Source organism: Pinus tabuliformis, chromosome J (genome assembly GCF_031772625.1).
Source record: "Pinus tabuliformis cultivar Carrire ecotype Pingquan chromosome J, CPIR1, whole genome shotgun sequence".
NCBI lineage: Eukaryota > Viridiplantae > Streptophyta > Pinopsida > Pinales > Pinaceae > Pinus > Pinus tabuliformis.
This window is the reverse complement of record NC_142295.1, coordinates 1,507,410,182-1,507,482,270: the sequence shown is the minus strand read 5'-3', so window position 1 is coordinate 1,507,482,270 and position 72,089 is coordinate 1,507,410,182. Positions and strand designations below refer to the sequence as shown.

Here is a 72,089-nt window from a genome sequence, read left to right as displayed (position 1 = left end):
ACCCTGGCTCCCTTGCCAAGATCCCTCAGATGATATCCCTGCAAAAAGAATCGAGCAAAAGCAGTAAATGAGTCAATTTCAGGACAAAGGAAACCAAAAAGGTCAATTTTATAAAGTGTCAAAGCAAAACATTATAAAGTGGGTTTGGGCATGAAATTTATTCAAATGAAAGCTATAAAGGCCCAATATCCCTCCATTTACCCTCATTATGCATTCAAGTCACTTGCAAGAGAGTTTGGGCGAGTGATTGAGTGAAAGTTGAGCGAATTTGGGAGTCTGACAGGCGCGCGACCCGTCAGGCCAGGCGTGCGACCTGTCAGAGGCGCGCAACCCGTCCATCGCGTTCCCACAGTTCATTTTTTCAACGGGCGTGACCCGTCAGAGGCGCGCGACCCGTTGGGTGAGGTGCGCGACCTGTCAGCGCCCTCCCTTTGAAATCACCTGCAAATTCACCCAAGGAGCTATCAAATCGCCGATTTGCTTAAGGTAGGCCCTCCAAACTCAAAATTGGTTGCTTGTTATGTTTGAAGGACATCATGAATGTGTTTTTAAAGATCAAATTGTGCAAGAGAAAAAGCTCCATATGGCTGTATATTAAATTTGTAAAAATTTGCTAGGGTTTTATGCTGTTTCAATGGTTTTTCCCTTGTAATCATTTTTCCTCATTCCCATTTCATTTTCCTTGTATTTCCATGTAAATTTCCCTTTTAAATTTGTAAAGAAAATAAACCCTACCCCTTTTCCCTAAAAAATAAAAAATCAAGCCCTAACCCTACCCCTCATAATACCCATGTAAACACATGTATTTAATGATGCATACGCAGTGATGTTTGCAGTGTTTTTCCCTAAATTCCCTGTTGTATACATGTATTCCCATTTTCCTTTTAAAAAATGTCCCTCCCCTAACATTCCCCTCATGTTCCTTGTCCCCTTGAAACAACATATAAATCAACATTTTACAGGCAGAAACAGCAGCACATTTTGTCCACTTTGTTCCTTAAACAATGTCAGAAACCGAAACCTATGAGTAGAGTGATGACCAGGCATCAGCTTCAGAGATTGAGATACAGAGGAGGCCTCATAAGGGTGGTCATCATAGGCGAGAGGAGCCCACCTCTTTGACAGATTTACAAGCTTGTCCTATGGCAGTCTCATGCTTCCAGTACATGTCTTGCTATGAGTTTTGTGAGAGGATCTCTCAGATTCAGCACCACAGAGAGTTGGCTCGCCTGTTTGTTTTACACTTGCATGATGGACATGTCAACCTTGCCGGGGTAGACTTTACATTGACACCCGAGGTGATTGCACAGGCCACAGGGATACCTAATGTTGGAGAGGTGTGGAATAAGCGCAAGGTGCTGGACAGTGTCCATTTTGAGCCTTTTGTCAGACCAGCACTCATGAGACACTTGACAGGAGTGTTTCCCTTTAGATTTCTCAGGAGTGAGTATGCTCCCATCATGAGGCTCATCATGCTCTATTTTACTTGTGAGGGCAGATTTTCACAGGTATATTCATACCATATTCGCCTCTTGATGCACTTCACCCGAGTGAGGATGATGAATATCCCTGTTTTCTTCTATCAAAACATTGAGAAGGTGGTGTCCATGATGCAGAGGAAGAGCCCGGCACAGCAGTACAGGAGCCTTTACCATTATGGTTTGATTCAGCTAGTGGTATTACATCAGTTGGCTCAGCAGGGCATCTCATGGGAGGAGTTCATCTCTCGTGAGTTTTTCACAACACCATCACCGCCACATCCTGAGGTTATTCATGAGGAGGGAGGACCATCACAGCAGCATGACATCCCCGTCACTAGACATGTCAGCTCCTCACCTTTGGTTACTTATCAGAGAGGCCAGAGGGCCTTATTTGCAGCAGACAGGCGAGTATTATCTCCACATCAGGTGGAAGGGGTCTCGCCTTCTTCATCGGCTCAGCGAGTGTTATCTCCACATCAGGTGGAAGGGGCCTCGCTTTCTTCAGCAACACAGGTACCAGGGAGGGGCAAACAACCCAAGATTGATGAGGGACCATCAGGTGTTCCAGATATAGAGCTTATTGATCTTGATGTCAGTTCTCCTAGCCGAGAGGCAAAGGAGATCATTCAGCACCTCAGAGCTGAAAATGATGCCTTGCAAAGGAGATTAGAGGGGGCACAATGGACCATCACATACCTCGAGCAGCGCAACAAACAGTTGGAGGATGAGCAAGCACTTGATGAGCTGTGGAGGATTCGTAGTGACCGTATTTTGAACCAGAGAAGACCCGATGATCTATTGCCCACTGAGCGAGAGTCCATGCTCATCCAGGTAAATGCACACTTGGAGAGGCTGTTGGCGAAGGCCAACCAAGAGAAGAAATTGCTAAGGAACATGAAAAACCATTATTGGGCAAGAATGCATGTGTGCAAGGCAAAGATGAAAATGTTCCAAAGGCGGTTGGCCAAGGCACAAAAAGGGAGAAAGAGGCCCGATCCCCTCCATATCTTGGCTGAGGCTTCACTGAAGGACCAAGGCACTAAATAGCCCAGCCACAACACAAATCCCAAGAAATTTTGAAAATTTTGGGTCAATTTTGATTTTTCAGGCAATTTACAGGTTTTTGCTCATTAACGGGTCTCACCCCCCGCGCGACCCTACATCATGGCAACTCCATTTTGCAAAAAATCAGCATTTCCAGATTTTTCATGAGAAGTTACATATTCTCATCAATGGACTTGAGATTTTATGAAGTTTTGGGCCTCCAGAAAGTCAAAAAACAAGCAAAAATTGACTTTCTGCCACATTTTTGAGTTGCAGAAAGCAGTCTTGGGAGATTGCAATTTTGGAGGGGCAAATGACCACCAAATTCAGAAATTCCAGTTGGGTTGGAAAGTAGACTCACAGACCTTTCCAACAAGCCTACTCTTGCTCAATTGGGCCACCTGGAAGTGCCCCAAATGTGGTCCCAAAGGCGCGCGACCCGTCAGGTAGAGGCGCGCGACCCGTCAGGCAAACTTCTCCAGATTTCAGTGTACAGCTCAGAAAAATGCAGTTTGACCCTGTTTGACTTTTTGGGGTGGATTATTAGGCTCTTTGATGTAATTATTGTACTTTTATGACACTTTTAATCTTATGTACTTCTTCTAGAAGATTCATTCATGAAAAGGGTGAAAATTAAATGAATGAATTGGTTTCCTAGCTTATAGAGGCAAGTTGTTTTGACTGCCTAGTTTGTAGTGCTTAGTTTAGAAGTAGTTGAAACAGCTCCTAGAATAGTGAGCTCGACCCATGGAGGCAGGGAAAGAGGTTAGATCATCTATATTATGTACTTTCTTGCTCATTTTCATGGTTGGACTCTTGAGGGAGAAGCTATCATTGTATTATTCACTGTATCTCTGCAATTTTTGGCTAAGGAAGACCAGGGTTTTGCAGTCCTCTTTGGGATTCTTGTGGTTACATGTATTGATGGTGTGTTTCTCTATGTACATGTAAGTGTGTTATGTGAATCATCTCCTTTCTTTCCCTTCTGCACATTAAGCAAACGAAGTGTTAAAGTAAGAATTCATGACTGTCATGCTCTGCTTTTAAGTTTGTTTAATTCAATGTTTTCTACTATTTAAGGAGAATTCAAAGTTATTGTTTGCTCTCCTTAGCTCCTCACCTGTCATTCCTGATCATCCACTTCAATCAAAGGCATCAATACTGTCTCCTACCTCGCCCCAAAGAACCCCCTGCAGAAACTGTGTCCAATCCCCGCACTCGAAATTGCCATCCCCTCAATTTGCCACCAAAAACCCTAAAAACCCCAAATCAACCTTTTTGATCAGTTTACTAGCCTAAAATCAGTGTTACCCTATTGGTCATCTCATCCATTGAAGATTTTACCGAGATAGACCGGAGAGAGCCCTCTCCAGCCCCGTAGGGCTAGCTACGAGGCTAAGTGGTTTGATGTTGCCTTGAGGTTTACCTTTCTCAGCCTGAGGTGAAATTTCAAGCGCTAACACCTTACATGCTCAACCACTTGGACATGGTACTCCTCAAGTTTCGATAGGTCAGGTTATCCATAGTATGGTGTAGTCCTAATCAAACCCACCTTACCATGGGACAATGCAAATTCCCATCAGAAAACAGTATGGACCATATCAAGGTATTCCTCAAGTTCCTTTTCAAGACCAACAAATCAAAATACAACCATTCCAGCAACGTTATTATTATCTTGGAGCTGGACAACAAGGTCACTTGTATACTGGTTATTAGAATTCCCCCTATCCTGGCACCCAGGTTCCTTATTATCAGAACCCTCCTTATATGGGGATTCAAGTGCATGTTGATCAAGATATTCCTTCATATCCAAGCCATCCTCCTCTAGACTTTAATTGGCAATTTCCTTTTGTGGCTACTCTTGAATTTCCAGACTTAATTCAACTCACTAAAGACCCCATTGCCCAGTTGCCATGGTGGGCGATTTTTCCCACTAAATTGCCTTCTAATATCCCAAAATTAAATGCGAATCCATGAGAAGACCTGTCGATTCACATTATGGCGTATCATTTATGGTGTTCTTCAAACTCCCTTAACGATGATTCTATTCGACTTCGTCTTTTCCAATGAATTCTTATAGGTACTGCAATTAAATGGTATATTGAATTACCTAGAGCTTCATTTCATGTTTTCAGTGCGTTAACCACCACCTTCTTCACACATTTCCAATTGCCCATCAGATAGGAAACTGGAATGGAACTCTTGACCAATTTCAAACAATCAGATTCCACTCACATCTCAGATCACATTCATGAGTGGAGATGTCACCATCGGTTCATCAAGTCTTATGTTCCCTAGCAATTGTTAGCAGAATGCTTTACCAAATCTCTGTTGTCCCCTATAACAGAAGATGTGGCTAAAGGTGGAGTCATGACCGAAGAGAAAGTTATTGCTCATGCACAATATTTGGACCTTGTTTATACCTAATCAGGCACACTCTATGATAAGATACCAAATGCTCCGAGACCTTCGAATATTGTTCCTCCTCCACCTAGTAAAGAATATCATGTTGCTAATGGCGTGATTGGTTTTTCCAGTTCATAGTCGATGAGTAAACAATCTGGTATTTCTATTACCACATATGCTTAAAATCCTCAATCCCATTTGTTAGGGTCCTATAATTTATAGGATCAATTGATGATTTTTTTTTGTTTTCACCCATGAGATGTTGTAAATAATTATTACATTCTGCAAATTATTTTCAAAAGTTCAAAGAAAGAAAAATAAAAAATTTGATATAAAAAAAGAGAGAAAGAGAAAGGAAAAATAAATAAATAGGGGATATATATATATATATATATATATATATATATATATATATATATATATATATATATGCGCGCGTGTGTGAAAAAAAAAGGAATAAAAAATGAAAAAATTAGAAAATAAAAAATAAGCCCCTATAGCGAGTCAATCAAAATGCCGCTTTAAATTTAAAAATGTCAATTTCATAGAATATTATCAAACTTTGGTTATAATTGTATTATGTTATGAAATAATATGACAAGGCTCTTTGTCGTTTGCGGTTAAATAGTGCGCTCAAACTGGCAGAGGGATAATTTCGCCCCCCCCGCATTCCCGACGGTTAAAATGGGGGGGGGGGGTAATGGTTTCCCCCCAAACCACTTAGAGGGACATGGCAAATCTTGGAGCATTTTGGGGGGTCCCCTTCCAAAACTATTTACCACTTGCACCCACCCCCCCGATATACCATCATCTCCCGCCAACTATCCGTAACCTCCACCACTACACTCCCGCCACCTATCTTCTTATCCGCCACTCCACTCCCACTGTTTGTCCTATCACATCACGCCCTCCACATCGAATAGTCATTCAACGTTCAAATATTTACCAACAAATCCAATATTGAATATTATTGCATTTAAAGTTCCCATTGTTTATCAATTTTGTCAATAAATTTTCCCCTGCTCCATAACGTTAAGTTTTATGTTATACAACTAATCGAACTGCTATAAAAACCCCTGGAATCCTTCAATTTGATCCTTTCACCACACCATTGATTCTACAGGTTGAAGATCTAGTTGCCACCAACTGTCAACATTCTATAACAATTTTTCCTCCTTGAAGTCGATCAAATTTCACTCAGGTAACCTTGTCCTTTAGAATTATTTCTGTCAATCATTTTTTGATATTTTTCTTCTGCCTTCCTTTTGTTACATTTCCAAGATTTCGACACGCAAAGGAAAGGGGAAAGTTCTAGAGAAAAATCCCATGATTCCCCCTGACCCCGATTTTGATAAATCCCTTCTCATTGACACCCAATACAAAATTGTTGAGACCCAGTGTAAATTTGACCTTTACGAACTCTACAACTCATCCAAACAAAAATTCCTTAACAAAAGTGATGATCTAAACATTTGGGAATCTCTTCTCCCTCAATTTAATTTTCCCCAAACTCATTTTTTTCTTGAATTCTCCACTTGGTGCCATCTCCGATACCTGCCAAGACAAAAAGGTGTTATTTCCCAAAATAACGAAGTCATATTCTTCATTTCCCCTAAAAAGATTTTCCAGGCCCTGCAAACTGAACACCAAGCCTCCCATCATCCTTTCTCAGTCGATGTATTTATGGAATTATACAAAAAGTTGACTTTCCCTCAGAGAGCGCAAATATTTGAATGTTTCCTTCCCCAAAATGCTAAATTACCTCGGACCAATCGCCCATACCCAGTCTCAATCTTCCCAAAAATGTCCAAACAAGTAATTTTTATGGTAACCCGACTGCTTGGGTATTATAATGATCAATGGGTAGATGACATTAATCTCGGATTTTTGTTAATTTTTGGAGTTGGAAAAAATCCATCCATTCTTTTCAATTACAATCAATTTCTGTCCAATGCAATGCATGATCAATTTGTAAATTTCAAAGCCGAAGGTGTTTTCAAATATCAGTCGGTATTGGTTTATCTTATGTTATTTCATCAGTTAGACAGGTTCAAATTTCGTTTACGGAAGACAAATAATGAGGGCAATCCTTTGTCAGTGATTCATTAGACTTCTCTGGTTAGAAATAACGAGGAGTATACTTACACTGATTTGGTTGATAAGTTTCTACATATATCATTATGCTTGCTTTGTAGTGATGTGATCCTAAGTATTTCACCGGAGATAAAGAAGATATTTCTCTTGTAAGAGAAATCAAAAGTTGGAGACTGGTATTTATACCAGAATTATTTTGAAATTATAATATATGGATCAAAGTTACCTCCTTACATGTTACCAGTATTTGTACCAGTTCGAATATTTACATTAGAATACACTAGACAAATGCTAAACATGGATGAGCTGCACTTTGTATCCTACAAAAAGAAATCACAATTCAAGATAAAGGGTAATATAGGTCCTTAGATTGTCAACACCAAAGCTGCAACAAAGGAGGTGGGGGTTATTTAAAGTCAAATGAAATTTAAGCCTAGTTTCTCTTGCTCTTATGATCCTCTGGGCATCATTTAAAAACTTAGATTGGAATAGAAGAGTACTTCGTATAAACATACACCAAGGCCTGAAATTGAACAATATGCTAACCAAGAGGAAGGGATAGAGGGCACTTTACAAGAAGCTGAAGAACGAATGATTAGTCAGTCATCCATGCTGACGCCTATTCCTAAGGAAAAGGAGGTCAAAGGGGGAGAGAGGCCATGTCACCCACTGACTCTGAAATAAAAGGTGCATAATTTGTTGTTTTTAAAAGGAAAAAGAAGGACCCAAATAGTACTAAAAAATTATACCCTCAAGTTGATCCTTAGGTGATTACTATCCAAGATGAATCTCTAGAATAAAGGGATACACAACAACCGCCCATAGTAGTTTTGATAGGGACTCCTATTACTCCTTTTCCTCAAGTAGAAGAAACAATTCAGTCACCCAATGTAGAACCAATAGTTCAGCCTCTAGTATCTTCTAGTTCTCAAATTTCAACTCAACAGAGTATATTTTCAAGGTACAGGGAGTGCAGGCAATGGAAACACAACATAGATTGCTCTCTGCATTCGACTCAATGAAATGAAAATTCCAAATGGCCTTCATGGAACCTTTAGTGCCAGCCCCCAGGAGTGATGAAGACTACAAAGCCTCCATTTTATCAATTGATACAAATAAGATACATGAAATCAATCAAATCGATTTACACAAGCAAACAAGGGAGCTGATCTTTTCAAAAATTACCAGTTCGGCCATGGCTGCTTACAAATTATAGTCATCCTTGAACAACGTTCATTCTCAGTTGAAGATTGAGAAGATGTCCTCATTTGCTAAAGACAACATAATCAAATCTCTAGAAGATATGATAATAAAGATAGGACATGAACCTGCTAATATCAAGGCAACATAAGAGCTTATAAAGAGAAAAGAGGTAGATATTCAAGCATTAAGAAAGAAACTGAAGCTATCATCCATGGAACATCCTCAAGCTAAAGAAGTTTCTAGCATAGAAATGGAAAAGGAAAAATTATTTACAATAGTTGTTGAGAAAAATGCACAAATATAGAAAATGGAGTAGGACATGGAAACACTATTACGAGAAAAAGAATAGCAGGAAGCAACTGGGACATCTACATCAAGCACAAGTATAGCAGTAGAGAATTCAACAAAGACAACATCTTCAGATTCTATAGAAGAGGCTGCTAAGCTTTGGAAGAATTATCATTAGTTAAGGTAGAGAAAGAGAAGTTATGAATAACATTGGTTTGAATGGAGGAGAATAAAATTAAAGCTGATAATGCCTATTTAACAAAAGTGCAGAAGAACTTCAAGCTCATTCAACAAATTCAGAAATATGAAGACCAATATTTTATCATTCATATGTTGGCAGAGGCCAGAATAAATTTGTTAGAATATAAATGCTAATCTAATAGATATGTGGACATCAATTCAAACCACATTTGAGCAGGAAGAACTCATGCAAAGAGCTAAGTCAGTAATACAAAATACTAAAGTAGATTTGGAGCACAGACTAGAACAGGCACAAAGGATTATTAAGCTATTAAACTCCAAGACCAAGGATGAATTAGAGGACATAAACATTCCAGACAGGAAAACAACAGTAATGGAAGTTAAAAGAGTTTTAACAAAAAAGAATTTGATGATACAACTAGAGAACAAATGTAAAGAGCTAGAGTTGCAAGTTAGAAGATTCAATAGAAATTTCACAATACTATAGGTAAAGGGTCTACCTACCCTGAAGAATTCTAATGGAAAATTGATTCCATTAGAAAACTACTAGGAACAGTTGTGTAACATAGTTGTTGATGTGTTAGGCCCCTATACTACTAGTCTAACCCCTTATTGTTTTTAGTACAACCCCCTTATTATATTGTTGTACCCATGTAGTCCCCATATTATTACTATTATACCCCATAGAAGCCCACTATTGTTATTATTGTGCCCTTATATTATTATTGATATGTTGGATTTGATTATTTTATGACCACTTAGACTCCTAAGGAGGTTTCCCCCTCGAAGAGGCTAAATTATAAGGTGTTGATCTATATTTTCTATCTTTTTGTGAGCAAGTTTCATAACATTTGGTGTCAGAGCTTTGGATTCTAGGGTTTCGCTGCTCCAAACAGGTTATCGTGACATTTTCGCTATAACGATTTTTCTACAATGTTTTAGACGCTAACAAAAAAACCCATTTGGGTTGAAGTCGTTCTAAACTGCGGGTCCAAATTTTAGAGCTTTTTGTGCTATATTTGAGAAGATATGATTTGAGGAAGTTGGCCTTTTTGCAGACTCCCGAATTACATTCCAAACAGGTGACCTGGGGAAAATAGTCATAACTTGCGTTTTGAGCATTAGATTGAAATTTCATAAGAAGTTATAGAAAGAAGATGGATTGTAGTTTCATGTGTATATTTTTCAGATCCTAAGGTCAAAACAGTGACACGTGGCACTTCATACAAGTTCGCTCTTCTGAAAAAGGTATATAATCAGGTCATCTTGGGAGATTGTGCATAACTCTTTCTTGGAGAATCTAAATTCGATCAGACTGGTGGCATTGGAAAGAGGACGCAAAGGGCTACTGCAAGTCACAATTTCAAAACTTAAAGATCTGAAAGTACAGAGTTACAGTCATTTCAATATCGAGCTCCTAAAATCAAGAAAAAGCGAGATGATGAAGTTTGATGGCAAGGATCCAGTAAATTGGATACTACAGATGGAGAAATATTTTGATCTACATGGTGTAGCACTATTACCAAAGGTATGTATTGCATCTTCATATTTAGAACAAGATCAATTTTTATGGTATAAAGGGCTTTGTTCTAGTAAACAACTTGTTATTTGGTCAATTTTCATGGAGGAAATTATAGCACATTATGAGGATAAAAAGAGCAACACCTTATTTAGAGCAACACCACAACAATTGGAAGAAAAAAGAGAAAAATAGCTTTGTTACAAAGTGGAAAGAAAAATTATGGCAACAAGGAAGTATACCCCTCACAGCTATAAAGATGGAAGTGTTGTTTCTCCTAGCCTTCCACAACCTACAAGAGTTACACCACAACAATTGGAAGAAAAAAGAAAAAGGGCTTTGTTACAATTGTGATAAAAAATGCACTAAAGGTCATAAGTGTGCTAAGAAGAAATTATTTTACATAGAGTATGAAGAGGAGGAAGAAAAGGATCAAGAAACATCAAAAGAATAGGATATATGCTAGGACCCAACCCCAGAGAAAGAAGAAATGAATCCAACCATATCTTGTAAAGCATTGGCAAGAATTACCACTCCTAAAACTCCCAAGATAGAAGGACATATCAAGGGGAAAACGGTTCAAGAAGTGAAAGATCACATCAAGAAAGAAGAAATGAATCCAACCATATCTTGTAATGCATTTGCCGGAATTACCACTCCTCAAACTATCTAGATAGAAGGACATATCAAGAAAAAAATTGTTCAAGAAGTGAAATATCACATCGAGCATCAAGAAATGAATCTAGCTATATCTTGTAAAGCATTGGAAGAAATTACCACTCCTCAAACTGTCAAGATAGAAGGACATATCAAGAAGAAAAAGGTTCAAGCAGTGAAAGATCACATCGAGCATCAACAACAAGTTCTCCAACTTTTAAAGGATAACGCCACTTTGGTGAAAAATCGAATGAAACAATAGGTAGATCAACATCGTAGTGAAAAATGTTTTGATGTAGGTGATTGGTTATTTTTACTGCTACACCTCAAGCAAGCTATTTATGAGAAGGAAATGTTGGCAATACTACATGCACTTAAGAAATGGCGACCTTACCAAATGGGAAGACACTTCAAGGTAAAAATGGATCATGATAGCCTTAAATACTTTTTAGAACAACTATTATCTTTAGAAGAACAGAAAAAATGGGTCACAAATATGTTGGGTTATGACTTTGACATCATCTATAGAAAAGGGAAGAAAAATTTTGTTGCAGATGCACTCTCAAGAAAGGATGAGGATGTGGAAGCATTGTTTTGTGCTATTTCTATTATCCAACCAAATTGGATAAATGAAGCAAGGGATGAATGGAAGAAGGACGAAGAAGTATGGCCACTCATTTAAAAGTTGCAGAAGATCCCAATTCAAACAATATTGCTAGAACTTGAAGAGGAAGGAAAAATCATATTGGAACCTGGAGCAGTCACAAAAGCAAGAACCCGACAGCTACGAAATCGATCAATTTTAGAGTATCTCATCAAGTGGAAGAACTTACCCACTGAAGATTCCACATGGGAGGACAAGAATTTTCTACAGAAGCATCAAGAACTACTCAAGCGTTGAGGACAATACTTTTTGAAGGAGAGGGGCATGTTAGGCCCCTATACTACTAGTGTAACCCCTTATTGTTATTAGTACAACCCCCTTATTATATTGTTGTACTTATGTAGTCCCCATATTGTTACTATTGTGCCCCATATAAGCCCACTATTTTTATTATTGTGCCCTTACATTATTATTGTTATGTCGACTCTGATTATATTATGACCCCTTAGACTCCTATATATAGAAAGGAGGTATTTTCATTTGTATCATCCAAGGATTGTTCATTTTTGTAATGTAAAGGAGGTTGCCCCCTCGAAGAGGCTGAATTATAAGGTGTTGATCTATCTTTTCTATCTTTTTGTGAGCTGGTTTCATAACAATTGAGTAGGAAGAACTCATGCAAAGAGCTAAGTCAGCGATACAAAATACTAAAGTAGATTTGGAGCACAGACCAGAAGAAGCACAAAGAATTATTAAGCTATTAAACTCCAAGACCAAGGATGAATTAGAGGACATAAACATTCAAGATAGGACAACAACAATAATGGAAGTTAAAAGAGTTTTAACAAAAAAGAATTTGATGATACAACTAGAGAACAAATGTAAAGAGCTAGAGTTGCAAGTTAGAAGATTCAACAGAAATTTCACACTACTGCAGGTAAAGGGTCTACCTACCCTGAAGAATTCTAATGGAAAATTGATTCCATTAGAAAACTACTAGGAACAATTGTGTAACATAGTTATTGATGCTTCAAATTTTGTAAAGGCCAAAGGAGCTATTAGTGGAGAAGCATTTATAGAAGGCCTACAATTTGATTTAAATATTAAAAATAAGATTCATCACCTTTTTGTCAATAAGCCAACTTTTAACATTTACACCGAAGTGGATGAAAGGTTTAGAAACATGATTAACTTTTCTATCCCAAATGAAGAAAGGTAGGACCAGTTGCTAGATTGATTAAGTATAATTGAAGCCATGAAATTTCGGCATTAGAGAAACAATATCTGCAGCGAAATAGCCACAGTCAACACCAGATTCCTTCAAAGCCTCAAAAACACAACAAATTTTACTAGACTTTCCTTATCTTCTTCTTCTATATCTAAAATATTTGTGTCTTTAACAAATATTATTTTATTTTGAAGTCCGATTTGAGATGTAAAAATTTTCTATAAATACTTATTAAAAGGACTTAGAAAAGGTTGGAACTTGTATGAAGAAAGGAGACATATTTTGATGTAAGTTGTGCATTGTACTGAAGTGATCAATTTACAATAATACAAACAGTTTTTGTTCTAGGATTCTTGTGTCAAGCAATTGGTGATGTACTTTCTCATGTGAATTTGTTAATTTCTCATTTTTCCATATTTTTCCGTCTCTATTGTGTCAAGAAGATAAAGGGCCAAATTTGCTTAAGTGTACTCTGCTCTGGCTTGTAAGGAATATCAATGTTTTCATTATGATGTTAAGTATAGAATTCATCCCAGCATGCTCTATATTTATTTGAACTTAAATCATATTCATCCTATACACTCCACAAATACTTTAAGAGATACAAAATTTTTCCTATATTTCCATGTTACAACTGCTATGTCATTCTTGTGTTTGATCACCCAAAGACTCATGACTCCATGGCCAATGGAATTTATCTTAAATTTTCAACCAAATCTTTGAAAAACTAACCTTAGAACTCAATAACTAGCCTAATATCTTAAAACAAAAATCTAAATCAGAAAGAGAGATCCCTCTCTGAAGCTGGAAGGGCTAGATCCCATATTTGCAAGTGGTTTTGTTGTTACCTATGGGTTTCTCTCCACAACCTAGGGAAATTATAGAGTGATAACATTCTAGTGACCATACTAGGGAAAAACCTGATACAAGCTATATTGTTTCCTTGGTAAATACTTTTTTCAAAGCTCAAAGCTGTTTCCAATGTGTAACTGTGAAATAAATGTTATTAAGGTTGTTTTTCCACCCATATTTTGTACATATATCTATCTATAAATAATCTATTAAATATCTGGCTCCCAGAAAGATCTACACTAGATCCCATCTAGATCCTAACCCACCTGAAATTGTGAATAATCTTGAGAAACTTATTAGGAAGAATATTTTTACTGAGAGCCAAGCAAGCAATAATCCTTTTCCCAGAGTTAACTCTCTCCCTAAAAGTTTCATAACTATAGAGGATATTGAATTTGACTTACCTTTTGAGCACAGTCTTTTCCGAACCAAGTCAAAAAGTTTTGTCCCTGAGACAATTTTTGATGAAAATGTTTTGAAACCTTATATCTCAACACATCAACCTGAAATTTCAGATTCTAATGAAGATGTTATAAAACAGTTTAATAAACTTGAAGATTTGGTGATTGAATTAAATCTAGCTGCTCAGAAATCATTTACTGATCAATCAATTGTTTCTTATTCTTCGGCCTCATCACCAACCCCTCCAGTGGTTTCTCTTATTTCCATTGTCCCTATTTCATCTATCATCTTTACTACTTCTATACCAACTCAGCAGGTCATAATCCCACTTTCTTTACCACCCTCAACATCCACATCAATTGTAGTTTCATCTTCCTCCCATTTACCAGTCATGGCAACGCATTACGTAGAAATTCTGCAAATTCTGTACAAATCTCACTCTAAGACCTATGTAGAAAATCAGACTGTAGATTAACCCGATAATGCAGCATAACCAAAGAAAAATACTATAATCTACGTCTACTATCAATTTTCTTTGCGGAAGCTTAAAGATTGAGCAAGATCGAGCTGAACACATATAACCAGAAGAAGAAGAATCAATGCACAATACACATGAAAATACTTTGGGGAAAACCTCAGCTAAAAACCCCACTATCTATACTATCATACAAGGTGGAAATATAGAGGAATTATACAAAGCCTTAGCTCTCACAGTTAGCCAACTATCAGTACAATCCTCCTGGATGCTCACAGGCAATCAAAGCTTCTCACAAGCCTTCTCCTCTGCCCTCTAAGCTTCTATTTCCTTGCGCTGTTCCTAGTGGATGATTCTCACCTCACCAAGTGGAACATTGCTCTAACACACTGTCAGAACTGCGCAATCCTCAAGGAACCTTACCTTGAATGCATGCATGATTTTCCTTTATAGGAAAAGACATGCAACTGATAGTACACTGTCCTTGACATTTAGCTCAACTGGGTCTTTCTCAGAATAGACATGCATGAGTTTCTGATGAGGGAATCTTCAGTTATCTGGAGTACACTGATTGAGTGCATGCATGCATCAAATGACTGATAACTCATAATTAGTTCCTCAAACAGTTTGGAAATAATTTAACTGGACTTAACTCAGTAAACTGAGTTAACTAATTACAACTCAACCTTATCTCCTTAATTAATGGATAATATCCTCAATTTAAGGGATAACTGTTTCATGACTTCAGAAAGACTTCTAACTTGAATTTGTCTAACTAATTAATCCATAATGAATTAATTAATTATTTCCAAGCAGCTGATGAAGCTAAATTCGATTTTAATTCACAATTTTAATGCAAGGACAAATTAAAATTGGAATTTCTGGATTCTATTTTTATCATTTCTTGTTGCTATTTTCAACACTCCCTCTCAACAAGAAAGGAATTCAACTCGAACCCGATCGTGAACCTTTGGAATGTTATACACGCAACACTTCTCTCTAGTGTTGTTGCTCCAACAACTCTAGAAAAAAAAAACATCCAACCTGAATTAGTATGATGCATCTCTCATCAAAGTCTCTAACTGCTATTGCCTTTATCAACTGAAAACTTTACACTTGTGCTGACTCTGCCTTTCTGCACTGTTGTCAATCCTTCTCTGCACTCTTCAATATCTAACTGCTTTAGCCTCTGTCACTTTGATCTTTGACTGCATCAATACCACTGATTCCTCCTTTACTATGTACTTTGGGCTCCCGTAGCAAGGTACGATCCATGAGATAAAACCTCTCAATGGACCCTGCCCAATTTTAGCCTTCATGGGACTATCACTTCACATCGCCCCACCTCACACCTGGAGGTATGGCTGCATGTGCTCCCTCTTCCCACTTGGATCAAAATTCCCCCCTAATGGAGGTATCTGCATGAGTGGATCTCTTTACTCGGTCTCCTCTCTGCTTCTCCAATTGTGGCTCCTCCACAATTGTTTGGAACTTCTTCTGGGACTGCATGTTGAGAGGTAATTTACTCTCCCTCTCAACCGCCAAGTCTCTAAAATTTGCCTTGCTCCTTAAGGCTTTTCATGCATCTTGAACCTCAAGAGCATACAGGCTCTTAACTCGTGAACCAATCTATTTCACCTGTCTAGTGGTGATGTGTCTAAGGAACACCTTTCCTTTACTAAAGACAACATCGTAGCCTTTGTCCTCCAACATCACGACCGATACCAAGTTATTCTTCAGTCCAGGCACATACTTCACATCTGTTAAGGTGATAGGAGCTCCATGCTCCCTCTGAAAAGAAACCGTGCCCACTCTTGAAACACTATACCTTTCTTCGTCACCCATCTCTATGTGCATCTTGAGGTCTTTCTCCTCCAAGGCACTGAATAAACTTTTATCACCAGTCATGTGGAATGAGGCTCCACTGTCAGGATACCAGACACAACCCATCATCGATGACACCATGCACGCGATGAAGGTCAAGTCCATTTCGAACTGAGAGGCTAATGCCTCACCTTATGATACTTTCGAGGATCCCTTCTTGGACTTCTTCGATGGGTAATTTGTTGCATAATGTCCCATATCGTGACAATTAAAGCATCTCATTTTAGACTTGTCACCCTTTTTCCCTCCATGAGAAGAATTCTATTTGGAATGGGAATCCTTCCCCTTTCCTTTCCTTGCATTACTCGCTAAGGCTAGATTTTCTTCATCATCGTCCTTGGATGAAGAACCATCTCGAGTGCTCCTCCTAATCTCCTCCTACATCAGATCCAACAACTGTCGTTGCCAATTCGACAGTTTCTCCCTTCCATTCATGGAGTCCTGGTAGCTATTCCAGCTCTTTGGAAGGCCAAGGAGAGTGAGGCTCACCATATCATCATTGGAAATAGTTATTCCCACACTGCTAAGATCATCTCTGCAGGTGGTGAGCTTGTTCAGATATGTGGAAATAGTATCGCCCTTCTCCATCTTTATTCTTCGAAGCTTATCCTTGAGCGCCAATTTCCTCTAGTCGCTACTGTTCTAGTAGAGGTCCTTCAATGTCTTCCACATTGAATATGGAGTATCCTTCCCATGGAGACTTGAGACAATATGGTCTTGAACTCTCTCAAGGATGATCTGTCTCACCTTCGCCACACACTTCTTCCACTCAGCCAACTCTTGTGCATTAGTTGAAGCTGGCTTTGGTATTTCTTGATCAATGAAAGCCTTCGAGCCATTGTCTTGTAATACAACCTCCATGCGATCTTTCCATGCTATGTAATTCGAGCTATCTTCCAAGGCATACTCGAGTCTCAAGCCATAGTATGCCATTGGCCAACCTTGAAGTATGATAAGAATTCGATTTGCACCTGTAACCCCAAACTTCAAACTTCGAATTCTCTTCTCAGTATACTATTCACAGCTTCGATAAACTTGGCTCTGATACCATGTAGAAATTCTGCAAATTATCTACAAATATTGCTCTAAGACCTATGTAGAAAATGTGACTGTAGATTAACCCGATAATGCAACATAACCAAAGAAAAATACAATAATCTATGTCTACTATCAATTTGCTTTGCGGAAGCTTAAAGATTGAGCAAGATCGAGCTGAACACATATAACCAGAAGAAGAAGAATCAATGCACAATATACATGGAAATACTTTAGGGAATGCCTCAGCTAAAAACCCCACTATTTGTATTATCATACAAGGAGAAAATACATAGGAATTATACAAAGCCTTAGCTCTCACAGCTATCTAGTTCTCAGTACAATCCTCCTGGATGCTCACAGGCAATCAAATCTTCTCACAAGCCTTCTCCTCTACCCTCCAAGTTCCTATTTCTTTGCGTTGTTCCTAGTGGATGATTCTCACCTCACCAAGTGGAAAACTGCTCTAACACATTGTCAGAACTGTGCAATCCTCAAGGAACCTTACCTTGACTGCATGCATGAGTTTACTTTATAGGAAAAGACATGCAACTGATAGTACACTATCCTTGAAATTTAGCTTAACTAGGTCTTTCTCTGAATAGACATGCATGAGTTTCTGATGAGGGAATCTTAAGTTATCTAGAGTACACTGGTTGAGTGCATGCATGCATTAACTGATTGATAACTCACAATTAGTTCCTCAAATAGTTTGGAACTAATTTAACTGGACTTAACTCAGTAAATTGAGTTAACTAATTACAACTCAAATATAACTCAACCTTATCTCCTTAATTAAGGGATAATCTCCTTAATTTAAGGGATAACTATTGCATGACTTCAGAAAGACTTCTAACTTGAATTTCTCTAACTAATTAATCCATAATGAATTAATTAATTATTTCCAAGCAGCTGGTGAGACTAAATTCGATTTTAATTCAATGAAAAATTAAAACTGGAATTTCTGAATTCTATTTTTATTATTTCTTGTTGCTATTTTCAACACGTTATGACCCCCTTGTCTTGCGTGGACAACTTCATGCCATGCCACAGGATTATTAGAGTCGTATACCTCAATTTGATGGAACAGGGCCAAACATAACGCAACAACACATAGACATAATGGATGATTATTCAGATTTGCAAGAAGTTGATGAAGATGATGTGAAAATGAGGCTCTTTGCACAAAGTTTGACAGGAGAAGTTAAGAAATGGTTCAGGGCATTTCCAGCAACTAGTATTGCAGATCTCCCACAATTTCATTGAATTTTTCTCACAAGGTGGGAAGTAAAGAAGAATCCTCTTCAAATCTTGGCCGAATATGAGAGTATAAAGAGAGATCCTGGTGAAACAATTCAAGATTATTGCACTAGATTCAATAATGTTTACAATTCTATTCCGACAACAATACAACCTCCACCAGGGCTAGCTCTGATCAAATTTCTAGATGGTTTTGATGCAGATATGTCTTATCAATTGAGGGAGAGAAATCCTTCTACCCTAGAGGAAATGCAAAGGAATGTTGTTAGTGTGGAAGCAAATTTATTGGCTAAGAGAGCAAGGTTAAAGGATGAAAGAAGAGTCACGATCAAAGAAGAACCTTCTTCTTCTTCATCAGATGCAAAGTTAGACACCTTAGTTAAAACCATGGAAAGAATGATGGAAAGGATAAGTTTAACTGACAGGGCTCCACCAAGAGAAACTCAAGGGGGTCCTCAAATTAGAAATCCTAATTTTAGGAAGAATCCACCCCAAATTAAACAGAGAGAGAAAATAGGCCCAACTAATCAACAACAAATTAGACCTCCATTCCAGGAGAATTATGTAGATGAAGAAGTTGAGATAGCTAAGGACCTTGAAGAAAATCAAATAAACTTATTTGGGGAAGGAGAAATAGACAATATTTTCTTAACTAAGGAGGAACAAGATCTATTCTTGTTATCATATCCAGAAGTCATCCCTGCAGAGTCATATGATTATAAAAAGGGATACCAAAATTCTATCATGGAGGTACACAAATAATACAATTTGAGAAGTAAGAAGACTGTTGGAAATCCTCCCAAGAAGATTCAGAGTGATGCCCTTTCCACCAGTGAGGCAAAGGATGATTTTCAAAGGGATACTTCTCAAAAACATGATGTAAGTATCGAGGAAGTTGACAAATATCAAACTTCTTTCAGTATTGAAAATGAATTAGCTAAGGTCAAAATTTATATTCCTCTGACAGAATTGATTAACAAGAATGCATATAGATCTCAAGTCATGAAGGCACTAAAAATAGGGGAGGGAACAAACACAGTCAACTTAACTGATGACCAACCTAAATTATTGTTTGGACCTGAAGTTGAAGGAAAGTATCAATATGGTAGTGTGCCACCCTTCTATGTTAGTTTGAACATCCATGACTACATTCTACACAATGCCATGCTTCATTATGGTGCTTCACACAATATTATGCCTAAAGTCATTATAGAGTCATTAAGTCATTATGTAAAAGATGCCTAGAGTCATTATAACAAGGCCCTACAAAGATTTATATTCTTTTGATTCTAGAAAAGTAAGATGCTTAGGTCTCATCAAGGATTTATGTATGACTCTGGCTCAAATCCCAACAAATATTCTGGTAATGGACATTGTATTATAGACATACCTCCCAAATATGGAATGATGTTATCAATATCACGGGGAGAAAAATTACAGGGTACCTTGCGGATGGACATGACATATGATACAATTCTTGTTTTTGGTCAACCTAGAAGGTTATACAGGGAGGCATTAATGAAATATATGGTAAGTAGCAAAGACAAAACAAATAACTATCCCGTGTATTATGTGCATTCTGATATGGATTACTTCATTATATATAATGACGTATATGCATAAGAGGAAGTGTCAGACTTGAAAACTAAATTGATTAAAACAAAGGGGATAAAATTAGATGATGGGAAGGAATATGAAGAGGGTGAAGCCCTTTGGAACATGGATTTTGATGGGGCAGTGAGCAAGGAAGGAGAAGGGGTAGGCGTTTGGGTCTTAAACTCACAAACAGGTATAGAAAAGGGATATTCTTACAAGCTCAATTTCCAATGCACAAATAATATAACTAAGTATGAAGCACTGATTTTAGGACTGCAACTTTTGAAAAGGTTGGGAGCTAAAAGGATTTCTGTACATGGTGATTCTGAACTCATCATTAATCAAATCAAAGGTGAGTACTTGGCTAAACACCCTAGACTAAGGGCCTACAGGAATGTTGTCTTAGATTTTCTGCAGTGTTTCCCAGAGTATCAGTTATCTCTGATTCCTAGGGGTCAAAATATCTTAGCTGATGCATTGGCTACTTCAGCCAGCACTTGTAAGATGCATTTTCATCCTAATAGAAAATTTGAGGTGGAAGTGAAGCATAGGCCAACTGTCCTAGATAACGTTAGATATTGGCAGGTTTTTGGTAGTGATAAGAAGGTAGAAAATTTTTTACAGTTAAAAGAAGAATTTGAGAATGTACATATTGATTCAGATAACAATGTAGATAATGATATGAATGAAATAGTGTTGAACGAGATTGATGAAAATCTAGAAGAGCTTGAGGTCCTACAATTGAAAGACAATGTGTTGCCAAGGGGTTTGGTACCATTAGAAGAGTTGTTTGATTTTAATGATGTGGCTAAAAAGCCAAAGATAGAACCTATAGGAGTTGAGGTTGAAGACTGTAATATAGGTACTGAGGAAAATCCAAAGATTGTAAAGTTGTCCAAGTCCTTACCTCCCAATGAAAAACAGAAGTACATTGATCTACTAAAATAATATTCTGATGTGTTTGCTTGGGGTTATGAAGATCTAAAGGCATATGATACCAGTATTATACAACATACCATTCCCATCAGAGAGGACCAAAAACCTTTCAAGCATAAATTAAGGAGGGTAAATCCAGTTTTGTTACCCTTGATAGAAAAAGAGGTTTTTTTTTTTTATGCCAAAATCATTGTGCCTTTAAGATTTTCAAAATGGGTGTCAAATCTAGTGCCAACAAGGAAAAAGATAGGAGAAATAAGACTATGTGTAGATTTCAGGAATCTGAACAAAGTGTCACTCAAAGATAACTACCCTCTACCTAAAATGGATCATATTTTACAGAAAGTAGTTGGTTCCAGCAGAATTTCTTTGCTCAACGGTTTTTTAGGATATAACTAAATTCTGGTGCATCTTGATGATCAACATAAAATAACTTTCAAAGCACCTTGGGGAACCTTTATGTATGTGAAGATGACCTTTAGCCTTATGAATATAGGGCCACTTTCCATAGAGCAATGGATATTGTTTTCACCGATGAGAAGGATAGATTTATTTGGATGACATTACTGTATTTTCCAAAACAAATGAAGGCCACCTGTTTCACTTAAGGATAGCTTTTGAGAAATGCAGGAAATATGGTATTTCCTTGAACCCCAAAAAGACTCTTTTTGGTTTAGAATACTTGCTCACGTTATTTCAAAGGATGGTCTCCAAATAGATGTTATAAAACCAACTCACAAAAAGATAGAAAAGATAGATGAACGCCTTAGAAATCAACCTCTCTGAGGGGGAAACCCCCTTTACATTACACAAATGAACAATTATTCAATGATACAAATGACAAGGTCTCCTTTCTATATATAGGAGTCTAAGAGGTCATAATATAATTAGAGCCAACATAACAATAATAATGTAAGGGCACAATAATAACAATAGTGGGCTTCTATGGTGCACAATAATAACAATATGGGGAATACATGGGAACAACAATATAATAAGGGGGTTGTACTAATAACAATAAGGGGTTACACTAGTAGTATAGGGACCTAACATGCCCATCTCCTTCAAAAAGTGTTGTCCTAAATGTTTGAGTAGTTCTTGATGCTTATGTATAAAATTCTTGTCCTCCCATGTGGAATCTTCAATGGGTAAGTTCTTCCACTTGAGGAGATACTCTGAAATTGATCAATTTCGTAGCTGTCAGTTTCTTGTTTCTGTGACTGCTCCAGGTTCCAATATGATTTTTCTTTCCTCGTCAAGTTCTGGAAATATTGTGTAAACCTTGTAGGTTATGGAAGGCTAGGAGAAAAAACACTTCCATAATTATAGTCGTGAGTGGTGGGATTACTTGTTTCCATAATTTTGCTTTCAATTTTTCTTGCCAATGTGAATGCCTTCTCCAATGAATCAGGTTCCCAAAGACGAACCTCATGTTGAATGTTATCCTTTAAAGTCCCTATGAAGACATCAATCCTTTGCTTCTCTGGAATATCATTTACCCTTATATTCAATTTTTGAAAGTCCTCAATGTGCTCTACCATTGAACCCTTTTGTTTGAGATTTATCAATTGGCTAAAGAAGGTGTTACTCTTTGTATCCTCATAATGTGCTATCATTTATTCCATGAAAATTGACCAAGTGACAAGTGCTTTACGAGAACAAAGCCCTTTATACCATAAAAATTGATTCAGTTCTAAATATAAAGATACAATATGTACCTTTTGTAACAGTTGCACCTCATGTATATCAAAATATTGCTCCATTTGTAGTATCCAATTTATCGGATCCTTGCCATCAAACTTCCTCATATCTCTTTTTCTTGATTTTAGGAGCTTGCTCTTGAATATGTTGTATCTCTGAAATTTCGGATCTCCAAGGTCTGCAATTGTGACCTGTGGTAGCCCTTTGCGTCCTTTACAATGCCACCAGTCTGATCAAAATTGGATTCTCCAAGAAAGAGTTATGCCCAATCTCCCAAGATGACCTAATTATATAATTTTTTAGTAGAGCAAACTTGTACGAAGTGACACGTATCATTGTTTCGACCTTCGGACCTGAAATTGATAAACAAAAAACTACAGGTCGTCCTCTTTTTGTAACTTCTTACAAAAGTGAAGTTGATGCTCAGAGAGAAAGTTAGGATGATTTTCCCAAGGTCACCTATTTGGAATGTAATTCGGGAGTTTGTAAAAATCCTAACTTCCTCAGATCATATCTCCGCAAATATGACAAGATCTAAAATTTGGACTCTAGTTTTAGAATGATTTAGGATCAAATGGGTTTTAATTTTAGAGTCTGAGCCGTCGCAGAAAAATGTTATAGGGAAAATTCCACGATGACCTATTTGAGATGGAATTCTAAAGCTTACAAAAATCCTAAGGTCCTTAGATCATATCTCCGAAAATATAACGAGAAAAATTCTGAAATTCAAACGATATCGGCTCAAATGGATTTTTTTTAGCTTTTGAAACTTCGTAGCGAAAAATTTATAGCGAAAATTCCACGATGGCGTGTTTGGAGCAACGAAACCCTAGAATCCAAAGCTTTGATACCAAATGTTATGAAACCAACTCACAAAAAGATAGAAAAGATAGACGAATGCCTTAGAAATCAGCCTCTTTGCAGGGTAACCTCCTTTACATTACGCAAATGAACAATTCTTCGATGATACAAATGACAAGACCTCCTTTATATATATAGGAGTCTAAGGGGTCATAATATAGTCAGAGCCGACATAACAATAATAATTTAAGGACACAATAATAACAATAGTGGGTCTTTATGGGGCACAATAATAACAATATGGCGACTACATGGGAACAACAATATAATAAGGGGGTTGTACTAATAACAATAAGGGGTTATGCTAGTAGTATAGGGACCTAAAAGTAGACCCCAACAAAGTTGAAGCCATAATGAAGATTGATGCTCCTAGGAACAAAAAATAAGTCCAGTCTTTCATTGGCAGGATAAATTTCTTGAGAATATTCATCCCAAACCTAGCCAAGATTTTGAGAGAAATCACCAACATGTTGAAGAAGGATATTGAGATAAAAAGGAATAATGATGCTAAAAAATATTTTAGTGAAGTGAAATGAGCTTTGACATGTGCTCTTGTTTTAATTAGCCTTAATTTTACTAAAGATTTCATGATTTTTTCTTTTGCATCAGAGCACACTATTGCAGTATTATTGTTGCAGAAAAACAAGGAGGGAAATGAACAACCTATAGAATTCTTTAGTAGATCATTAAGAGATGCCTCCTTGAATTACAATATCATGGAAAAACAAGATTTTGCTTTAGTAAAGGCACTAAAGAACTTCAGAGTGTATATTATACATTCCCACATAATTGCTTTCGTTCCAAGTGCAGTAGTGAAAGATATCCTCACTCAGACTGATCCAGATGGGAAAAGAGGCAAATGGATTGCAGTAATTTTAGAATATGACATTGAGATAAAGCCTACTAAACTCATCAAAGGTCAAGGACTAGCCAAACTAATGGTTGAGTCAAATTTTCATGCACTAGACATAAATTTTGTAGCTTCTCTAGATGAACAACAAGATATGGTGACTCCACATGTATCAGAAAATTTTCTTACTTCCCCTTGGTATGCAGATATTGTGTATGTTTTGCAGAATCTACAAGCTCCTACTGGTTTGACCAAAACCAAGGCTAGATTTCTTAAACTAAAAGTTGTAAAGTTTTGCATTTTGAATCAATCTCTATATTGGAAGGATGCTGGAGGTATTTTACTGAATTGTTTATTGAAGGATGAAGCAGATAAAGTCATGGAGGAATTTCATCAAGGTGACTATGGAGGACATTTATACTGGAAATCCACTGCCAACAAAATCCTGAGAGCTGGTTTTTACTGGCCTACCTTGTTTGCAGATGTTCATAAAAAAGTTTCAACTTGTCATCAATGTCAAATTTTTGAAGGCAAGAGAAAAATCCTACCTCTACCCCTCAAGCCTATCTTAGTGGAGGTGCCTTTCCAACAATGGGGTTTGGATTTTATTGGAGAAATCCACCCAAGCTCTTCAGCTCAACATAAGTGGATCCTAACAACAACAAACTACTTCACCAAATGGATAGAAGCAGTCCCAACCAGACAAGCTACATATTTTGTCATCATTCAGTTCATTGAAGACCATATTCTCTCCAGGTTTGGTTGTCCCCACAAAATTATTATAGATAATGTTGCAACTTTTAAATAAAAAAGGATGATTGATTTTTGTAACAAGTATCACATAGTGTTAGGTCATTCTACTGCCTATTATCCCTAAGGAAATGGGTTAGTTGAATCTTCTAACAAGTCATTAGTGAACATCATAAAGAAACTACTGCAAGAAAACAAGAAATCTTGGCACAAGAAATTGATAAATTCCCTATGGGATGATAGAATAAGCACAAAGAAATCAATTGGAATGTCACCTTTCCTTTTGCATTATGGAGTGGATGTAATTTTTCCTATTTCCCTAGGAATTCCAGTGCTGAAATTGTTGCAGGAAGAGGAAGCAAAACCAAATGATGCTTAGAGAAGGATCAATCAATTGATACATTTGCAACAAACTAGAGAAGAGGTTTACAACAATACACATGTCATTCAAGATAAAATCAAGAGAATTCATGACAGGAGGATTAAAGCAGATGATTTTCAGCTATATGATATTGTTTTAAAGTGGGATGCTAGGAATGAAGAGAAACGGAAACATGGAAAGTTTGATCGTCTGTGTGTTATGCAACCAACTCATAAATAGAAGAAAATATAGATCAACGACTTCAAAATCAGCCTCTTTGAGGGGGAAACCTCCTTTACATTACATAAATGAATAATTCCTAGATGATACAAATGATAAAACCTCCTTTCTATATATAGGAGTCTAAGGGGTCACAATATAGTCAAAGCCGACATAACAATAATAATATAAGGGCACAAAAATAACAATAGTGGTCTTCTATGTGGCACAATAATAACAATATGGGGACAATAGGGGCCCAACAATAACAATAACGGCTACAATGACAATAGTAATAGGGGAATCACTAGTATTATAGGGACCTAACATGCCCCTCTCCTTCAAAAAAGTGTTGTCCTCAATGCTTGAGTAGTTATGGATGCTTCTGTATAAAATTCTCATCCTCCCATGTGGAATCTTCAGCGGGTAAGTTCTTCCACTTGATGAGATACTTTGAAATTGATCGATTTCGTAGCTGTCGATTTCTTGTTTCTGTGACTTCTTCAAGTTCCAATATGATTTTTTCTTCCTTGTCAAGTTCTCAAAATATTGTTTGAACTGGGAGCTTGTCACCTATAACCTTCTTTAAGCATGAAACATGGAAAACTAGGTGCACTTGGGAAGCTGCAGGAAGCTCCAATTTGTATGCCATAATACCAATCTTTTGCAACACCTTGTACGAACCATAATACTTTGGTGATAATTTATTATCCTTCTTAGCTTGCTTGAGGGAAATTTGTTTATATGGTTGTAGCCGTAGAAATACCTAGTCACCTACATCAAAACTTCTTTCGCTGCAATGTTGATCTGCCTGTTGTTTCATTCTATTTTGTGCCAAAGTGAGGTTATCCTTTAAGAGTTGGAGAACTTCTTGTTGATGCTCGATGTGATCTTCCACTGCTTGAACCTTATAATTTTATTCTAAATATGATGTGATGGACGGTGGATGATATCCATAAAGTGCCATAAATGGGGTCATTTTTGCTGCAGTATGGAAGGAAGTGTTATACCACCATTCAATCAGAGGCAACCATTTGACCGATTTTGTCTGTTTATCAGATACAAAGAAACGAAGATATCCTTCCAAACATTCATTTACTATCTCAGTTTGCCCATCAGATTGAGGATGATAAGATGAGCTATGTGCTAAATGAGTACCAAGACAAGCAAAAGATTCTGTCCAAAAATTTCCAGTAAAAATGGGATCTCTATCACTTACAATAATCTTTGGATTTCCATGTATCTTTTGAATTGTTTCCATAGATGTAGTAGAAACTGTACTTGCTTTAAATGGATGAGATAATGCACAAAAGTGTGCATACTTGGTAAGTCTGTCAAATACCACAATGATGACACTCTTTCCTTCGGACTTGGGTAAACCCGTGATAAAATCCATTGAAACCTCCTCCCAACGTTGGCTTGGAATGGATAAAGGATTTAATAGACTTGGGGTCTTAATTTTTTTCAACTTTATTTTGTTGGAAAACCAAACATTCTACCACAAACTTTGAATATCAAATTTAAGGCCATCCCAAAAAAAATCCTTCTTAACCCTATGGTAAGTTTCTAAAAATCCCGGGTTCCCTCAAGGGAGAGGTGTGCAATTCCATAAGAACCTTTTGTTTGAGTTGGAAATTCTTACATAAGTATAAGCGATATTTGTGCTATAATGAGTCATTTTTCCAGCTAAATATATCAGATGTACTGAGATCTTGTTGTAACTTTTGAATGAGTGCCTACACTTCTTCATCATTCTTTCATTCATCCCTTGCTTCCTTTATCCAATCTGGTTGGATAATATTTTCAGCTATACGTTATTTTCCTCTGATACCAATTGTTATGTAACCAACACACAAAATAGAAGAAAATATAGACCAACGACTTCAAAATCAGCCTCTTCGAGGGGGAAACCTCCTTCAAATTACATAAATGAACAATTCTTGGATGATACAAATGACAAAACCTCCTTTCTATATGTAGGAGTCTAAGGGTTCACAATATAGTCAAAGCTGACATAACAATAATAATATAAGGGCACAACAATAACAATAGTGGGCTTCTATGGGGCACAATAATAACAAGATGGGGACAACAATAACAATAGGGGCTACAATGACAATAGTAATGGGGGAATCACTAGTATTATAGGGACCTAACATTGTGGAAAGGCCCTTACAGGATTGCAACTGTTTGAGGAACTCACACATTTTTGTTGGAAGATCTCACTAGAGAAACATTGCCCGGAGGGCCTATTAATGGCATGTTTATCAAACACTATTTCACTCAAGGATAGATAAGCTTTCATACATGTCATTGTAAATATCATTTTATCTTAAATTGCAAGTGAGGGTGGCTAACATCAAGAATTGAAGCCTACAGAGAAGGCCCTAAGATTCTGATGAGTTGCTGCCAGTATTTGTAATAACAATAGGTAATAAATTCAATTTCAGAATAAGAACAAAGTACCATCACCCAATGGGCACAGGCTACTAATATATGGTGTTCTTGGCACCTCACAGGGAGAATGCCATCCACATTGGAGACACTATTAGGGTTCTATAATTTAGAGGATCAATTGATGATTATTTGTTGATTTTCTCCCATGAGATGTTGTAAATAATTATCACATTCTAAAAATAATTTTCAAAATTTAAAATAAAGAAGAAAAATAAAAAATATGATATAAAAAAAAGAGAAAGTAAAAGGAAAAAGAAATATATAGGGGAGAAGAAAATTATAAAATAAAAATAAGCCCCTATAGCGAGCCAATCAAAATGCCGCTTTAAATTTAAAAATGACAATTTCATACAATATTATCAAAATTTGGTTATAATTGTATTATGTTATGAAATAATATGACAAAGTTCTTTGTCATTTGCAGTTAAACGGTGTGCTCAAACCGATGGCCGAGATTAGCCCCACCAACATCTACGGCAGAGGGATAATTTTGTCCCTCCCCCTTGCACTCTCGATGGTTAACATGGGGGGGGGGGGGTCCGAAAATGGTTTCTGGCCAAACCACTTGGAGCGACATGGAGAATCTTGGATCATTTCGGGGGGTCCCCTCCCGAAACTACTTACCACCTACACGCCCCCCTCGAAATACCGCCATCTCCTGCCAACTATCCGTTACCTCCACCACTCCACTCCCGCCACCTGTCTTCTCATACAACATTCCACTCCCGCTATTTGTCCTTCCATGTCACCCCCTCCATGTCGACTAGCCATTCAATGTTCAAATATTTACCGCCAAATCCAATATTGAACGTTATTGCATTTAAAGTTCCCGCTGTTTATTCGTTTTCTCAATAAATATGCCCCTACTCCATAACATTAAGTTTTTTGTTATACAACTGATCGAATTTCTATAAAAAACCTTGGAAGCTTATAATTCGCTCCTTTCACCACACCATTGATTCTACAGGTTGAAGATCGAGTTTCCACCAACTGTCAACATTCTACAACAGTTTTTCCTCCGCGAAGTTGACCAAATTTCACCCGGGTAACCTTGTCCTTTAGAATTATTTCTATCAAGCATTTTATGATACTGTTCTTCCACCTTCCTATTGTTCCATTTCCAAGATGTCGACATGAAAAGGAAAGGGGAAAGTTCCAGAGAAAAATCCCATGATTCCCCCTGTCCCTGATTTTGATAAATCCCCTCTGATCGACACCCAGTATAAAATTACCGAGACCCAGTGTGAATTCGATCTTTATGAACTTTACAACTGGGCCAAAAAAAATTCCTTAACAAAATTGATGAGCTCAACATTTGGGAATCCCTTCTCCCTCAGTTTATTTTACCCCAAACTCACTTTTTCCATGAATTCTCCACTTGGTGCCATCTCTAATACCTGCCAAGCCAAAAAGCTGTTATTTCCAAAAATAACAAAGCCAACTTCTCCATTTCCCCTGAAATTATTTGCCAGGCCCTGCAAACTGAATACCAAGCCTCCCATCATCTTTTCTGAGCCGATGTATTGATGGAATTATACAAAAAGATAACTTTCCCTCAGAGAGCCCAAATCTTTGAATGTTTCCTTCCCGAAAATGCTGAATTACCCCAGACCAATTCCCCATACCCAGTCTCAATCTTCCCAGAAATTTCCAAATAAGTAATTTCTATGGTAACTCGACTGCTTGGGTATTATAATGATCAATGGGTAGATGAAATAGTTCTGGGATTTTTGTCAATTTTTGTAGTTGGAAAAAAGCCATCCATTCTTTTCAATTACAGTCAATTTCTGTCCAATGCAATGCATGATCAATTTGTAAATTTCAAAGCCGAAGGTGTTTTCAAATATCAGTTGGTATTGGTTTATCTTATGTTATTTCATCAGTTAGACAGGTTCAAATTTCCTTTACAAAAGATAGATAATGAGGGAAATCCTTTCTTAGTGATTCATTGGACTTCTCTAGTTAGAAATAACTCATAGGAGTATACTTACATTGATTTTGTTGATAAGTTTCTACATACCTCATTATGCTTGCTTTGCAGTGATGTGATCCCGAGGATTTCACTAGAGATAAAGAAGATATTGCACTTGTCAGAGAAATCAAAAGTTGGAGACTGGTATTTATACTAGAATTATATTGAAATTAGAATATATGGATCAAAGTTACCTCCTTACAGGTTACCAGTGTTTGTACCAGTCAGAATATTTTCATTAGAATACACTAGACAAATGTTGAACATGGATGAGATGCACTTTGTATCCTACAAAAAGAAAGCACAATTTAAGCTAAAGGCTAATATAGGTCCTTATATTTTCAACACCAGAGCTGCAGTAAAGGAGGTGGAAGCTATTTTAAGTCAAATGAAATTTAAGCCTAGTTTCTCTTGGTCTTATGATCCTCTGGGCATCATTTCAAAACTTAGATTGGAACAAAAGAGTACTTCCTATGCACATACACCAAGGCCCGAAATTGAACAATATGCTAAGCAAGAGGAATGGACAGAGGGCACTTTACAAGAAGCTGAAGAATGACTAGTTAGTCAATCATCCATGTAGATGCCTATTCCTAAGGAAAAGGAGGTCAAAAGGGGGAGAGAGGCCATGTCCCCTACTGACTCTGAAACACAAGGTGCATAATTTGTTGTTTTTAGAAGGAAAAATAAGGACCTAAATAGTACTAAAAAATTAGACCCTCAAGTTGATCCTCAGGTGATTACTATCCAAGATGAATCTCTAGAAGAAAGGGATACACAACAACTGCCCTCAGTAGTTTTGAAAGGAACTCCTATCACTCCTTTTCCTCAAGCAGAAGAAACAATTCAGTCACTGACTGTAGAACCAACAATTTAGTCTCCAGTATATTCTAGTTCTCAAATTTTAACTCAGCAAAGTATATTTTCAAGGTATAGGGAGATAAATTTGAAAAATGAAGCTTTAAAGGCTTCAACTTACTTATAATTTTGGAAGCAGACAATGAAAACACAACGTAGATTTCTCTCTGCATTCGACTCAGAGAAAGGACAGTTCCAAATGGCCTTCATGGAACCTTTAATTCTAGCCCCCAAGAGTGATGAAGACTACAAAGCCTCCATTTTCTCAATTGATACAAAGAAGATACATGAAATTGATCAAATCAATTTACACAAGCAAATAGGGGAGTTGATATTTTCAACAATTACCAGTTTGGCCATGGCTTCTTCCAAATTACATTCATCCTTGAACAACGTGCATTCCCAGTTGAAGATTGAGAAGATTTCCTCATTTGCTAAAGACAACATAATCAAATCTCTAGAAGATTTGATAATGAAGCTAGGACATGACCCTACTAATATTAAGGTAGCATAAGAGATTATAAAGAGAAAAGAGGAAGATATTGAAGCATTAAGAAATCAACTGAAGCTACCATCCACAGAATATCCTCAAGCTAAAGAAGTTTCTAGCATAGAAATGGAAATGGAAAAATTATTTAAAATAGTTATTGAGTGTTGGTCACTTTAATTGTTTATTAATAAAACTGTTGAGTGCCACATAAATTATCAACCCGGGAAAGTCTAATTATTCCAAAGGTGACTACGTACTGTATGTACTCAATCTTAATAGTATTAAAAGTTGTAGCATAGACAGTATACGATCTATTAAACCCCTACTCTGTGCCACAGCAGTTGCAGCAATTACAGCCTATTGCAGGAATGGAATAAGAGCAGATAACTTAAAGAAAACAAATTTGCAAAAGGGAGTGATGGCTGTCCTGTAACAAAGGATCAGGACCCTATCCTCAGAGTAAGGACTTTCAGCACCTGCCTCTATTGTCCAGTTCACCAATACACTCTGTAAATCCTAATCACCGGTGAGGCACTCATATACAACATCAATCAGTTAAAAGGAAAACAGAGTTTCAGCAAAAGTAAAATATCATTAGAAGCAGTACTCATGAATAAGATATAAACAGAAATCACACACATGACACACAACAGAAAGAAGATGGGTGAATCTTGTGATGAAGGTGGGCCCTGTCCTTCTCACAAGATTCCCCAGAACACAGAAACTAAGATAAAATACTCAGAACATAACTTTATTCATCTGTCAATAAACCATATTACAAAAAAGATTCAGTCTCATCCCTTCACTATAGTTTTGTGTTACAGCTTGTTCCCTCTTTTTTCTGTCTATCCCTCTAATGTAGATGTCTCCTCTTTATAGAGGAGACATCTATTACAAAAGATTTTCATTATACATTCTGGTTCAACCCTTTGTATCAAAAATAGAAAAGTCAGTTCTTGTTAACAGAATATTGTTACAGTCATGTGGATTATGATCATTACGACCAATATAGTAATCGGTCAGACTCCTTTGCTGATGCAGATTTGTTACGCAAATCTCAACTGTTCCTCGAAGTTCGCATGCTGTTCTTGCTGTTTCAGCTTCGAGGTTCATGCTGTTCTTGCTGTTTCAGCTTCACGGTTTGCGCTGTTTCCGCTGTTTCAGCAACTGCAAAATGTAGTCCTGCCAGTTGGCAGTTTCAACAATTGTTCAACAACTTAATCAACTTTCAAGGATCAATTATAAAGATAGCATGATTACGTGTTGAATAATTAAACATATAGCAATGAGGAGAGTTACTATATACCTTTTGGAGTGATTAAGCCAAAACACTAGCAAAGGCTTTCAACTAAGGGTTGAAGAGGGTAATATAATGACAAAATATAAGGTCAAAAATAGACAATATGGGAACCTAACATCCCCCCCAACTGAAAATGTTGCATGTCCGCATGCAACGTCTACTCTGAATCGGAATCAGAATACTGGGCTGAACAATGTAAATTGCTTATGCAGTAAGTGTAGAAGGTGCTGTCAACCATGTCTCTGAACCCTTGGACACTCTGAAGTTTCTTCCATGCTGCCAACTCTTCCTTTTTAGTCAATGTAAATTGAGCCTTGTATTGTTCTCCAGGAAGCCATAAGAGAGGGAAATGAAAATGGTAACCAATCCACCGTTCAGTACATTGTCTAATGCATTTTACATAATCAGGTATACGTGAGATTGCTGCCTGAAGATTGAAGGGATTGTAGGGATGATATTCCCGTCTTTCTTTGGGACAGTGTTCCCAGAATAAATCATTTTCTTTTATGGCCAGAGGTCCTTTAATTTTGACATAATGTTGGCAGTCTTCCAAGACTGCTGCTTGTAGATTCCTAATATGATCGGTCATCCCTGGTTCTCGTAGAACTCGTTGATGTTCCATAAGGAAGATGGCTGCATTTTGCGGTTCCGGACGAATCCAGAGAAGACAGTTCTCCTCATTGTGTTGTGCAGACATAAAAGCATTCTGCCAAGTAAGATGGTTGGCCAAAAAGGAAATAAAAGCTCTTATTTGAATATCACCACAAATAGGAAGTAAATTAATCTTTCTATCTTCAGGCATAGCCTCATTGTGAAGATAGAGTTCACACAGCAAGTTCTGGTCATTGTTTGGTGCTTTTGCAAAAGTCTCAATAAATTGCTGTGGTGTAGAGACCTGGTGGGGTCTTCCATCCTTAATTGCTTTTAATTGGAGGAACGCTAAACGTTCTCTCAAGAATACAAAATAATTAAAAGAAGGCTTTCTTGTAGCAAGTAACCGCTGGACCAAATCGAAGATAAGGGACAGTCTGGCTTTTAATTGCTTATTCTCCTTGTGTTGTGCACGAGACTGTTCCATTGCTTCCCAATTTCTATAGGCATAGTTAAGCCATAATGACTTCTGTTGCTGAAATGCCTTTCCTTGGGAGAGCTCGTATTCTGCCTTCCATGTGTTACTTAGTTCTTGAAAACTGGAAGTCTGTGCATGAGCATTGCTGACACAGGGAGGTTCAGTTTGTATATGCACAGTTGTAAAAGATTTTGATTCTGGTTTCTGTTCATCAATAACTTGGGTAGGCCGGGGTGGTTCTGTTTCTTCCTCTAAAATTCTTGAAGACCCTGCTGGTTCTTGTGTAGCAGCAGGGTGTTCCTTTTTGAATATAACAGGGCTGGCTCCAGTCAATGGGACTGCAATTATCTTATATCCTGCTTGAGTATAGATATCCCCACATTCACTGCACATGTATTCACTGTATTGCTCTTTCTCTACACTCTTTTCAGCTTGAGATGCTACCTGAGCTAACATGTATAGATTGAGTTCCTTTTTATAGGCTTCCCTAGCCATTGTTAATTCTTTCTGATAGGCCTTAATTTATGATTTTAAGAACTCATTTTGTTCCTGCAGGGAGGCTAAAGTAATCGGGGCTTCTATAGTTGCAGATTCCAATGGAGAAGAGAATTGTTGTTCAGCATTAACTTCATCATTTGCGTCCTCAACAGGTGTTCCTTGTGTATCACCTGTTGGGTTAGTTTGTGTATCAGTCTTACCTAGGGCATCTTCTTCTTGCTCCCCAACATGTGGTTCTTGTGTAGCACTTGTTGGGTCAGTGGCTAGTTCTTGTGTAACAACCACATGCAGGTCATCTTCTTTTTGTTCCCCAACAGGTGGTTCTTGTGTAGCACCTGTTGGGTCAGTGGCTGGTTCTTGTTTAACAGCCACATGCCCTATATCGTCTTTTTGTTCCCCAACAGGTGGTTCTTGTGTGACACCTGTTGGGTCAATGGCTGGTTCTTGTGTAACAGCCACATGCCCTATATCGTCTTGGATGTCTAGTTTGAATGTATCGGTAGCTGGTTCTTGTGGAGCAGCTGCCTCTGTTGAGAAAAATTATGTCACAAAATCGTGAACACTCTGTATTTCGACATCTGAGGGTTAAGGAGGTGAAGGTTCAGGGCTATACGGGATACGGGGATTTAAAATGATAGGAGGGACATATGGGATAATGGCCTCAATGCTGCAAACAACCTTGTTCGTTGCCGAGGTAGGGAACCGGGAGAGACAGTAGTTTTCCTCTTGCGAGGACTTTTACTCAAGGTAGGGGAATCATCAGAAATAGTGGCTTCCTTAACTGAGGCCTTGGTTCTTCTTTTTAGTGGGGTTGCAGCTTTCTGTTGCTTTTTCCTCTTAAGGAAAGTGATGAGGATATCATCGTCTGAATCATCGGTAGGGATATGAACTATGGGGGTGGATGGTTTGGCTTCATCAGGGGGTGAGGACTGCTGAAAATTTTCAGTGCTCAATTGGGGTGTTTCTGCTGCTGGTTGCTGAGTTTCAGCAGCTTGCTAGGAATTTTCTTCATTTTGCTGAGGATTTTCCTCAGCTTGCTGGGGACGGTTATTGAGGGGAGGTGGATTGTGTAGGGCGAAGCCTCTATTTATTAGGAGTTGGACCAAACAATGGTGCGTGAGGCAGAGGAGTTGGTGCCTTGCGTTCACAGTATAGTGTGCCATATTTTTTAGACATCCAAGGAGATAATAGGGCATATTTACTAGACGACCATGCCGCAAATGATTTAATAAAACAAAGTCGTGTTGGTAGACTACCTGATAACGGCCCTCGCAAGTGAAGTAATGCTTAACGAATTCTGCAACCTTTGGCCATGGTGGTGGTAGTGATCGAAGTGCAACACCCCTGCCTTTGGCTTCCACCTGCTCCCCAGGTAACAGGAAATCTTGCTGTGCATTGAGAATGAGATGCTTCCTGCTGAACCAGCGAATACCATTGGTTGGAAGCCCCGAAACTTGTGCTATGTCTTCTTCTGTTACTGGGATTCGCACCCCTTGGACAGTAGAGTACCCCTCCCTCAAATTGCATGCAAATTCCAGAACCTGCTGTAAATCAAAATCCGGAAGTCTTCTGAAATAGTCCACCCATCCTGCTTGTAGAAAGATTTGGTATGCGTCTGGGTAAAGTTCCAGTAATGCCGTCGAGCCCAGTTCATGTCTAACAGCATCTCCTCCCATAGTTACTGTTTTAGGCAGAATACAAAGTGCAGAGCTGAGTTGCCGAGGTCGAAACAGAGCAGAACGTTGCAAATGAAATTATGACGTGATAAGGTATAAACGAGGTGGATTAGACACAACCGCGAGGAATAGAGATGGCGGTGATCGGCGTGTTATGTAATGATTACAATATTTCGGTAATCCCCCCCAACTGTGGTTGAATGATATGGTTGGCAGTACGACGCTTTTAGCGGTCATGTCAACTATCTCCTCATTAACTACAATTTAATATTCACACTTAACATGCATACCTTTACAATTACCTTTGTTTGTTGCATCGAAAAGTGTTATCTCGTCCTTAATAGGTTAATGATCATTATAGAAAGGGTTTGTAAGGTGTGAGGGTTTTTATACACGAGGTTTTTATTATTCACAAGAGGTAGTAGTGAAGGGACATTATTAATAGGATAAGTGGCTGATTCCTTTGAATAAAGAATGATATGTTTATTTTGAAGTAATAGTTCATTCTCGGGAGCAAAAATGGGGACATTGATGGTTTTTAGGAAAATGGAAAAGATTGGTGTTTAAGCAGTGGGATTTGGTGTTTCGGCACTGGAAAATGGTGTTTTGGCAACGGGAAATGGTGTTTGAGCAACGGGAAATGGTGTTTCAGCAACGGGAAATGGTGTTTCAGCAACGTGAAATGGTGTTTCAGCAGCGAGAAATGGTGTTTCAACAATGAGAAATGGTGTTTCAGCAGCGGGAAATGGTGTTTCAGCAGCGGGAAATGGTGTTTCAGCAGCGGGAAATGGTGTTTCAGCAACGAGAAATGGTGTTTCAGCAGCGGGAAATGGTAGAGGGAATGAATTATGATCTGGAATGACATGGAAATGCTTTCCAATCTGCAGATTTATTCTTCATATATTGGATTTTTTATTTTCAGCCACCATCCAAAGCTAAGATCTGCAAAATAATTAATTGTAACATGGCAACCCTTGACAGGGATTATTAGTTAAGAAATTTAATCTAAAAATAAATACATAAACAGGAAATTAAGTGCATTGAGGGATAGCTGGTTCCCCCAAAAAGGCATAGTGTATGTCTATCATGCAAGTAGCTTTGAAATCCTCTTTAGAAATAGGCTGTTTATACAAACGAAGTCGATACCCATTTACTAATAATGGTGTCCTAGAATCATCAATCGTTAAGAGTCTGACTGTTCCATTTGGAAAAACAGTATCTACTTCATAAGGTCCTAGCCACCTTGTTCTTAATTTACCTTGAAAATTTTCAAAACGAGAATCATACAGTAAGGCCCAATTACCTTTTTGGAACTGCTTGTGCTTAATAGTTTTGTCATGCCACCTGGTTCTTTGCTGTTGTATCATGGTTGTTTGATGGATGGCATCCAACCTCTTTTCATCCAATTCCTGGAGCTGCTGCAACCTAGCTGTCTGTGCATCAGTCAAGTCAAGGTTAACAGCTAAAGTAGTCCTTAAGGTTTTGATTTCAAATTCCACAGGAAAAACAACACTTTTACCATAAACTAATTCATAAGGTGAAAAACCCATAGTGTTCCTCCAAGTAGTTCTGTAAGCCCATAATGCTTCAGGCAACCTTTGAAACCAGTCCCTTCTATTCTCCTTGACTGTTTTTGTTAAAATGGCTTCTATGACTTTATTTGTACTTTCCACTTGCCCATTTGCCTGGGGATGATAAGGTGTAGTCATTTTATGCTTAATGTGATATTTCTGGAGTGTATCTTTGAAGCCATGATAATTAAAAGGAGGTCCTCCATCTGTAACTAGCTCTCTAGGCAAACCAAACCTAACAAAGATTTCTTCAAATAGAAAAGTTAACACTGATTCTTCATTAGCTTTGATGAGTGCCTTAGCTTCTACCCACTTAGTCATATAATCTGTGCAAACCAGTATATAAACTCTTTGATTGGATGGAGGATTGATGGGACCTATAAAATCTAGTGCCCATCTTTCAAAAGGTTCAAGTATTACCTAGGGTTTGAGTGGCATTTCATCCCTGTGATTAGGCTGGCCCATTCTCTGACAGCTATCACAGGCCCTAACATATTTCTTTGCGTCCTTGAAAAGTGAGGGCCAATAGTAACCCATTCTAAGAACTTTGTGTGCTGTTCTTTTGTCCGCAAAATGCCCTCCACAAGGGCCATCGTGGCAAGCCTTCAATATATCATAAACTTCATCTTCTCTGATGCATCTTCGAATTTCCTGATCGAGTCCTGTGTGAAAAAGACACCCACTTATCCAGCTGTACCTAGCACTTTGTTGAACGATCTTTCTTTTCTCTCTGTGCGATAGGTGTGATGGTAGTTTCCCTGCAACTAAGTAATTGGCAATGTCTGCATACCAAGGTGAGTGAGCAGATACTGCAAATAAATATTCATCAGGAAAAGAATCATCCACTGGAATGTTTTCATCAGTTTTTAACCGAGAAAGAAAATCAACAACTACATTTTCTTTACCTGGTCGATCTACAATTGTGATATCAAATTCTTGTAATAATAATAACCATCTGGTAACTCGAGCATTTGTAACTGATTTTTTCATCAAATATTTAATGGCCGAGTGATTAGTATGCACAAAAGTAGTATAACCAGTAATATAATGTCGAAACTTATTAATAGCATAAATGACTGCTAAGAATTCTTTCTCGGTGACTGTATAATTAAGTTCAGCAGGGGTCATATTTTTACTAATAAAATAGATAGCATAGGGAAGATTGTTTTCTTCTCTACCCAAGACAGCTCCAATTGCAGTATCTGAAGCATCAGAGGATATATGAAAGGGGAATGCCCAGTCAGGTCCTATTAAAATGGGAGCTGTAGACAATTGATGTTTAAGTTCATTAAATTCTTTTTGACAACCATCAACCCACTTAAATTCAACATTTTTCATAAGTAACACAAACAAAGGAGAAGCTATTTTAGAAAAATCCTTGATAAATCTTCTATAATATCCAACATGTCCTAAAAAACTTCTTACATCAGTTTGTGTTTTAGGGATAGGAAGAGTCTGAATTACTTGTACTTTAGCTGGATCAACTTGAATTCCTAGGAATGAGATGAAGTGTCCCAATATAATACTTTGATTCATCATCATATGGAATTTTTCAGTACTTAAGGCAAGGTGTGCTTCTATACATCGTTTAAGTACTTTTTCAAGGTTTTGTAAAGCATCTTCAAAAGTCACACCATAAGGAGTAAAGTCATCCATAAATATTTCTAAGGAATCATTAAGCATATCAGAAAAAATTCCTATCACTGCTCTTTGAAATGTTGCTGGGGCATTACATAGTCCAAATGGAAGAACTCTATAGGCAAAAGTCCCCCATGGACTAGTAAAAGTGGTCTTGTCCTGATCTTGGGGTGCAATCTTGATCTGATTATATCCACTAAATCCATCCAAAAAGGAAAAGAATCTCTTACCTGCCAAATTGTCTAGTACCTGATCAATAAATGGTAAGGGAAAATGATCTTTCTGAGTGGCCTTATTTAGAGCTCTGTAATCTACACACACTCTCCATTTCCCATTTTTCTTAGGTACTATTACTAATGGTGAAACCCATTCACTATCAGATATAGGATATATAAATCCTGCATTCAACAGTTTTTGAACTTCTTCCTTCACAATTTCCCTTAAATTGGGATTCATTCGTCGTCGGGGTTGACAGACTGGGTGGGATCCTTCTTTAATATAAATACGATGAGTACATAATTCATAAGAAATTCCCTTCATATCTGTGTAATCCCATGCGAACGCTTGTTTATTCTCGTGGAATAACTTCATTAACTGTTGTGTTTCAGCATCTGTTTGGATAGGGTTTATATTTAATGTTTTGCCAGGCTCGATTTAAACTGTTATACTTTTGGAGGAGGTGTCAGCTGATGTTTGAGATAAGTCTTCAGTTCTAAGATTTTGTTGTGATTCAGATTCCAAGATTGTAGTCAAGTGATCATGTATTTCAGAGTTAACTGAAGAAGGTTCAGAAATAAAGCTACTAATTAATTCATCTTCGATTGAATCCTTAAAAGTTAGGGCTTGTCCGGCAGTCAAGATGGGTTGGGCTCATTGTCCTCATAATCTAACCACACAGAGTTATCATTATTAATCATAGGTGTAGCATGAGGGTAAAGAGTAAGCTGTATGGTTTCACATCCATTAGAACTTGTCATTGATCCTGACCTACAGCTGATGAAGGCATCTGCTATAGCCAGCCAAGGTCTTCCTAAAATCAATGGATGACCCCCCAACTTTGTCTTGGTCTGTAATACCACAAAATCAGCTGGGTAGTTCCAAGATTCGACTGAAATTATCAGGTCTTCAATGACTCCTTCAGGTTTGATTGTGGAGCGGTTAGCTAGCTCTAGAATGGTTGGGGTTTCCCTAATTACATCCTTTAACTGTAATAACTATGTAGTTTCAAGTGTCATGATGTTTATTGCAGCACCTAGATCTACTATAACTCTAGAAACAAAAGTTTTTCCCACCTGTACTGTGACCGTAGGATGACCAGGGTCACCATATTTCACAGGAGGGTTTTTTTCTGACATTAGAGCAGCTAGATCACCCATCACATGAACTGTGAGGGGGTCCTTAGCTTTTCTTCCAGGTTTCTTAATACAAATATCTCTAACAGTTCTAGCATAAATTGGTACATCTCTCAGTGCTTGTAAGAGTGGAATTTTAACATATAAATTCTGCAGCTCTCCTAAAAGATTAAAAGCATGTGGCTCAAGTATTTTGGTAAGAGCCAAACGTTCAGGGAATGGTGGCTCTGCTGCTTCAACAGTCTTTTTAGAGGATGTTTCAACTATTTCAACATTGTTATTAGAGGATGATCCAACTGTTTCAGCATTGTTATTAGAGGATGATCCAACTGTTTCAGCATTAGATGACTTTTCTTTTCCGATTTCTTCTTTATCAGAATCAGAAGTAATGTCATCAATAATGGGTTCAATTATTCTTCCAGAGCGTAAATGAATGTCATTACATTGCATAGGGGAAACTAGTTGGTTTTGAATATCAATTACCTGCAGAGCTTTATTATTATTTGGGTTGGGGTTAGGTTGTACAGGCAGCTGGGGTCTCATTGTCTGATTATTTGGTGGAGCATTTGATGGTAAGGAGAGAGATTGCTGATACTGAGGTAATTGGTTTGGAAATGGGATCTATGGAGCTGTCCAATTTGGGTTCCATTGATTAAAATAGGTTTGCTGTAGAGCCCAGGGATTCCACATTGTAGGATCAACAAAAGGAGGATTCGGTTGCTACATGGGTGGGAAATTCATTTGATTAAAGTGTGGGTACTGCATTTGATTGAAGGGTGGGTAATTTGCTTGAAAAGGAGGATGATTATTCCAACGATTAAACGACATGTTAGAATTCGTACCTTGTCCTCGTGGTTGCCATTGCCTTCTCTGTGTGATTAGGTACACTGCTTTAGCTTCTTCTTCAGTTGGCTGCAATGCTGCTTTTATTCCTGGCAAAGAAGGGCATTGTTGAGTCTCATGGTCCTTTTCACAGATAGTGCAGATTGGTACCTTGTCCAGGGGGCATTCCCTTAGTGGGTGTTTTTCCTTGCATTTAGAGCAGAAAATAGCCAGAGCAGCTTCTGCTTCTGGCTGCTTCTTTTTAACCTGCAAGGTATTAATTTGTGAAGCAAAAGAGCTTAACATTTCAGTTTTAAATTCTTCAAGTAAGTTACCTATTTTGGCCTGTGTTGCTCCTCCACTTGCTGATTTCTGGACTCTTGAGTATGTACTATCTTTGCTCTTTGCTCTGCTTGCTGCTCCTCTCGAACATGTTTTACAGAGATTGATAATCTCATCATAGGATTCCTTAGATACGTCTCCTTTTCCAAGCATATTCAACATATCTAAACAATCATCTCGTACCCCTTTTAGCAATATTGACTTGAGAATATCCTTACTCATATCAGGATGATCAGGTCGCTGTAAGTTATACTGTAGCCTTTCCACGAAGTCCTCCAGACTTTCGTCCTCCTTTTGAGTCATCTTAAATAATTCCTCCTTTCTTTCTCTTGTTCGACAATAATCTTGGTATTTAGCCAAAAATTTCTCCTTCATCTGGTCCCATGTTGTAATCACATGAGCTCCCAAGCTCATGAACCATCTTAATGCGTTCCCTTTTAATGTAGCTGGAAACAACTTCAATTCCTGAGCAGTATTAACATAGTCATAGCTTCTACACAATATATCAAATTCAAAAATAAATTCATCAGGATCTTCTGTGGATAACTCATGGAAATTGGGTAATGCTGAAAGTGGGATATTCTTCATAGGAGTTGCTCCTCTGGGGAGATCTCCAATAGGGAATTCTAGGGTGGAGAGAGAATTTTTTCCCCTTCCTTCTATTCTGCGACCTCCACCGAAAAGTCCTTCATTGTTATCCTCCATTGGTTGTTTTCCTGATGCGCTTGCCCGGTCTTCAGAGTTTTCTGTTGGAATTTCAATGTCCTGCACTGGTTCCTCCACTTTAATTTCCTCTATTGGCTCTTCGAATGGTCGTTTGTCTTCTTCCACCGGTTCCTCAGTATATTCTGATGGTTCTATAACCCTCTCTGGTCCCACTACTTCCTCTGTCTGATAATCTGTCTGGGAAGAGTGTTGGGTCTGTGGCCTTCGAGAGCTTAACCTCTGGGATGTCTCAGCTTTTGAAATAATATCATCAATAAAAGTTTTTCTTCCTCCTCCTTTGCCCTTGCCGCCTGAATGGTTAACCTTCTTACGTCCTCTCATGCATCCTGCATCTCTAAAAGAAAATCGTTAATACTCTTAAAATCTTCAGTCGCCTTCCCCGGCAACGACACCAAAATGTTGGTCACTTTAATTGTTTATTAATAAAACAGTTGAGTGCCACATAAATGATCAACTCGGGAAAGTCTGATTATTACAAAGGTGACTACGTACTGTATGTACTCAATCGTAATAGTATTAAAAGCTGTAGTATAGACAATATACAATCTATTAAACCCCTACTCTGTGTCACAGCAGTTACAACAATTACAACCTATTGCAGGAATGGAATAAGAGCAGATAACTTAAAGAAAACAAATCTGAAAAAGGGAGTGATGACTGTCCTGCAGCAAAGGATCAGGACCCTATCCTCAGAGTAAGGACTTTCAGCACCTGCTTCTGTTGTCCAGTTCACCAATACACTTTATAAATCCTAATCATCGGTGAGGCACTCATATATAACATCAATCAGTTAAAAGGAAAATAGAGTTTCAGCAAAAGTAACATATCATTAGAAGCAGTACTCATGAATAAGATATAAACAGAAATCACACACACGACACACAACATAAAGAAGATGGGTGAATCTTGTGATGAAGGTGGGCCCTGTCCTTCTCACAAGATTCCCCAGAACACAGAAACTAAGATAAAATACTCAGAACAAAACTTTATTCATCTGTCAATAAACCATATTACAAAAAAGATTCAGTCTCATCCCTTCACTACAGTTTTGTGTTACAGCTTGTTCCCTCTTTTTTCTGTCTATCCCTCTAATGCAGATGTCTCCTCTTTATAGAGGAGACATCTATTACAAAATATTTTCATTATACATTCTGGTTCAACCCTTTGTATCAAAAATAGAAAAGTCAGTTCTTGTTAACAGAATATTGTTACAGTCATGTGGATTATGATCATTATGACCAGTATAGTAATCGGTCGGACTCCTTTTCCGATGCAGATTTGTTAGGCAAATCTCAATTGTTCCTCGAAGTTCACATGCTGTTCTTGCTGTTTCAGCTTCAAGGTTCATGCTGTTCTTGTTGTTTCAGCTTCACGGTTTGCGCTGTTTCCGCTGTTTCAACGACTGCAAAATGTAGTCCTGCCAGTTGGCAGTTTCAACAATTGTTCAGCAACTTAATCAACTTTCAAGGATCAATTATAAATATAGCATGATTACGTGTTGAATAATTAAACACATAGCAATGAGGAGAGTTACTATATACCTTTTGGAGTGATTAAGCCAAAAAACTAGCAAAGGCTTTCAACTAAGGGTTGAAGAGGGCAATATAATGACAAAATATAAGGTCAAAAATAGACAATATGGGAACCTAACATTGAGCAGAATGCACAAATACAGAAAATGGAGCAGGACATGGAAACATTGTTAAGAGAAAAAGAATAGCGGAAGCAACAAGGACATCTACATCAGGCACATGTACAACAATAGAGACTTCAACAAAGGCAACATCTTTAGATTCTATAGAAGAGCTTGCTAAAGTTTTGGAAGAATTATCATCAGTTAAGGCAGAGAAAGAGAAGTTATCAACAACATTGATTCGAATGGAGGAGAATAAAATTAAAGCTGATAATGCCTATTTAATAGAACTACAGAAGAACTTCAAGCTCATTCAACAAATTCAGAAATATGAAGACTAGTCTTTTATCATTTAGATGTTGGCAGAGGCCAAAAATAACATTTGGAAGAATATAAATGCTAATATAACAGATATGTGGCCATCAATTCAAATCACTTTTGAGCAGGAAGAACTCATGAAAAGAGTTAAGTTAACAATACAAATACTAAAGAATATTTGGAGCACAGACCAAAAGAGGCACAAAGGATTATTAAGCTGTTAAACTCTAAGACCAAGGATGAATTAGAGGATGTAAACATTCCAGACAGGACAAAAACAATAATGGAGGTTAAAAGAGTTTTATCAAAAAATAATTTGATGATACAACTAGAGAAATGTAAAGAGCTAGAGTTGCAAGTAAGAGGATTCAACAGAAAGTTCACACTACTGCAGGAAAAGGGTCTACTTACCCTGAGGAATTCTAATGGCAAATTGATTCCATTAAAAAACTACTAGGAACAACTGTGTAACATAGCTTCTGATGCTTCAAAGTTTGTAAAGGCCAAAGGAGCTATTAGGAGAAAAGAATTTATAGAAGGCCTACAGTTTGATTTAAATATTCAACATGAGATTCATCACCTTTTTGTCAATAAGCCAACTTTTGACATTTACACCAAAGTGGATGAAAGGTTTAGAAACATGATAAAATTTTCTATCCCAAATGAAGAAAGGTGGGACTAGTTTCTAGAGTTGATCGAGTAAGTACAATTGAAGCCCTGAAATTTTGGCAGCAGAGAAACAACATTTGCAGCAAAATAGCCATAGTTAGCACCAAATTCCTTCAAAGCCTCAACAACGCAACAAATTTTAGTAGACTTTCCTTATCTTCTTCTTCTATATCTAAAATATTTGTGTCTTTAACATATATTATTTTGTAAATCTATTTTATTTTGAAGTCCGATATGAGATGTAAAAAGTTTCTATAAATACTTAGTAAAATGACTTAGAAAATGTTGGAACTTGTACGAAGAAAGGAGCCATATTTTGATGTATGTTGTGCATTGCATTGAAGTGATCAATTTACAATAATATAAAGAGTTTTTGTTCCAGGATTCCTGTGTCAAGCAATTGCTGATATACTTTCTCGTGTGAATTTGTTAATTTCTCAGTTTTCCATATGTTTTCTGTCTCTATTGTTTCAAGAAGATAAAGGGCCAAATTTTCTTAAGTGTACTTTGCTATGGCTTGTAATAAATATCAATGTTTTCATTCTGATGTTAAGTATAAAATTCATCCTAGCATTTTCTATATTTAATTTAACTTAAATCATATTCATCCTATACACTCCATAAATACTTTAAGAGATCCAAAAGTTTGCCTATCCTCCCCTATTACAACAACTCTTCCATTTTTGTGTTTGACCACCCAAAGACTCATGAATCCATGCCCAATGGACTTTCTCTGCAATTTTCAACCATATCTTTGAAAAACCAACCTTAGAACTCAATAACTAGCCTAAATCTTAAAACATAAATCTAAATCATAAAGACAGATCCCTTTCTGAAGCTGGAAGGGATAGATCCCACCTTTGCAAGTGGTTTTATGGTTACCTCTGGGTTTCTCTCACAACCTAGGGAAATTATAGAGTGATAACACCATCCTCCTATGACTTCTTCTGAGATAAATGTTGTTTCATCTGATAAAGGCAAGTCTCAACAACAACTTGGAAGTAAGAAGAAAGGAAAAGGTAAGAAGAAAGACCCCTCACCACAAAATAAATAAATAAATAAATCCTCTGATGATAAATGAAAGCCTTGATACCCATTCTTGATTTGCAACGAGGATCAAATTACACGTGATTACCTGCATCACACTAAAGTGAATCAATTTCTCAAATATTCCATTTCTCTCGCTGTATTGACCAACTTGTTTCCCAATCAAAGGGCTCATATGGTTGTCTGAGACCCTTCTTCCTCTAATACAGTTTTGATGCTTTACTCCTCAAAGCTGAGATTTGATGTTATTGTGGCCACTCGGAACAAGGACTATGGTAATGTGAATCCACTGAACGGTCAGGCTACTAATCAACCTACCAGTTCGACATCACCTTCATCTGATCCTACTCCACCTCTGATTCCTGCAGAATTGACTATCAAGCCTCCGAAGGGCGCTATTCATAAGTTTGCTTTCAAACCTCATTCAAGATCTACCCAAAAATATAGCATAGTTGAAGACAACTCAGTTTACATTAGTTATGTAAACTCTTGAGGTGTTGTAGAACTGCCCCACCCAAAACAAGACCTTTTTGTAATCTATTGGATGTATGGATCCATGAGATTCAAACATAGTGATTTCTCTCATGAAAACTATACCCCTCAACTTCCAGCTCAGTTAGCCTTTATAATCCAGATCGTCATCCATGGTAAAAAAATTCATCGCTCTATTGTGGATGAGGGAGCCTCGACTTGCATTATATCCTTGTCTTGTTGGAAGGCGATTGGTTCGCCTCAACTGAGTCAATCAACCACCACATTGAAAGCCTTTGATGGAAGAAATTACAAAACTTGTGGGATTCTGAATCCCCTTCAATTAGAACTAAAGGGAAAAATCATTTCCATAGAAGCTGAATTTATTAACAAACCTCTCGATTATAATCTTCTACTGGGACATACATGGGTTTACGCCATCGATACCATCATTTCGACTTACTTCCTTATGATTTCCTTTCCTCACAAAGGAGGGATTGTAGCAATATATCAAATCACATTTTTTTCCTCTGATTCTCACGTTATTGGAAGTGTCCCTCTTCTATGGGAAACTCTACATTCCTATCAGCATGTCGAAGTTGGATTGTTGAAGGATTCTTCACTTATGGGAACCTTTTCACTCCCTACTCCTCTCCTTCCCGACATATCATCTTTGGTTTCTTATATTAGCATGATATCATCCTCTACTATCTTTGGTTGATCCTTGGATTGTTTCTAATGGAACTAACATCCAAAGTTTTGGTGACAAAATTCTACTTAGCCCTATTGAGCTCGATTATGAAGCCATCTATTTAGCTTGTGCGCTTACACCTTCTCTTCGATTAGCTCGGTAGATTGATCACTGGATTATCGAACGTATTTTCATCCTTTTTCTCGCATATTCTCCACTGATGAGAGCATCATGGAGATCATGATGCCAGATCACAGGTCATGTGACTAACATCACCAACATTCTTCCTTACCAGATTGCATTGAGGATAATCTTGGTGGTGTGTACTTACCCAATTTTTTTGATCCTTTTATGAATTCTGTCTCCATTCATGAGGCCAAATTCAAAAAGAACCATTTGAATATCGAAGAAATGATACCTCTCGATATCTTTGTCAAACCAAGTATTTTAAAAAATATATACATTGGAGCATCTTGTTCTCCATCTGAGATCGAGATCTATAAAGCCCTATTTCATGAGTTTTAGGATGTCTTTGCCTGGACTTATGAATAAATGCCAGGTATCGACCCAAATATAGTAGTGCATGAGATTAAAACGTATCCTGATGGCAAACTCATCTAGAATCGCCTCCATCCAGTCCATCCCAAGAAGGATGCCTTGATTAAGGCTGAAGTTGAAAAGCTTCTTCGGGTTAGTTTCATATACCCCGTTCCTTTAACTGATTGGGTATCGAACATTGTCCCTATCATGAAGAAACATGGCACGTTTTGAGTATGTGTCGATTATTGGAATGTGAATCGTGCTTGTCTAGAGGACAACTATCTGACCCCGTTTATTGACCAGAATATTGATGGCTGCGCTAACTGCAAGATTTATTCATTCATGGATGGATTCTAGGGATATATTCAAATCATCATTTTCCCTACAAACCAACCTAAAATTGCACTTATTTGTCCCTGGGGTACTTTTTCTTATCAAAAGCTCCCATTCAAGTTGAAGAATGCTAGGGTCATGTTTCAACATGCTATGGATTACACTTTTCACGACATTAAACACATTGTCCAACCCTATTTGGATGACCTCCTTGCTCATTCTAAATATCGGGCTGATCACCTGATACATATAAGGGCTCTTTTATTCCGTTGTAGACACCATAAAATTCGAATTAACCCACATAAATGTCTGTTCTGCGTCGGTTCTGGTCGACTCTTGGGTTTTTTCATTTCAAAACAAGGAATTCATATTGATCCTTTGGAAGTACAGGCAATCATTGAATTGTGTGCACCTTCTTCTCTTGTTAAGTTACAAAGACTCCAAGGGAAAACTAACTTCCTGTGGAGGTTTGTCCCTAATTATGCTGAGTTGACCAAAGGATTCACTCACTTGATGAAAAAGCGGTCCCCTTCCATTGGGACAACATTGCTCAGAAGGTGTTTGATGCCCTGAAATATATAATGGTTTGGGCATCTCTTTTATACCCCCCTGATTAGCAGCGTGACTGTTTCATGTATCTCGATGCTTCAATTTCTACTATAGAAATGGTAATGGTCCAAGAAGAATATATAGGGACTAAACATCCCATTTATTATCTAAGTCTGAACCTTAATGATATCGAAATTAGGTATACTAACGTAGAAAAGTTGGCTTTGGTGGCTGTTCAAGTCGTCCAAAGGTTTCACCATTACATCATGTCAATTGCTGGGGGGGAAGTTATCTAAGTGGATCGTTATTATGCAATATTTTGACCTGGATTTCATCAAGTCCAAGTCGAAAAAATCCCTAGTTTTTGCCGAGATAATGTGCAATCTTCCTTCCACTGATTCTGAATGTACATCTGAAGATTCTATCCTTGACAAATCATTGTTTATGATTTCTTCATTTGACCCATGGTATGGAGGTTTTCTGATCTATCTCCAGACCTAGAATTCCCAGCCCAATACCTCTCACTCCGAGCAACGACCCATTTGATACCAATCCTGAAATTACATTATTATCGACGACACCCTTTACCGTCATGGTATTGACATGATTTTATGAAGGTGCCTCACCCTTGAGGAGGCCGAGAAATTCCTTAATGAATGCCACTCAGGGGCATGTGGTGGACATCTATCTGGTTAAGCTATGGCGTAGAAGACCTTACACGTTGGTTACTTTTGGCATACTATCGTTCGTGATTTTATTCTCACCATCCAAAAGTGTCATGCATGCCAGATCTATGATCGTAAGATCTGTGCTCCACTTAATCCATTACATCCCGTTGTCATTGTTGCTTCCTTTGCGAAATGGGGTATCGACTCTACGACATGTAACCCTCACTCGTCTAGGGGTCATGGTTATTTCATTGTCGATGTAGACTACTTTACTAAGTGGGATGAGTTGATGCCTACATATAACAACACTGGCGAAATGACTGCATAATTGTTCATCAATCATGTTATTTCTAGGTTTGGTGTACTGCAAGCAATAGTTATGGATCACAGAAAGCATTTCCAGAATCATATGATGACCAAACTAGCTGCTAATCTAGGAATTTTACATGAAAACTCCACTCCCTACTATCCTCAGGCTAATGGACAAGTTGAGGTTGTTAACAAAGTTCTTAAGAATATGCTTCAACGTATGGTAGGGGTCCATAAATCAGATTGACATTTGATTCTTTACGCTACCTTGTGGGCATACCGAATGTTTGTTAGGACTGCTTTTAGATTCACACCCTTTTAGGTTGTCTATGGTATAGAAGCAATACTCCCCATCGAATGTGAAATTCCATCGTTAAAAATAGCTGTAAAACTTCTTCCTGCCACTTCTGTAGAGGAGGAGAATCTTTTATATCTAACTCATTTGGATGAAACTTGGCGCGATGCTGCTTTAGCCAATGAAGCTCATAAAAGATGTGTCAAGGCACAATACGACAAAAATGTCAAGCCTTGTGTCTTCTTGGAAGGAGACCTGGTTCTCTTATATGACCAGGAGGCTGATAAGTTAGGTCCAAGAAAGTTCCAACCCATGTGGCTGGGTCCGTACATTTTCAAGCAAGTCCTTGCAAAAGGGACCTATGAGTTAGTAGACTTTGATGGAGTTCCACTAGTGCAACCTAGGAATGGGTTGTACCTCAAAAAATACTATGGTTGATCTCATGCGTAGTACACTGTGTACATATTGTCTATAGGTGTGTTGAGTGTGTTTATTGTGTGTCTTTTTAGAAGTTCACATGGTTTCTGTTGATCCTTTCTATGTTTGGTTTGTAGATGTTGACCTCTCTTGAATTGTATATTGGTTATGCCAATGGTGATAGTCATAGTACTCGGAACCTATCTTCTGCAACCCAAGATATCTTTACTCCAAAGGGTGAGCCAGTGAGTATGTAAGGGATTTTCATTGGTCGCTCTACTAACAACATCGTTGAGTGTAACGCAGTGGTTGAACTACTATCTAATGCTATTTTACATGTTATCTGTTGTTTATTCATCAAGCTTGACTCACAACTCGTAGTACTACAACTTGATAATGTCTATTTAGTGAGAAATCTCTCCAGCCTTTGCATGGCTTTGAGAGTACGTCATTTGGAAATTTTTTTTTATTTCATATGATATGGACATATTTCTAGAAATCTAAACACATTATCAGATTCCCTAGCTAATTATGTTTTAGATAGACATTTGCAACGAATGTAAATAAGTTTCAATTCACATCACATCATATTGAAAGAATAATAGGAACTAGGAAACACTGAAAATATGTATATATATATTAAGTTTGGTTTTACAAAAAATTGTACCCCGAGACACATATGGATACATCGCCCATATAAAAAATTACATGCAAATATCTAAGTAGACAAATCAATGGTGCTCATGATAAAATGACACTGCATGAGCTATCTTGCGCAGTAATTGACCAATACGACTAGGCACTTCGATAGTGTGTTGCTGAAGTTGCATTGAAATTTGTTTGACTTTGGTATCACCAATACCATGTGTCAATGCCTCCATGTGGTGCTCCTCCTCTGATAGAATATCATCTATTGCAAGATACCGTAGCACATCCATCCTACCGCATCAACTTGTACTGGTTCCACTTCTCCTCATGTGGTTGTCTCTCTGCACAACAGAGATATGAAGCACCTACTGGTCGAACTGGTCTAATATCTGCATGAAAACATCAATAATTTAGTCTTAGAAACATAAAAAAACACAAAAAATTGTAAAACTTTCAAAAACTTAAATGGTTGAAATATTTTACGTGAAGCATCCCATTGCTTACCCTCAGGATCATCACGAAAATCCATCCCTGCATAAGGATAATCATTAGTCATGATGAAATTTCTACGCAACCAACTAAATAAGGCTGGTGAGAAGCTAATCTCCAATAGACTTGCATGTTGGGCCATATGATATATCCATCTCCTCATCCATGGGATCCTCAGATCGATAGGATTAGTATAATCTGCTAAGACCTAAGTAGTGGCACCCTCTCTAGAGAAAAAGAGACTAATATGGAACTATAGCTGAAGTTATTTAACTTCCCCTCTCTTTCTTTAGTCAGTTGTTCCTTCATATTGACCAAAAATCCCTCGCTCCAGTTGAAGACTATTGGCTCTAGACACTCCACCCCGTACTGCATGTATGATCTACTTGCTACATGAAGTGTTGAGCTACCTACCAATCTCGCGATAATGAACATGATCATTCTCAAAGGTAATTGGGTTACATATTTTATATTGATCTTTCCATCCCTAGTTGGCTAGGCTCGAGGTCTACAATAGGTAGTGATATAATATTTCACTGTCTCCCCACCACTTCTCCCACCTAGGAGAGAGATGGGGGCACCCCTCTTGGATAAACCTGTCAGAAAGTAGATATCTTCTACCTTTATCTCGAGCAAATGTTCCCCAAACCTGAATGCTTGTGCTTGAACATCCCATGAACAAACAAGATATTTCAACAATTCCATCTGTTGCCTCATACCAGGAAGCCAAAAGAATTTTAGCAATCCACAGTTTTTCAGTGCCTAGATGGTAGCAGGATCATTTTCTGCATTTAAATCATGTTCCTCATGTTCTCTTTCTCTCCAAATGAATGCCATTTTGTGCTAATGAACACCTGAAACATCAACAAGAGATTCATTAGGCTCCTTTTGATGCAAAAAACTTGACAAAAATTGAGGGAAAACTGAGAAAAAACTTATCATTTTGCACCAAACGCACCCCAGTAGTGCATGACATAGCATTGCACCTCTCCCAACAGTGAAAATCTGCCTAGGTGCAACACATATTTTTATTTGGGGGGGGGGGTGCGTTGATCCTAGGGCATGTTCTTGGAACCCCAAGCCTCTCAAAACCTCAACAAATTTGCATGAAATCACAAAAATGGACTGTGAAAAGAAAGAGAAGGGTTTTAACTCCTACCTGGAAGTGACGTTACTCGGAATGGTCCACTAGATTGGCTGCAATCAGTTGCAGAAGATTGAGGGAAAAAAGTTGAGAATTCTCACAGTTGAAGGTAAATGTGAAATGGTAAAAATGAATAGTCTTTTTAAGTATCTATGGTCATATCTCACATTATTTTATTCATATTTAATTTTTTGACCTAGATATGCTTCATTTTTAATATGAAGCATGTACGTTTAATCCTTTTTGTGATGTTTTTGGTAGGTCGACAATTGTTAACATATTTTTATCATGCTTTAAACATGTTATTTTGACCAAGGAGTATACTTTTATCTCTTTTTTCGGGCTTTGTAAACCTACGAAAATGGAACCCCTTGGAGTCCTCTTTTAGCTCTTTTCAGACTCCCAAAATATGAAAAGACTGTCGAGCACTTGTCTTTTCAAACTCGTAAAAGTAAATGAAAATACGTTTACTCAGTATAAGTTTAACCCTTTTCTGGACTGAGATAGACTATCTACGAAAAATGAATACCTTAGTTGAACATGGCTAAGAGGTTCTCTTGAGTATTGTTTTCTACCTTTTCAGACTTAAGAGACTATCTACGAAAAGGGACATCTAGAGTTTTCTTTTTTGCCTCTTTTTCAAACTCTCTAAACATGAAAAATATGTCGAGTTTTACCTTCATTGGACTCGTTAAAACATCAAACAACGATGGAATTTTCGAACATGACAAGGCCAAACCTCTCCTTCTTAGGGTTCGTTAAATATACTTGGAGGGATTCATCCGAAGGGTGAACTTATAGATCAAGCATATGTTATCTTCCTTAAGCTTGTTAAAAAATAAAGAGGTATTGACCAGTATGGTTTGGGAAATTTGGAAAACAAGGTAATCCATTTTCTAATGGTAGTGAGTTGCTCTTGAACACGACACTCTTCCACTTCATCTTCATGGCTGTTGGGTTGGGTAATCTGCTTGTATTTTGGTTATCATACCATTTTCAGAGCCTCCATTTCAGTTTTGGATCAATGTTTCCAACTCCATTCAGTGTCGTTGATGTGTTCAACATAAGTCATTCAGTTAGTATCCATTAAAATACTCTTAAACCTTCATTCCATGTTTGCCTTTCTTGATCTAGTTTTGTATCAATATAATTTTGTCTCAATCATGATACCTGTTTCGTGTCATTGATGGGTGATATATCAAGGCCCTCTTGCGACAGGTCCCTTCCCGTTGACATCAACACATTATCTAGGAAGTTGAATTAGAAATAAACCTTTGGGTACCTTGGTGCTTGGATACATCAATGGAAATTTTCCTTGATTTCGATGACAGGTTTATATCAATTTCCTTTGACAGAAAGATTATGTGTGGTGTTTTACATCAACTCATTTATTCACACCATATGGATTGTACTGTAGTACCTTGAGAGCAATTAACATCATTAGTGGTTTATCTCACGTCTGTTAATGACTTACATCATCGATTGGTAATTATATGGTGTCTACCATGTTCAATCTCAACTCATTGATTCACATGGTTAGACTCGTATGTTGGTTGGTTGTGTGAAGAAGATAGAAGACCACAGTTCTAGTTTCATCCATTCGGGCTGTGATTTCAGGAGCTATACAAAGATCACCATTTATGATGGTCATGTTCATACAGACAGTCATCCACCAGTTGTCATTTGTGGATGCATCTTTTGATCATTGTACGTGTTACATTACATTATGTGCTGAGTATGAGTATGCCTCCCTTAGCAACATAGATGTCATGATGAAAATGTATTGTAATAGATGAAGCTCGCCAGTTGTTCTTAATCTCGACTTGTCATAAGGTAAAGCACTTCAATCATCATTCGCCATTTTTGATTTTGTGCTTTATGGGGAAATCTGTTCTAGGAAATTTTGTCACATATGATCAATAGGCATCCTAATGGGATGAATCAACATCCTATTCCCCTTTGTCATCATCTTGGACAAAGCCCTAAGCGTGCCTCTTTCATTCCCTAGAGTTTCAGCTTGAAACTACATCATCTGAGCCAGTTTTAGGACCAACACCCCCTGGCCTCTTGTTGGAAAACATTCACCTATAGGTTGCTCCATTGTGGCTTGTGTTGATCACCTATAGATTTCTCCCCTTTGCACCTGCGTTGGTTCCAAAAATTCAGGAAAAAGAGAGAAATTCTAGAAGCTTTCTCTTCAGAAGCTTCCAGAATTTGTTAACCATTTACCTCAGATAAAACATTCGGATCCTATCCTACCCTACTTTGGAGTTTCCATCCCTTATCCTTTGATCCCATCCTCCCATCAAAGGTGAATCTAAAACCTCAGGTATGTAATTGGATAATAAATCCCAACTTACCACACTCCTATATATATTTACAACCTTCCATACGCAAGGGGTTGGCTTTTAGAGAGTGATTCTACCCTTATGTTGTTGTTGTGAGAGGTTTCATTTCATGCATTTAGGGTGATTTGAGGTGCATATTGTGACAAGGAAAGTACACGTAAGCCTGGAGGAGCTCTTCTACAAGATCAACATCTATTTATGGTTATAACTCCTTCCATTTATATTAATGAAAATAATTCTCTATTTTCCTATATGTGATGTTGTTATTTCTTGTATTTCAATACCATGTTGATCTATTGAATAAAGTATTTAGTTGATATTGCATAGATTTCATAGTTTCTTGACTCATGTTATTTGAAATTGAAGGTTCTAATTTTGACAATCAGACTTGGAATTGGAGCATTCAAGCTAAAGAAGGAACGAAACATGAGATAGATTCCAGGCAGGCTTCATTCCATAATCTATTTCTATATGTTGTTCCAGGTTAGCCACCACACCTAGGGGAGATACTTTTGTCTGCAATCATAAATCCTGCATAACAATGTGCTTTTTAAAATATATATAACATATATATTAATTCTTTTTAATAATATATATATATATATATATATATATATATATATATATATATATATATATATATATATATATATATATTAAATAAAGTTATAATTTAGTTAATTTTTATGATTTCATTATTAGTATTATTATTTTTTAACAACTTGAAATATATGTGAATGTAAATGTTCTAATGCTTATTATGGATTGATGCCTATAGGAATTTACCAACCATTTAATTTATATGACTGCAATATTTTAAATTAATTTTTACTAGTTTTTAAATTTTAGCAAAGTGAGATGTATTATGAAGTAAGTGTTTTGATGTTTATTATGGATTGATATCTACTAACATTTATTGACTATTTAATGTATTTGATTTTACTAGTTAATTAATAATTAATAAAACTATACATGAGAGAACATGTTTAAAACATATGAATGTTAGTGAATAGATACTTTTGCTTAAATATTTATATATTATAACTCAAGTTCTGAGTTCTGAAAACAATCATTTTTATTTCTAGTTATTCACTTGCACACATAACTTGAGTTTTTTTAGTAATACAATGAAACAAAACATTTCAATGTATAATGAAATGGTCATTAAAATAGAGTTGAAAACTTCAAATGAACAACATTTTAAAATAGATAAAAACATTGTAATGGAATAAAATGTGATAAAAAAATATGACAATTTTTTTTAGGTGAGGATTAAATATATCTTGAAATTGTGCCACTTTATATATATAAAGTCCAATACTAGAAAAGGTCATTCAATACTATGAGTATCACTAACAAATCTCAACTCAAACTTCACATGAAATTAAAGAGTGGGATAATAATTTTATCGACTAGGAAACAACAACACTCAAGGAGATAATAAAGGTAGTGTTAATGTTCCTAAATCATCATTTAATATAATTAAATGATGATTAATTCATATGTTTATTAATATGATTTTTTTATAAAGGAAACAAGTATTTATTATATTAGAAAAACCTGGTTTGAAGGCCAAGGCTTTTTACAACATAATTCAGATAATTTGATACATCTATCTAAAATTCCAAAATTATCGTATCTTTGCTATCTCCTAAACTGCATTTAACGAAACTAAAATTATGGATTCCATATGTTCTCAAAAAAAAGCTGCAGCAAAAACCACATATCTGCATAACATAATAAAATACTAAGTATGAAAATCTACATGTCTTCCAAGACTCTGTCTCGACGAGCTCCTGCACCATCGCTGTTGCCACCCACATGATCAGTATTGTCATCTTCATCATGCATTTCGACTTCAAGCTGCTCCGCTCCCTCGCATGTTGGATGCGGAACATCGTTAGCCGAGATCATCTCCGTTTGTGAAGGATGCATAGTTATACCTCATGAGAATAAAGACCTTAGTTTGACACTCTTTCCTCGGCTTAATGCACCTCAACATCGTAATAACAATGATTAAACTTGGCTTTAATATGGTATAACCTTGTTTAAAATATTCCCCTCATCATACCTTATTTCTCCTTGTTTTAACTACACTCCTTGGTTGGCCAAGGAGTCAGCTACCACATTAAGGTTTCTTCTAATGTGGTAAAATTTGATTAAATTGAATTTAACCACCAACAACTTAATTCGATGCAATATTGGAGGAAGAAATTGGTCCTCATTCTTTTGACATTTGATAACATGTTGAATCACAATCTTAGAATCCCCGAAAACTATTAGATGTCAAAGACCTCTGGAGAGGGTCATTTCCAAACCCTGCCACAATGCAAGATACTCCGCTTGATTGTTTGAAGCAACTCTTAAACCCCTAACGAATTGAGACTCTCCTTCTTCATTGAGGCGAAAGATAATCTCGTCATTTCCAAACCCTGCCATAATGCAAGATACTCCGCTTGATTGTTTGAAGCAACTCTTAAGCCCCAAACAAATTGAGACTCTCTTTCTTCATTGAGGCAAAAGATAATCCCTCCTGCTCGTGCCTCCCTGCATATGTTTAATAATATGTTATTGCATGTAGTAAATTGCTTTAAAAAAAATTAATAAATATATATTTTTAAAATCTAACGAATAATATAATGCAATGTTGTTTTATTGATGTTTTTGATATTGTGTAATTGCAAGATTGGATTTTTTTAGCTATGTCGAGTATTTTGAATTTTACACGTGAAAAATTAGTTAAAAATGTCGATGCCACTGTCTCTTCTACTTGTCAAGGCCCTGAGAATTCAAGCTCCGTTTTCATTTCTCCGCCTCCACAGTCCACTTTGAATTTTTTTTGTCCTTACCCTAAGACAGTTGCTTCTTCATCTTCATCACTGCCTATTTCTACCCCTGTTAGCAAAGATGAAAGCTCTTTCCTTAAAAGGATTGTTAAATCTAATAATCTCCTATATATTCCAGTTGAAGTCCTTGTAAAAGGAGATTGGATCTTTGTTGATGCTTTCGTTGATACGGGTGGTTCCAATAATCTGGCTCGACCTTCATTATTTAAAGGTTTATGGAAACCTTTGTAGAATATCTTAGTTTCTGAGACCATTGGTGGCTCTGTAAATCTCACCCATTATGTTGATAATGTTTCTTTAAAAATTGGGGGGAGTATTGTCAAAATGTCTACGATTCAACACTATGATGCCTCTGCAAGTTTGTTTCTTGGAATGCCATTTATAAAAGCTTCAGCACAGAGCCCTGTTCTAGTCCTGAGTTTATAAACTACAAACAGAGTCTAAAGCAAGCCAGGCAGCCTTCGAAAGCTTTTGTTTTACAACTGCTGAGTAGATAAATGCTTCTTTAGTCAATCTCTGGTCTAGTTTATAAAACATGGCCAATCTCTTACGTTCTTTCTCTGCTATTGATCGTAAAATTATAACTGAAGTCTCTGCTCGCTCTCATGAAACTGAAGTCGAAACTACTGAAAGTCATGAAGTTGTTGAAACTCCTGAAAATTGGAATCCTCCTGCTCTTCATGTTACTGATGTCTATAAATTGCCTATGACTTTTGTTTTTAAACGAAAATCCTTTTTGAAAGAGGTGGAAGTAACCATCAAAATCTCTGGTCCCTCTGTTCAAATCACTGCTCTGAACATGTTCTCGGATGATGAAATTAAAAAGTTTAGGCAATATGTTAAAGATGGCAAATATTCCTATCTCCATTTTGGTGGAATCAGAATTGGTCTTGCTCCGTTATTTAGACATGGGATAAACACTCCTTGTATTGTTGAATTATTTGATACCCGTCATCAAACATATGATAGTGCACGTATAGGAACTATCATGGGAAATCTGTCTACTGGATGTCAATATGGAACCATATTTCTTGATTATTCTATCAGTTTGAATGATGCCCATCTGAAAGACTGTTGGAAACTTTTAACTGGAGTTCAAGGTCTCAATATGATAGAAGATAGTGAATATCTCTCTACTATAGTTCAAGCATCTTTTCAGTTAACTAATACTGCTCATCCAAAGCTGAAACAACCTGTTCTGAAAGATTGTGTTACAGTTGGTTTGTCAAATGCTCAAGTCGAAGGTGTTCTGTATGATCCTTCTGAATTACCAAACAACTGGTATTTCCAATATAAGTCACAGGTTGACGAAAAATCACCTGAGTCTAAGCTTAAACGAGTCTCAATCGATAATGGTCAAGTAAAGCCTATTCCTGCTAAGCCCAAAATTCATAAACCAATTACCAGGCCTCGTCGCTATGTGTTCCCATTAGCACCAGTTGAAGCCTCTTCTAGCCATAGTGGTTTATCTACAGTTGAAGAAAATCATACTGATACCACTGAACCACAATTGTCTCCAACTGATTTGTATATACCTGAATCCAAGCCTTTTTTACCTGTAAATAAAATGCATCGTGTGTCTCATACTAGATATCCTCCTGTTGAAGAATGGCAATATGCCAATCATCGCTTTGTCAAAGGTGGTAAATGGCCTCCTAAAACCAAGTTCTGCACAACTTCTTCATCCTCCAAGCAGCCAGCCACAAGAGCTGATTGTGCTCCTCTTATAGAACATAATGCACACAACACTACAGATTTAGATCAGACTTACCAAATTGGTAACTATCTTACTACATGGTGTGCACATGCAGAAGAAGTCCTAGATGATTTAGGTTGCCAGAGTGAATTGATTTTGGCTAATCTCCAGCTGTTGCAAGATGAACAACAAGCAGATAAAAACAGAAGAGAAGCCAAAGAAAAAAGGAAACGAGAAAAGAAAAGGAGAGAATCCCAAGCACCAAAATTTTCTAGATCTATGGAAAGTCCAAAATTTTGGGATAAGGATGAAACCCAAGAAGGAAGTGAAGCTGAGTCAAGTGCTCAAGCTGAACAATGAATAGAATCAGCTAAGCCTATAAAATTTCAAAAGGCTAAAAGTGAAATAGCCACTCTAGAGAATGCTGCATCTAAATTCCCTTCATTTATACACCCTTCTCTCCAGAAAGCTAATGTTTTCAATGATGTCAAAAGATACCCAAGAATCGAAGAAGATTTGTTCGCTGCAAATTCATCTGGATATGTGCTTGATTTAGATAGATCTACAAATCCAGCAGAATCTATTAGAATATGGATTGGTGCCCTTTATCAGATACAAGTTGTCTTAAAATTGGATACTATATCTATATTCTTGTTAGCAGAAAAACGAATGGCCGGCATAGTTCATGATTGGTGGATGGGTGGATTGGAAGAAGAAAGAATGAATGTAGCTGCTGCAGGTCTAGCCACATTAGAAGTACTCTTGCTAACTCAGCTTTTTCCTGAACCAGCTGATGAGAAGAAACAACTCATCACTGATTTAGCAAGAATGGAACTAAAAGATCTAAAGTTTTTAGATCAATTTGGCAATGACTACATGGAAAAAATCTATAAGGCTAATCTCACCAATGATGCAACTCAAAAGATTTCCTTTTTGTCTAAATTGTCTGGAAATTTAGGTGATATGATAATGAAAGATTTAGAAATCCAAGGCAAAAAGGTTGATCAAACTTACTAGATATATCTCTTGTTCAGATGCCAAGAAAAGGTCAAATAACTTTGTTGGCAAAAAAAATCCCAAGATTTGTCTCCTGGTTTAAATGTTTGTCGCTCTGTGTTACCATGGACGCCATTTAAAAAGAGAAAATCTAAGAGATACGATAAGTTTATAACCAAGAGAGTTGCTAATCCTAGAAGACCTTTCAGAAAATTCAAATATTTGAAAAAACGCCGACAGCCTAAAAGAGACAATGCCTGCTTTAAATGCAAGCAAGAAGGTCACTTTGCTCGCAAGTGTCCCAAGAGTTCGTCAAACAAATTGAAAGCTTGTATAGAAATTGAAGACTTTGTAGATAACTGGTCTATTGCTGATTCCCAAGATGAAGTGTCCGATGTATATATCTTAACTGTTGCTTCCCTGTCTGATACCGAGTCTGTCCCAGATGTGAGTCAAAAAATGAATATTTGTTATTATAATGATTGTTCGGAATCAGAAGATGAATAAGAACTGCATTATAGTGATGAATACAGTTCATATGAATACACTGATGAAACTTCAGAAGATTTTTCAGATGCCACTGTCTCTTCTACTTGTCAAGGCCCTGATAATTCAAGCTCCGTTTTCATTTCTCCGCCTCCACAGCAGTCCACTTTGAATTCTTTTTGTCCTTACCCTAAGACAATTGCTTCTTCATCTTCATCACTGCCTATTTCTACCCCTGTCAGCAAAGATGAAAGCTCTTTCCTTAAAAAGATTGTTAAATCTAATAATCTCCTATATATTCCAGTTGAAGTTCTTGTAAAAGGAGATTGGATCTCTGTTGATGCTTTCATTGATACAGGTGGTTCCAATAATCTGGCTCGACCTTCATTATTTAAAGGTTTATGGAAACCTTTGCAGAATATCTTAGTTTCTGAGACCATTGGTGGCTCTGTAAATCTCACCCATTATGTTGATAATGTTTCTTTAAAAATTGGGGGGAGTATTGTCAAAATGTCTGCAATTCAACACTATGATGCCTCTGCAAGTTTGTTTCTTGGAATGCCATTTATAAATTCTGTTTTTCCTGTGACTATTAGTGAAGACAAGATCATTTGTAATATCAAGAAAAAAGCAATAGCAGTCCCAAGGTTGACCTTAGCTAATTTTGAAGCCAGAAAAGAGAATAGTCAAAGGAAAGCAGGCATCAATAAAAACAAAGATGGATCTCATGACTGGCAAGAAGTATTGCAGATTTATGAAAAAAGGAGTCAGCCAAAACAAAAAGCCAATAGAAACCCTGAGTGGTCTCCAGCACAAATCTGTCTTTGTGATGAATTGTTAAAATGTTGTTCTGAGAATCCTAAAGCATTCTGGAGTATAGAAAGTCCTCAACAAGAAATAATTACTCTCCATGACAACGGGGTAACTGGAAAATTAATACCCTATACTCCAGCAGATGAAAAGGAAATCAGAAAATAGATTGAAGAATTGTTGCATCTCCAGTTGATCGAACCAAGTGCTTCACATTATTCTTGTTCTGCATTTTTGGTCAGAAATCATTCTGAAATTGTCAGAGGAAAAGATAGAATGGTTATCAATTATAAGCCTCTCAATGCTATAACCAAAAGTTTTAATTATCCTCTGCCCAGACAAGAAACAATAATGCAGAAAATTCAAAATAGCAAGATCTTTAGCAAGTTCGACATGAAATCTGGTTATTATCAGATTCAAATCAAGGAAGAAGATCGTCATAAGACCACTTTCACATGTCCTGCTGGTTTTTATCAATGGAGAGTTGTTCCATTTGGATTGAAGAATGCTCTAGCCTTCTTCCAAAGATGAATGGATCATATCTTTGGTAAATATGATTTCATTGTTGTATATATTGATGATATTTTGGTTCATAGTCCTGATCTTGAAACACATATGAAGCATTTACAGATCTTTCTTGAGGAAGCAAAACAACATGGTCTTGTTTTATCAAAAAAGAAGATGCTTCTTTTTCAAGATAGCATTGATTTTTTAGGTATTCATGTTAGCCATGGGAAAATTCAGATGCAGCCTCATGTTCTTACCAAATTATCTGAGTTCCCTGATCATTTGCATGATGTTAAGATGATTGAGCGTTTTCTAGGAATTTTGAATTATGTACATAAATATATTCCTAGACTTTCTGAAAAGACTGCCCCGATTCATAAACATTTACATTCTGGTTGGTCACCTGAGGCCACAAAGGCAGTCCAACTATTAAAAGCTGAATGTCAGAATCTCCCTGAACTCAAACCACCAGGTAATGGTTTCCTTATTTTACAGACTGATGCCTCTGATAATTTTTGGGCAGCAGTCCTTTTTGAACGAAAGGGAGAAGGAGAAGAAAAAGAAGAAGTGTTATGTGCATATGCCTCTGGCGAATTTTTAATTCACCAGAAGAATTATTTTCCAGCATAAAAAGAAACCCTTGCCATATTCAATGGTATATAGAAATTTGAGCTTTACTTAGCTCCCGCCAGATTTTTAATCAGAACTGATTCTATGAATTTTAAATATTTTCTGGCAGCCAAGATTTCTAAACAGCTTGCACGAGGACAACTCTTGGCATGGAAAATGTGGTTTCAGATGTATGATTTTGATATTGAATGGGTTCCTGGTAAATCCAATTATTTAGCTAATGCTCTTACTAGAGAAATGAACAAGGCTCATGTTCACAGAGACATTTTTGATCTTCCTGGTAAGACTCCGATGGACGACAACTTTGAAACCTTTGTCAAAAGATTCCAACTTCTTGATATTGTTCTTAATGATGTTGTTAAAGAAATTAAAAAAGTAGTTGGTCTGAGACTCAGAAGAAACCAGTGGATACAACAATGCCAAGCTTGGCAGACTAAAAATGTTGGTATTCTGTTGGGTCTAGATGAAGATTTGGTGAAGGTATATCCTTTACCCACTATGAAAGTAAAGTTGTTTTTCAAGACTCTTGATGATTACTGGACCAAAAGCTACACTGATGAAATGATCAGAGTTTTGCAGATCTTGAATTATTATCAGATAATTGGAGGAGTTGATTTTTCTTTTGCTGTATATACTACTACCAAGATGTTAGATTTAGAAGAGGTTAATATGAATGAGAAAGTTGAAATATTTTTGAAATCATTAAGAATTCCTGATCTTTTTGAGGAGTTGGAAGTTGCATTTCTTCAAAGCAATGACGAGAATTTTGCAGGAACAGATTCATTTCCCTAGTATGAACTTTTTGCACCCTTTGCAGATTGGGAAATCCGAAATGGCTTATGTCAAAAGAAGATGCAAACAAGAGCTTCTCAATGTGTAGAAAGATCATTACAGTATTTGAGAACTTTCTCTGCACCATGGGATTATCAAAGTATGGAATTCAGAACTCCTATAGTGCCAAATCCTTTTGCACAGGTATATGGTTCACACAAAGTTGAGGCTTCCATGATTGCTAATAATCAAGAAGAAATCAAGAAAATTACATCGTGGCTTAAAGAATTCCATACCCTGAAGCTACCAGAAAAATTGTCATTAATCAGAACATTGGAAAAGCTTCAAGGAAGATTTGGTGTTATTAAATTGTTAATTAATCAAAAGACTTTCATTACGATCAGTGTAATGTCTGGAAATTGGACTGATGATGTAGTTTGCCTGATCAATTTGTTACTATCAACTTCAACATGCTCCTCTATGATTTTTGAACTTGGGTGGCAACAACAAGAAAATATCAGCCATAATTGCAAGCTATGGGTCCAATATGCCATTGAACGATCGGTCAGTATGTTCCAAATCTTCAAGTGGGAATTATTAGATGGAGTGGAGTTGTCAGTTCAAACAATGCCCGAGTTCCGTAAAAGTAAAAAAGATTCTTTCCTTAACATAGAAATCGATCCACTTGCCTATGTTAACAGATGGACTAGCGCTGACAATGAATATGTTTTCCCTCAAAAGAATCTTTATGTCACGACAGATACGATAAAGTTTGACACAGGACAAACTTCACGGGCACCACTCAAAGGCGAATCTTCTACAGTCATGGCCAGCTCAAAAGGAAAAGAGAAGGTATCCGAGGAAAAGGAAACAGTGTTCGTAGACATGTACCAAGATGCTCAAGAACAGAATGACCCCACATGGGAGGACGAATATTTGAAGTGGCTGAACACCTCTTGGTTAAAGCAAAAGCTTCCGTCTCAATCATCCGAAGATCATGATCTCGGATCAGATTTCGATAGTGACCATAGTCCGAAAGGACCTTGGTAGCATCTTACTTTTTGTTAGTGCGTTTTCTTTTTATTGTACTCGAGAATATTGGGTAGACACCGTCTCGGCTAAGCAATGTCGGACAAGGACCCTCAATAATTCTCATATGATTTTAGTTCTATATATAGTGGATTTGTGTGAGTAGTTAGGCATCGAGTGCGAGTGTGTGAGTGTAAGAGTGTTTGTATTCTGAGCTCTCAGAGACCAGAGACTAGAAAGCTCTACTCTTGAGGCTTAACTTGGTATGTAATATTTTGCTTGAATTAATACTGAAGCCTGCTGGGCCACCTGTCTGAGGACAGTTTGTTCCAAGATCATCTCAAAGAAGGAGATTGTAAAGCGCGTTGAGGAAGCGAAAGGGTCGCGTGTGTCCACGTATATCTCAGGTTGATGTGAGGAAGTTCTGCTTCAGCACACCTTTCAGAGGTTCAAGTAAGTTATGGAGTCCATCATCTTTTAGTGGTATTAGATCTTGGCTCAGCTTCACTTCCTTCTTGGGTTTCATCCTTATCCCAAAATTTTGGACTTTCCATAGATCTAGAAAATTTTGGTGCTTGGGATTCTCTCCTTTTCTTTTCTCGTTTCCTTTTTTCTTTGGCTTCTCTTCTGTTTTTATCTACTTGTTGTTCATCTTGCAACAACTGGAGATTAGCCAAAATCAATTCACTCTGGCAACCTAAATCATCTAGGACTTCTTCTGCACGTGCACACCATGTAGTAAGATAGTTACCAGTTTGGTAAGTCTGATCTAAATCTGTAGTGTTGTGTGCATTATGTTCTATAAGAGGAGCACAATCAGCTCTTGTGGCTGGCTGCTTGGAGGATGAAGAAGATGTGTGGAACTTGGTTTTAGGAGGCCATTTACCACCTTTGACAAAGCGATGATTGGCATATTTCCATTCTTCAGCAGGAGGATATCTAGTATGAGACACGCGATGCATTTTATTTACAGGTAGAACATGGCCAATCTCTTACGTTCTTTCTCTGCTATTGATCGTAAAATTATAACTGAAGTCTCTGCTTGCTCTCATGAAACTGAACTCGAAACTACTGAAAGTCATGAAGTTGTTGAAACTCCTGAAAATTGGAATCCTCCTGCTCTTCATGTTACTGATGTATATAAATTTCCTATGACTTTTGTTTTTAAACGAAAATGATTTTTGAATGAGGTGGAAGTAACCATCAAAATCTCTGGTCCCTCTGTTCAAATCACTGCTTTGAACATGTTCTCGGATGATGAAATTAAAAAGTTTAGGAAGTATGTTAAAGATGGCAAATATTCCTATCTCCATTTTGGTGGAATCAGAATTGGTCTTGCTCCGTTATTTAGACATGGGATAAACACTCCTTGTATTGCTGAATTATTTGATACCCGTCATCAAACATATGATAGTGCACGCATAGGAACTATCATGGGAAATCTGTCTACTGGATGTCAATATGGAACCATATTTCATGATTATTCTATCAGTTTGAATGATGCGCATCTGAAAGACTGTTGGAAACTTTTAACTGGAGTTCAAGGTCTCAATATGATAGAAGATAGTGAATATCTCTCTACTATAGTTCAAGCATCTTTTCAGTTAACTAATACTGCTCATCCAAAGCTGAAACAGCCTGTTCTGAAAGATTGTGTTACAGTTGGTTTGTCAAATGCTCAAGTCGAAGGTGTTCTGTATGATCCTTCTGAATTACCAAACAACTGGTATTTCCAATATAAGTCACTGGCTGACGAAAAATCGCCTGAGTCTAAGCTTAAATGAGTCTCAATCGATAATGGTCAAGTAAAGCTTATTCCTGCTAAGCCCAAAATTCATAAACCAATTACCAGGCCTCGTCGCTATGTGTTCACATTAGCACCAGTTGAAGCCTCTTCTAGCCATAGTGGTTTATCTAGAGTTGAAGAAAATCATACTGATACCACTGAACCACAATTGTCTCCAACTGATTTGTGTATACCTGAATCCAAGCCTTTTTTACCTGTAAATAAAATGCATCGTGTGTCTCATACTAGATATCCTCCTGTTGAAGAATGGAAATATGCCAATCATCGCTTTGTCAAAGGTGGTAAATGGCCTCCTAAAACCAAGTTCTGAACAACTTCTTCATCCTCCAAGCAACCAGCCATAAGAGCTGATTGTGCTCCTCTTATAGAACATAATGCACACAACACTATAGATTTAGATCAGACTTACCAAATTGGTAACTATATTACTACATGGTGTGCACATGCAGAAGAAGTCCTAGATGATTTAGGTTGCCAGAGTGAATTGGTTTTGGCTAATCTCTAGCTATTGCAAGATGAACAACAAGCAGATAAAAACAGAAGAGAAGCCAAAGAAAAAAGAAAACGAGAAAAGAAAAGGAGAGAATCCCAAGCACCAAAATTTTCTAGATCTATGGAAAGTCCAAAATTTTGGGATAAGGATGAAACCCAAGAAGGAAGTGAAGCTGAGTCAAGTGCTCAAGCTGAACAATGAATATAATTAGCTAAGCCTATAAAATTTCAAAAGGCTAAAAGTGAAATAGCCACTCTAGAGAATGCTGCTTCTAAATTCCCTTCATTTATACACCCTTCTCTCCAGAAAGCTAATGTTTTCAATGATGTCAAAAGATACCCAAGAATTGAAGAAGATTTGTTTGCTGCAAATTCATCTGGATATGTGCTTGATTTAGATAAATCTACAAATCCAGCAGAATCTATTAGAATATGGATTGGTGCCCTTTATCAGATGCAAGTTGTCTCAAAATTGGATAATATATCTATATTCTTGTTAGCAGAAAAACCGATGGCCGGCATAGTTCATGGTTGGTGAATGGGTGGATCGGAAGAAGAAAGAATGAATGTAGCTGCTGCAGGTCTAGCCACATTAGAAGTACTCTTGCTAACTCAGTTTGTTCTCGAACCAGCTGATGAGAAGAAACAACTCATCACTGATTTAGCAAGAATGGAACTAAAAGATCTAAAGTTTTTAGATCAATTTGGCAATGACTACATGGAAAAAATCTATAAGTCTAATCTCACCAATGATGCAACTCAAAAGATTTCCTTTTTGTCTAAATTGCCTGGAAATTTAGGTGATATGATAATGAAAGATTTAGAAATCCAAGGCAAAAAGGTTGATCAAACTTACTGGATAGATCTCTTGTTCGGATTCCAAGAAAAGGTCAAATATCTTTGTTGGCAAAAACAATCCCAAGATTTGTCTCCTGGTTTAAATGTTTATCGCTCTGTGTTACCATGGACGCCATTTAAAAAGAGAAAATCTAAAGATACGGTAAGTTTAGAACCAAGAGAGTTGCTAATCCTAGAAGACCTTTTAGAAAATTCAAATATCTGAAAAAACGCCTACAACATAAAAGAGACAATGCATGTTTTATATGCAAGAAAGAAGGTCACTTTGCTCGCAAGTGTCCCAAGAGTTCTTCAAACAAATTGAAAGCTTGTATAGAAATTGAAGACTTTGTAGGTAACTGGTCTATTGCTGATTCCCAAGATGAAGTGTCCGATGTATATATCTTAATTGATGCTTCCCTGTCCGATATCGAGTTTGTCCCAGATGTGAGTCAAAAAATGAATATTTGTTATTATAATGATTGTTCGGAATCAGAAGATGAACAAGAACTGCATTACAGTGATGAATACAGTTCAGATGAATACACTGATGAAACTTCAGAAGATTTTTCAGATGCCATTGTCTCTTCTACTTGTCAAGGCCATGAGAATTCAAGCTCCGTTTTCATTTCTCCGCCTCCACAGTCCACTTTGAATTCTTTTGGTCCTTACCCTAAGATAGTTGCTTCTTCATCTTCATCACTGCCTATTTCTACCCCTGTCAGCAAAGATGAAAGCTCTTTCCTTAAAAAGATTGTTAAATCTAATAATCTCCTATCTATTCCAGTTGAAGTCTTTGTAAAAGGAGATTGGATCTCTGTTGACGCTTTCATTGATACAGGTGGTTCCAATAATCTGGATCAACCTTCATTATTTAAAGGTTTATGGAAACCTTTGCAGAATATCTTAGTTTCTGAGACCATTGGTGGCTTTGTAAATCTCACCCATTATGTTGATAATGCTTCTTTAAAAATTGGGGGGAGTATTGTCAAAATGTCTGCGATTCAACACTATGATGCCTCTGCAAGTTTGTTTCTTGGAATGCCATTTATAGATTCTGTTTTGCCTGTGACTATTAGTGAAGACAAGATCATTTGTAATATCAAGAAAAAAGCAATAGCAGTCCCAAGGTTGACCTTAGCTAATTTTGAAGCCATAAAAGAGAATAGTCAAAGGAAAGCAGGCATCAATAAAAACAAAGATGGATCTCATGACTAGCAAGAAGTATTGCAGATTTATGAAAAAAGGAGTCAGCCAAAACAAAAAGCCAATAGAAACCCTGAGTGGTCTCCAGCACAAATCAGTCTTTGTGATGAATTGTTAAAATGTTGTTCTGAGAATCCTAAAGCATTCTGGAGTATAGAAAGTCCTCAAAAAGAAATAATTACTCTCCATGACAACGGGGTAACTGGAAAATTAATACCCTGTACTCCAGCAGATGAAAAGGAAATCAAAAAATAGATTGAAGAATTTTTGCATCTCCAGTTGATCAAACCAAGTGCTTCACATTATTATTGTTTTGCATTTTTGGTCAGAAATCATTCTGAAATTGTCAGAGGAAAAGATAGAATGGTTATCAATTATAAGCCTCTCAATGCTATAACCAAAAGTTTTAATTATCCTCTGCCTAAACAAGAAACAATAATGCAGAAAATTCAAAATAGCAAGATATTTAGCAAGTTCGACATGAAATCTGGTTATTATCAGATTCAAATCAAGGAAGAAGATCGTCATAAGACCGTTTTCACATGTCCTGCTGGTTTTTATCAATGGATAGTTTTTCCATTTGGATTGAAGAATGCTCTAGCCTTCTTCCAAAGACGAATGGATCATATCTTTGGTAAATATGATTTCATTGTTGTATATATTGATGATATTTTGGTTCATTGTCCTAATCTTGAAACACATATGAAGCATTTACAGATATTTCTTGAGGAAGCAAAACAACATGGTCTTGTTTTATCAGAAAAGAAGATGCTTCTTTTTCAATATAACATTGATTTTTTAGGTATTCATGTTTGCCATGGGAAAATTCAGATGCAGCCTCATGTTCTACCAAATTATTTGAGTTCCCTGATCATTTGCATGATGTTAAGATGATTGAGCGTTTTCTAGGAATTTTGAATTATGTACATAAATATATTCCTAGACTTTCTGAAAAGACTGCCCCGATTCGTAAACATTTACATTCTGGTTGGTCACCTGAGGCCACAAAGGCAATCCAACTATTAAAAGCTGAATGTCATAATCTCCCTGAACTCAAACCACCAGGTAATGGTTTCCTTATTTTACAGACTGATGCCTCTGATAATTTTTGGGCAGCAGTCCTTTTTGAACGAAAGGGAGAAGGAGAAGAAAAGGAAGAAGTGTTATGTGCATATGCCTCTGGAGAATTTTTACTTCACCAGAAGAATTATTTTCCAGCAGAAAAAGAAACCCTTGCCATATTCAATGGTATACAGAAATTTGAGCTTTACTTAGCTCTCGCCAGATTTTTATTCAGAACTGATTCTATGAATTTTAAATATTTTCTGGCAGCCAAGATTTCTAAACAACTTGCACGAGGACGACTCTTGGCATGGCAAATGTGGTTTCAGATGTATGATTTTGATATTGAATGGGTTCCTGGTAACTCCAATTATTTACCTGATGCTCTTACTAGAGAAATGAACAAGGCTCATGTTCACAAAGACATTTTTGATCTTCCTGGTAAGACTTCGATGGATGATAGATTTGAAACCTTTGTCAAAAGATTCCAACTTCTTGATATTGTTCTTAATGATGTTGTTAAAGAAATTAAAAAAGTAGTTGGTCTGAGACTCAGAAGAAACCAGTGGATACAACAATGCCAAGCTTGGCAGACTAAAAATGTTGGTATTCTGTTGGGTCTAGATGAAGATTTGGTGAAGGTATATCCTTTACCCAATATGAAAGTAAAGCTGTTTTTCAAGACTCTTGATGATTACTGGACCAAAAGCTACACTGATGAAATGATCAGAGTTTTGCAGATCTTGAATTATTATCAGATAATTGGAGGAGTTGATTTTGCTTTTGCTGTATATACTACTGCCAAGATGTTAGATTTAGAAGAGATTAATATGAATGAGAAAGTTGAAAGATTTTTGAAATCATTAAGAATTCCTGATCTTTTTGAGGAGTTGGAAGTTGCATTTCTTCAAAGCAATGATGAAAATTTTGCAGGAACAGATTCATTTCCCTAGTATGAACTTTTTGCACACTTTGCAGATTGGGAAATCCGAAATGGCTTATGTCAAAAGAAGATGCAAACAAGAGCTTCTCAATGTGTAGAAATATCATTACAGTATTTGAGAACTTTCTTTGCACCATGGGATTATCAAAGTATGGAATTCAGAACTCCTATAGTGCCAAATCCTTTTGCACAGGTATATGGTTCGCACAAAGTTGAGGCTTCCATGATTGCTAATGATCAAGAAGAAATCAAGAAAATTACATCGTGGCTTAAAGAATTCCATACCCTGAAGCTACCAAGAAAATTGTCATTAATCAGAACATTAGAAAAGCTTCAAGGAAGATTTGGTGTTATTAAATTGTTAATTAATCAAAAGACTTTCATTATGATCAGTGTAATGTTTGGAAATTGGACTGATGATGTAGTTTGCCTAATCAATTTGTTACTATCAACTTCAACATGCTCCTCTATGATTTTTGAACTTGGGTGGCAACAGCAAGAAAATATCAGCCATAATTGTAAGCTATGGGTCCAATATGCCATTGAACGATCAGTCAGTATGTTCCAAATCTTCAAGTGGGAATTATTATATGGAGTGGAGTTGTCAGTTCAAACAATGCTCAAGTTCCGTAAAAGTAAAAAATATTCTTTCCTTAACATAGAAATCGATCCACTTGCCTATGTTAACAGATGGACTAGCGCTGACAATGAATATGTTTTCACT

General features: G+C 37.1%; 1 protein-coding gene across 1 annotated transcript; it reads left to right on the top strand.

Moving 5' to 3' along the window:
- Positions 1 to 20,352: 20,352 nt before the first annotated feature.
- Positions 20,353 to 50,875, top strand: LOC149233155 (uncharacterized). The gene is made up of 4 exons (XM_089382109.1): positions 20,353 to 21,155; positions 49,952 to 50,129; positions 50,229 to 50,459; positions 50,756 to 50,875. Exons 1-4 carry the CDS (start codon positions 20,353 to 20,355, stop codon positions 50,873 to 50,875), a joined length of 1,332 nt encoding a protein of 443 aa, XP_089238235.1.
- The last annotated feature ends 21,214 nt before the right edge of the window (positions 50,876 to 72,089 follow it).

Coding starts and splice junctions, on each gene's coding strand:
- LOC149233155 (XM_089382109.1), top strand. CDS start 20,353: ATGGATTTTGATGGGGCAGTGAGCAAGGAAGGAGAAGGGGTAGGCGTT. Junction 21,156..49,951: donor CCTCCCAATGAAAAACAGAA/GTACATTGATCT, acceptor TGTTATTTCTAG/GTTTGGTGTACTGCAAGCAA. Junction 50,130..50,228: donor AGAATATGCTTCAACGTATG/GTAGGGGTCCAT, acceptor ACACCCTTTTAG/GTTGTCTATGGTATAGAAGC.